Raw genomic sequence first — 62918 nt, 5'->3', positions numbered from 1 at the left:
GAGACTGGAGCAGTCTGGACTGGGTGATTAGGTGGGAAGCTGGCCTAAGGGCTTTCCTAAAATAGGGGCTTCAGAATGTCAGCCTACATCTTTAAAGAATTCTGACTCTAAGGGAACAAGTCCTTCTAGGAGAACCTTGCATTTCTCTCCCTGTGACTTGAGATGTAAATGTTCTAGCAGGGCTCTCAGGATCCATTATCTTATCTAGACCATCTTCAATTCCTGAAACTGAGAAAAAAGGGGGAAAGGCTTTTTAAAATACCAGCAAGTAAACAACTTATTCCAACTGTTATTTAAAAACTAGTGAGTTTTATATTGTAATAACTGATTTGTAACTAAGTTTTTAAGATGAAGCTACATGTCTGTGTGTGCCTTATAGATATGATAGGTCTCTACCTCTGGAGAGTATTACCAAAACTAATTTGGAAATGAGCTCTATTTAATTGACTTAAAGGAAATTAAGTGCTTATATAAATTCTCAGAAATATATAATAAACTAGCCCAGATGAATTTTAGGTTCATGTGAACTGGGAAATATTCAGTATTAAATTAATATTTGGTATAAAAGTTAGAGCTTGTTGGTTTAATTAATATAGACATGTCTTTAGAGCCATCAACATAAATATAATACTTTTATTGTACCTAGATTTACTAGAATAAGTTCTTATATCTGTCAGCAAGAAAAATAACTTGGTATGATGAAATTTTTTATAAGTCTATTAAATGTAAGTGAGATAAGAACTTTTAGGTAAACTCTTTAGAAATAATTATGTTTTAGGAATGTCTACTTGAAAATAGTCTCTCTAGATATTTGGTAACTTGAAACTTTAGAATTTTGCTAAAATAAGTTAAATGATGGAAATTTATTAAATATTGATGTCCTTCCCAAATAAAATAAGGTAACTGGAACATTATTTACTGAACATAGGCATCATTTTGCAGAGAAATTAAAGATATTTAGGACTATTAATAAACATATTTGGTGCCACATACATTTGGAGACATTTTCTTTAAGAAATCACGTTTCTTAGAAATTATAAGTAGTATTTAAAGTTTGCCAATCTATAGAATGCTAATGTAAAAGACAGTTCATAATTGCTTACTTCTTAGTTTTCACTAGAAATTAAGGTTTTTAAAAGTTGAGAATTCTAATTAATATATGTAATTAGACTACTAAGTTAATATGGAAAACATCTTTGTATGCAAGAAAAAAGAAGGTATAAGAAATAGAAATGTATTTTGTTAAGGAAAAAGAAAATAATTTTGTCCTAATGCTAGTTATTTCTAAATGGGAAAGAAGAGACAAATTAATATGGGTATAGAAAATTTTAGAAGGTTTGAGAGAAAAAATAAGAAACTTTAGAGGGGAATTTTTTTGTATGGTCAAAACTAAGATTAGAATAAATTTAACTGAGCAAATGAATTTAAGTATTAAAGGTAAAATGGTACAAAACCTGATTTTGTTTTTTTCTGTATTAAGAGGGGAGTGTTTTCTTAGAATATTGATCTGCTTTTTATAACAGATTGTAAATTTTCTTTATGTTTTAAGTAATTTGTAATAACTTTCTGTATTTGCCTTTGAAATCTTTTATTGTCTCTTGATTAAGTGAATGAGTATTGTTTCACAGTGACCTATGATGCCAAGTGTTTTAAAGTCTTTTGATATTTTTGGCAAACTTCCCAAAGATCACATTCCAATTGAAGTTTATATTTGACCTCTAGCTAACTTTGAGGTCTTCCAAAAGGCCCTGGAATACCTCAAGGGAATTGTTTTCTCTCCTTAACAGAGAAATATTAAACTAATTAGGCTTATTTGGTATGTTAAATTACATGGAAAGCATTTCAAGTGAATTGTGATAAACATTCTTAGGCTATATTTTAGGGGGAAATGTTATTAATATAGATATTCTAGAAATTATTGGAATTCCTAAAAACCTGGTATGTCTTAGTAAAATGTTATCAGTCATAATTGATTATTATCTTAAAATGTTATGAAACAAATTTCTTTGCCAATTGCATCACTATCAGCTCTTTTTTTTTTTAACTTTTTATTTTATATCGGAGTATAGCCAATTAACAATGTTGTGGTAGTTTCAGATGCACAGCAAAGCAACTCAGCCATACATATACGTGTATCCATTCTCCCCCAAACTCCCCTCCAGGCTGCCACATAACATTGAGCAGAGTTCCTTGTGCTATACAGTAGGTCCTTGTTGGTTATCCTTTTTAAATATAGCGGTGTGTACATGTCAATCCCTAACTCCCTAACTATCCCTTCCCTCCACCCTTCTCCCAGGTAACCATAAGTTTGTTCTCTATGTCTGAGTTTGTTTCTGTTTTGTAAATACTTTCATTTGTATCATTTCTTTTTAGAGTTGCATATAAGCAATATCATATGATATTTCTCTTTCTCTGTCTGACTTACCTCACTCAGTATGACAATCTCTAGGTCCATCCATGTTGCTGCAAATGGCACTATTTCGTTCTTTTTAATGGCTGAGTAATATTCCATTGTATGTATGTACCACATCTTCTTTATCCATTCCTCTGTCAGTGGACGTTTAGGTTGCTTCCATGTCTTTACTATTGTAAACAGTGCTGCAATGAACATTGGGGGTGCATGTATCCTTTCGGACCATGTTTTTCTCCGGATATATGCCCAAGAGTGGGATTGTAGGGTCATATGGTAGCTGTATTTTTAGTTTTTTAAGGAACCTCCATACTGTTCTGCATGGTGGCTGTACCAACTTACATTCACACCAACAGTGTAGGAGGGTTCCCGTCTCTCCACACCCTCTCCAGCATTTGTTGTTTGTGGATTTTTTGATGATAGCCATTTTGACTGGTGTGAGGTGATATCTCATCGTAGTTTTTGCAATCAGATCTTTAACCATGCCTTTTAAAATCTTTGTCATTCATAGACAGTTATTGTTTGATTCTGATGTCTTTGCAAAAATGTTTCATCTTAAAGAAAATTCATAGAAAGGACTTTTGACAAGCACAGGCTTGTAAAACTCTTCATAAAACTGTTAACAAAAGATCGAAAATTACATAGGACTCAGTGAACTGATCAATATGGTTATAATTTTTTTTCTGAAATACTACCGCCTTTTTTGTTCTGAAATATTACTGCTTTTTAATCTGTTTTCCAGATATAAGGAAACCTTTCCCTTTAAGCTAATTATGACTTACAGTAATTTGGTAAATGATACCTTCGTAAGCAGAACTGAAACATTTATCTTTTCTTTCTACCTGATTCCTCCAAAACTGTAAACCCTTATGTTACTAGCAGCCTTATCAAGTGAATAAGGGAGGCCACCTCCTGGTAGATGCAGGAATCTGAAGATATTTTGGGACCTTGAGAAGAGAGGAATTCACCCAAATCTGTAGATATTGTAGGTGGGATCTGATGGCAAGCCCATGGGATGGCTTTTCTGGCCTTGAGAAGCCTTTAAAAAATTCAATCTGAGATTCTTTATAAAAAGTTCCAGCAAAGCCAATTTTAAAAAAGAGCCCGTATGATCAGTTACACTTATGTAAATAATCAGGCCAAGTTTATTGAAACCAGACTTATTTTTGCCAACAAATTACTCTTAATTTGGCTATATTTGATAGAAATCAGGGTAATTTTAGAGAGAAAAATTATGTTTCAGTGGATATTAAATTCTAGTGTTGTTAATTGAGGTCTGTGTTTACTGCCTAAGACTCACTTACCAGATAGCCCCCTGTTGTTAACGTTACATTATTGTAAAGTTTAACTGAATTATTAAAAGGACACTCTAAGTTTGTTTCTGAAGCTTATCACAGTAATCTATCTTTGGATGAAGATCAGATGCCCCATGAACTATAACCAGAAGATTATGCCTATTGGAAAAGGCATCATTTAAAGGATTATCTCCAACCTAGATGGAAGGACCCTTATCAGGTACTCTTAACTAGCTCATGCACAGAAAGACTGAAGGAAATTGACTCTTGGATTCATATTTTCCACTTAGAAAGGGCCCCTGCACTGGACTGGCCTATAGAGAGAACTGCTGACCTCAAACTCACCTTAAAACAATGCTCAAACAGAGGAGAAACTGCACTCACACCAAGACAAGAAGAAGACAACATCAGAAGTAGATGGCTCTTCCTAGATGCCAGACCTGACCCATATGATTATTTATCATGTTTTCAATATAATAATTACATTAGATAATAATATACAATTAAAATTATAGAAATATGAATATAATTATATACTATAATTCTTTATACTAATTTCTTGGACTTTTGCATAAATCCATGTTTTTCTATCATGGGCATAAATCCTACACAGAGTTTAGAAATTAATCCAGTTGTTGGGTTTCTGGTCAATTACCTACATCCAATATTTCTGGGTTACCTTGGTGAATTTCTCCTCTCCAAGGCTCTAATTGGATGACCCTTAGGAAATTTATTTTAGAAGAAAGAAGTTATAGTTCTGTTTGAGCTATATTGGTATTACTAGATGGGACCCTCTCACTTGGCCAATCAACGGTACTTGCTCTGACCATGGCTATACATATGAATTTTCTTTTAAAGTTACTCAAGCTCAATAAGAACAAGCTAAATTTCAGTCAAAAAATATAACTTCCCGTTTATTAGGAGGGACCCTCCTTCAGTTATGGGGTGGATTTATATGACTATCACCGGACTATTTAAGTCATTTAAGTTTAAAAGCTCCCTTATATTGGGAACAGTTAAACTAAGGCTAATCAACCTAATAACACTAGGAAATTAGGCCGGGTGCCTTATGAACAATACCAATGTTTCATTACTTTTAAGATAGCGATTGGTAAGGAGAGACTGAGTCAGATGAGCTGGGAATATACTGGACCGCACCTAATGGAAGCGCTTGGCTTAAATATTTACTTATGACCCTATTAATGCTACTAGCTATATTATTTGTATTCTGCGTATTTTACAAGGTGGTTGTTTCTTGCATTACCAAACGTGTGACTGAGCCTCTGATAAAAATGATGACTAGGCAACTTGAAATGATTGACACACACATATATATATTTCTTTATGAACTCAAGATTGTAATAGTGTAACTCTCGATATGGGAAGAAGCAACAAGAGGGAATCTTTGCCTGGACCATAGCAGACTAGTAAGACAGGTGGTCCAGAGACTTTTAGCTACTATTAGCCGTGCCTAGTCCAATAATAGCAAACTGAGGATCAACAGAATCCTGGCCTGACTGAGGAAAGAGTATTCTTAGCACCATGGGATAAAATGGTCCTGAATTGCCTCCCAAATAATGATTGAATTTATAACCATGAGGGGGCACTGCCAGCTATACAGTGTCACTCTCCATCTGATTCTAGAAGAGTTAAGTCACTAGCCACTGTAGTCCCTGATGTTCAATACACCCTGAAAGGAGTTCAGGGCAGTGATCAGGAATGGCACTCTGTGCTCTGGGAAAACTGGTTGAACAGGCCTTCAGATAGTTAGATGTTTTCAGGAGAAAATTTTATGAATCCAAATTTCTTTCATCTTCCCGTACTTAGAAAAGCACTAGAACTGAGATATCTGTTCCTTGTGACCAGCGGCGACCTTCTACCGAGATGTGTGCCTGATTGTACTTCTCCAAAATCATATATATGCTTATCTCTCCACCTCTGTCTCTTGGGAGAGGTTCCTCAGAACTCTCTGAAAGGCAGTCTCCTGGGCCAAAGACGGTCCTCAGTAAGTCCCCAAAGAAAACTGAAACTCACAACTCTCATGTTGTGCGTTTTTATATCAGTGGGCGCTTGACAATTTGACTGAGGCTGGAGACTAGCCATTGTGGCCACAGAGCAGGAAGGAAGTCCCCTGCCCTCGCCAGAAGGCCAGCTGACTCTCATCTTCGAGGCAAAGGGTAAGTGCACCTTTGCCACGGGAAGTCTGGTCTTTGCTCTGGTGTCCTTGGCTAAGCCGGCCTCTGGTTTCCTTCCTGTTTGCTCCCTTATCTCCTCTGTCAGCACCTGGAGTCAGTTTGGACTCTAAGTATAGGAAAGGAGCTGGGGAAGAGGGGACTGCTTCAGAGGACACCTTTGCCTTTCTGTTGGAAGGGTCAGAGCCCTCAGTCACCTGGAGCCAACAGACCTGAAGCCTTTGCATGGTCTTGTTTCCAGCAGGTAGTCTTATGTGATTCCCCCCATCAGGGTGAAAGGAGAAGTTGCAATCTGAGAATTAAGACTCGTTCTGATACCATCTGGTTTGGGGGCACACCAACCAGCGTGCTCTGTGTTTCCTTCAGGCCGATACCATCATGCATCCGTGGGTAGCCATCCTGGGCCTCATACTCCTTCTGACAGGTAAGTGAATAGGTGGGCTGTACTTTGGAAGCGCTGAGGAAGGGGGAGTGTGTGTGGGGGTGTGGGTGTGGTGGGGGAGGGTAGGTGTTCTTGGGGTTTGTTGGAAGGTAATGGGGTCAACTAGTGACCAAAGAACCAGGCTGACACCTTAAACCAAAGAAATTGCATAAATGCTAAGAATTACAAAATCTATGGGTAGGTGAACAAGGCACCATGCAGTACAGGATGACATGTGCTGCCATTTGTGTTGAAACCAAAAAAAGGAGTAGGTAGATGGTTGTGTATGCATGAACTACTCAAGCGTATGTAGCAAAGAGTAACGGTTGTTATCACGGTGTGGAAGGGGACGGGAAGAAGAAAAGGGGATAGGGTGGCAAGGAGACGAGTGCTTTATTGTACCATTTTGTGCCGTTTGATTTTTTTTAACCATGTGCAACTATTTCTTTTAAAAAGAAAATATTTTAACTTTCCTGGCAGTCCAGTGATTAAGATTCCGTGACTGCAAAGCAGGGGGTGAGGGTTTGATCCCTGGTTGGGGAACTAAGATCCCACATGCCTCCCGGTGTGGCCAAAAAAAAAATTTAAAAAGAAAAATATGTTAATTCAAAACATTCTGTGAGATAGGGAAAAATTTTAGAAATAGACATATCCTAAGTTTTAAAAACAATCTCTAGAGGTGGGAATGTGAGGAAAGTACATTTTAAAATTATACTTCTAAAACTTAAATTTTTATAATTAGCATGTATTACCTTTGTAGTCCAAAAATGACATTAAGCAAAATTAAATATTATCAGAATTCCAGTGAAAAATATAGACTCTTAATTTATGTAACAATGAGTGTTTTATTCCCAGAGCATTTCCCAAACTCACAGCTCAGTCCTAACTATGATTAACTGTTGAATCTCAGATTTCTTTCAAGGACCACCCAGACTGCATTTGGCAATTCAGCGTTTTTTAAGCCACTGCCACAGGAGAGAGTTTTCCTGCCTATTTGTTTTTAAGAGGCAAAATTTAGTATTTGATCGAATATTCTCCGATTTTTTGGTTTCACCTGGGTAAGTGGACCTTACCACCTGCATTGCAGGGCTGTCATCAACTCACGAGAAAGGATCCCTGCTTAAATTTTTTGGATTGATCGTAAAGCATGATAAGCCTCAGTTCCTCCTGAAACTATTATAAACCCTTTTTTCTAAGAACTGATTTCTAAAGAGTTTACTAGGCTTCTGCCTTCTAGTCAATGCTGCTTTAAGTAAAACACTAGCTCTGCTTTTTTTTTTTAAAAAATAAGAGAGGGGTTGTGAGATGACTTTATTTGCAATAGCCATTTTTAAAATTGCAATAAAAATTGAAAATCAAAACTTTAAATGCAATAGACTTTTTAAAACAGATTTCAACTGAGACAGTGATTGAATCTAGGGGAGAGGAAAAGCCACATGTATGTATTACCTATTAAATAAGCAGATACCTGTCAAACACAGGATGAAGTACACACACACTCATGCATTACTGGAGTATCATTTGTTTCAAACCTTTTGGAAAGAAATTTGGTCATATTCACCAAGAGACTGAATATATTTCTGCCCTTTATCCTGATACTTTCTTTCTTGGAAATCTTTTCCTATTAGGAAATAATCCTGAATACAGAAAAACGTTTATATGATGTTTTATCTACAAATACATCTAGTAAATAGTAACGCTGCTAAAGAATATGTTAACATAGAAAAATGCTTATACTAAATTTTAAAACTCAAGATATAGTCAGATGATTACAAACCAAAGAAGCTATATAAAGAAAAAAAATGAGAATGAAATTAAAGTTAAAATATTGAGACCTCATGCTCAGGTTTCTCTTTATTTACAGATGGTGTAACGTCTTACCCACGAGTGACTGGAGTGGAGGGTCAGTCTGTCAGGCTACCCTGCACCTATGGTGGAGAAGTCAAGAGCATGTGCTGGGGCCAAGGGGCATGTCCTTTAACTCGCTGTGGAAGTGCCATTATCTGGACTAATGGATACAGTGTCACCTTTCAGAAGGACAAACGTTATAAGCTAAACGGAAACATTGGTGAAGGGGATGTGTCTTTGACCATAGAGAATGCAGCTCAGGCTGACAGTGGCTTGTATTGTTGCCGTGTTGAGAAGAGAGGGTGGTTCAATGATATAAAAATCACCCTAGACTTGAGTATAAAGCCAGGTGAGCTTGTCTTCCTCCTTTCTTTGATTACTTCCTGTGGGTTCCCAGAGATAAGAGTTTTCTGTTTGATATTAACTGTCTTCCTTTATTAGGGAAAGAGGAGGTTCCTATAATCTTGTTTTCTAATAACTTTTGGAATAGAATAACTTCTATTAGTGTAGAATGAAGTGTTAAGACCCAACACAGTCAAAAATAAATAAAATAAAAAATAAATTAATTAAAAAAAAAAAAGACTAACCTTGATTCAAGACCATAGTCTAGAGATCTTCCCAGTCAGCAAACTATCTCCTAAAGCAGTGCTTCAAAAATGCTAGTTGGTTCATGAAAAAGCTTTCACTGTTCCACAGTGAACATTTTTATGGAGGTAAATTTATTCCACTTGAAGAACTGCCCTTTTGTCTGAGGTTATGTCTTAGAAGAATTCTCAAGTGTCCTGTCTTAACATTTTAAGACTTATAGAGAATTCATACATATAAAATAGGTAATATAAGGTCCTGTCAAGTAGATGTATCATTTAGCTTTAACAATCATCAATTCAGTCTTGTTGCATATACATTGTATAAGCCTATATAGTTTCACCCCCTCCCTCTGTCCTGTCTTGGATTTTTTGAAGCATATTTCACACCATATCACTAAATTGACTGTTGAAAAAATAAAATGGCTTTATTGCAGTATGAAAACATTTGCATCTCAATAACGTTCACCTGTTGCTTTTAAGAATTTCACAAAATCCAAAAATCTGGGAAGTTTACGTTTTTCCATCTTGATGTAGACATCCTAATTTTTCTTGCCATTTGATGAAAGGAGCAGGTTCTTCAGGATTTCCTGGTTTCTGATGCTCTTTCCTAATGAATCTTCTCCCACTAAAGTCTTCTATTGACAACAGAATCCAATACCTGTGGCCTTCATAAGCTATGACTCTTTTTTGATTTAAATGAACTTGATATTGCAATCTCCCAACTTTTGTACTTGGCTTGTGTCCTTTATAAAGGCAGGTAAAATAAGGTCAATTCTGATGCAGCAAATAGCTGACTCTGGGGAACCTATATGTAGGAGGCAATTTAAAGACACCAAAAGAGGATGGAGATGTAGACATGTGACGAGGCAACGTGTGGAGAAGAGATTATTCTTGGAGTTGTGAAATTATCTGATTGGTCTGGCTGAATATTTTTTTAAAAGGATAGAGAAAGAAATTAGTAGGGGACTTTTTTGTTTCTTTTTGTTTTGTTTTAATTTATTTATTTTTGTCTGCGTCGGGTCTTCGTTGCTGCGCACGGGCTTTCTCTAGTTGCAGAGAGCGGGGGCTGCTCTTCATTGCAGTGCGTGGGCTTCTCATTGCAGTGGCTTCTCTTGTTGCGGAGCATGGGCTCTAGGCACGCAGGCTTCAGTAGTTGTGGCTTGCGGGCTCAGTAGTTGTGGCTTTCAGGCTCTAGAGCGCAGGCTCAGTAGTTGTAGCGCACCGGCTTAGTTGCTTGGCGGCATGTGGGATCTTCCCAGACCAGGGCTCGAACCCTTGTCCTCTGCATTGGCAGGCGGATTCTTAACCACTGCAGCACCAGGGAGGTCCCAGTAGGGGACTTTTAGAGTGCTTAGAAATTCTTTAATAGATGAATATTTACAAAGCCACTGCTCTGTCCAGTGGGAAACGGGTCCGTAACTGAGCCAAAGTGACTCTCTGCCTCCAATCCAATTTTTTGCTTAAGTTTTCTTGCACTTTTCACAGAATCAGCTTACTTTTCAACCTTCTGTTAGGGCTCTTCCTCAGCAGCTCCTCTACCCTTAGTTTCCTAGATTCTTCCTCAGAAAATACTTACCACTGAGGAAGACACATTAGTTAAACAAGCCAGTTAGGTTTCTTCCTTTTTATAGCCTTTGATCAGACTTTTTTGCTTGCTTCCTTTTTTCTCTAGATTTGATTTCAAACTGAAGGGAGGGGATTGGATTGCACTCTTCTTAAAAACCTCTAACTACACTGTTAGAGCAGGGTCAGCAAACTGTAGCCCTAGGACCAGATTAGATTATAAAACAGGCTCACCAACAGTTTTATAAATAAAGTTTTATTGGAACACAGCCACACCCATTAGTTTATATACTGTCTATGGCTGTTTTCACACTGACAGAGTTGAGCAATTACCACTGAGATCACAGGACCCCCAAAGCCTAAAACATTTACTAATGCCTTGTACATAATAGACACTCATAAATATTTGTTGAAAAAAACGTTTTTCTTCTTTAAGGCAAAAATTAGTTAGTTTCCAAACTAAATTGACGTCAATCCCTCAAAAGAGTTTTCACACCAATTGTCTCCTATTCAAGAGCTTTGAGCTTCTAATTTATAGTTAGTAGAGTTGAAATTTAAGAATACTTCTTGTGGGCAAAAAAGATGCCTGGTGAGAAAAAAGTACACATTCTTGATTCAATCCTACAATTTCTGCTTTTGTGCCAGGCACTGTGTTTTGGGTTAATCCTAGTTGCAGTTCTTTCTCTGGGTAGCTCTGAGGACTTCAGTAAGTGGTTTGGAGTCCTATACCATTTCTGACTCTGGAAAGAGACAAAGTCATTACCTTTTGTTATTATCCCTTAGGAAGGAAGGAACCTTAAAAGGTCTAGTCCACCTTCAAACCAAATGCACAAGGCATCTGTGTTATCTAGCGTTTGTTAATGGTGTGAATTAATCCACATTTAGGATGCAGGTCTGTTGGGAGGGTACCCTTAGGACTGACTGAACGGAATGCTATTTGTTTGGTAAATATTCTGGTTCTTGGGAACTACTATTTAGGTCCTAGTCACACGCCACTGAGGACAAACACGGCTTCAGGCTCTAGACTTTTTTCCCTACCCCACAGACCTTTATGAAGATACATAAATCTGATATGTGGGACTAGTCTTTTCAAAGGGCTTCGATACAAATCCCAGGTGTCATTTTTTTATCTCCAAACCTCCCCATATATATTCCTTTCAATGCAGCTGTTTCCTTGTTGTGAACATGTCTTCACTCCCTCCTCAGTCACATATTCTAGTTGACCAATGAGGAGAACTCCGAGTTCATGGGAGATAAGTGCTCACTTCTGCCTGGGGACAGTCCCAGTGGTTGTGTTGGTGCACAGGCCCAGCACATGACTCTTGTTTCCTGCTGCTTGATGAATCCTTGCTTTCATGTTGATTTCTAGCTCCACCTACCACAACAGTAATGACCACTATTACTCCACCAATGACCACTGCTACTACTACTCCACCAACTACCACCACTACTACTCCACCACCAACTACTACCACTACTACTCCACCACCAATGACGACCACTACTGCTCCACCACCAACTACCACCACTAATACTACTCCAACAACAACAATCACCATTACTACTCCACCAACTACCACTACTACTACTCCACCACCAACTACTACCACTACTACTCCACCACCAATGACGACCACTACTGCTCTACCAACAACGATGGTCACCACTGCTCCAACAACAACGAGGGCCTCTACCTCTGCTCTTCCAGTGCCAGCACCCACAGAGAACCTCCAGCCAGGTAAACAGATGTGCTTCTGAGCCCAGAAGGCTTTAAAAGGGAGGATATAGACCATCCAGGGTGTTGTGTTAAGGCAGAAGTGCAATCTGGGGTAAGGATTTGAATAGGCTTCCAAACCTGGCTTCACAGAATCTGTGAACCTCCGTCCCATGTTATATTCACCTTTTGTATGTATAAGCATCTTCAGAGTGAGGAGACCCTATAACTTTTTATCAGATTCTCAAAGGAATTCATTAATAGCAAAAAAAAAAAAAGAAAAAGAAATAAAAAAGCCAGACCACTGATCTTGGACATCTAAGGAGGATGGTGGGGATTTGGCCCAGTTGAACACAGACTTATGAGGAAAAATAGGGAATGCCAGAACAGGGTCAGGTGAATGAGATTCTGTCCTTACAAGGAGCTCTGAATAGAGATCATTTAATGCATTCTGAAGTCTCACCCAACACTTGAGGATAAGATTTCATTGAAGTTCATGTTTACTCTAGAACCATGCTAACTGCTTTACAAGTATTAAGCCACTTCATTCTTATGACAATCCTATGCCTTGTAGGTGTGATTCAATCCTATTTTACATTTGTGAGGACCGAGGCACAGAGTCTAAGTTCAGTGTTGACAGTCATATGAATAGAAAATGGTTGAGTCAAGATTGTCCCCTTTAATTTGAATGTTGGGCCTTTGCTGCCTTCTATTATGAACATAGAGCTTATGTTTGGATGAATTTGTCCTGATCTGGCATTCTCACTGGAAAAGCCTTCATACAATTACCCTGCCTTTTCAGGGTGTCAGTGACTTACACAGTTTTGCTTCTGGCATCCTTTAATTTATTTATGTAGCAGAGTAATGCTATTTATACTGATGACAAAGTAAACATCAGATTTAAGGACTTATGGGATTTAGAGTGCACACGTTTGTTTTTTCAATTCTGGCTACATAGTTCATAGTTCAACTTTATGTTAGATTAAAGTTTAGGTTAATACAAGTGGAAAATAATTTGACTTAAAGCTGGGGAAATAGCTTGCCATTCTGAGGACATGTTTAGGTTCAAACTTTCTATTTTTTGGATTAAAAATGTAACTTTTTAGTGGAGGTTCTCAAAGCCTCCACAACCCTTTGGCACTTGAAAGTGGCTCTGGATCCTGGGGAATAACACAAATATCACAACCTTTTAGCCGAAAAAGTCTGATGGAACATATCGATTTCCCTTCATTCCCGTTGAACCATGTCTATATTCAACCAGGAGGGATCTGAAGGATTGGACTTTGAACTGAGTTTCAAAGAGACGTCTTTAGGTTAAAACTGGGATTTTAGAGCCATAAAACTTTGTAAGAAAAATAGTTTTGTTCCAGGCAGCGAACACACTAGAGCATCTGTTGACTTTCTCAATATTGAGTTAGCTTCTTAATAGTTTGTGCCTGCAGAGGCGGATGGCTTAGTGCTCCTTGTTTGGTGAACATGTGTAAGTTACGGCCTTTGTTTAAAGCAGAGTTTCAGAAGGAAAGTGTTGGTTTATGTGACCTCCTGGGGGATAGTATTAGTTGAGTCTTATAGGCATCCTGATAGTTTCCTAAAGAGTTTGAGTTTAGAGTTGAACTTTACAGTATAGAAAGGAGGTGAACACTGGAGCAGATCCAGGGCAGGGGAATTTATCTTTATATCCATTCCCTCTCTGTGCTCTGTGCCCCGTCCATGCTAGTTGCCTAAAATATTCATGCACTGGTTGGATATAAAGTTGTAGGAGCAGAGGAGAAAAGAAAGATGACCACAAAGACCCAAACTAGCAGATGAAGTTAAGCTCAAGAGGTCTTTTGCATGGATTTAAGTTGACTGAAGACGCTGATCATCTGACTTTCTGATTCATCCTGTTCTTAATTCCTATAGTTCCTAAAGAGAGCCACATCCTGTTACAGATTTGAGCATTAGAGGAAAACAAAAACAAACAAACAAACCCCACCAAAAACAAAAGACAGTTCAAAACAAGAGAAGAGATGATGTTGAAATGTGAACACCATGGTGGGGGAGTGGAAATAGAAAGACCAGTGAGAGGCAATGAGGAAAGCCCAGGTTTGGGAACTCTTGTCCAGCCAGCACCACTAACTTGCTCTGATTTTCTGTAGTGCTCTAAGAGGAAGGGATGTAAAGATCTTATTAAGAGGCAAGTGGTCAACTCTGCAGGTAAAGTGAAATGTCTGATAGAAAATAAAGAAGAGATTTCAAGAAAGGAAAAGGAAACATAACCCTGAGAACTCTTGGTGAAGCTTTTTGGTGAGAAATGGAAGATGAATCAGATAACACAGGAAATCAGTCTTATAAAAAGAGTGACTGGAGGCTTCCCTGGTGGTGCAGGGGTTGAGAGTCCGCCTGCCGATGCAGGGGACACGGGTTCGTGCCCCCGTCCGGGAAGATCCCACATGCGGTGGAGCGGCTGGGCCCGTGAGCCATGGCCGCTGAGCCTGCGCGTCCGGAGCCTGTACTCCACAACGGGAGAGGCCACAACAGTGAGAGGCCTGCGTATCGCAAAAAAAAAAAAAAAAAAGAGTGACCAAAACACAACTGCAAAAGGAACCAAGGTACCAGGAACATTGCTTTGAGGCTCATTACCAAAACTCAGACATTGGACAGTACTGTCACCTTAAAGGGACCTCAAGGAATTAAATATTCTCAGTATGTTTTCCATGCTGGTCAGTGTGTGCATCTCCCTGAAAAGATGTGCGGATGGATAATTAGGAACTTGAATAAGGTGAGGAAAACCAGATTGGGGTTCTTGTGAAGCGGGGAGAGTGGATTAGTGCCCACCTCAAGGCCCTGGTCCACAAAAGTGCAACGCCATTGGTATGAATAAAAGTTTAATTGGTTGTCCTACATAAGATGCACTGTTGTAGGCTTCAGGGGGATCCTAGGAGTATAAAAAGTGAAATAATTCTGTCTATTGATAAGCTCTCCAGATCATTCTCTAGATCAGATTTATTCATGATAATGAAATACCTATGTGGCAGTATACTGCCTGAAGGCCATCCTTGAATATTTTCTAAGAAAGTCAAAGGGTAACTCCTGATTGTAGTTTTGTTTTTTATTTTTCTTGGGGGTGGAAATTTTCCTCCACAAATTGAACACCATTCTTCCATTCTTGTCATTCCAGTAGCTTCTTTATCTTCTCCTACGCAGAGAGCGGAAACCCAGCCTACCACACAGCAAGAAACAAATATAACCGGCTCCCCATCGCACTCTTGCTCAACAGGTAACTTCCGTTTCTTTCCTGAACACCTGGGAGCTTTCAAATTTTGATGAACATCGGCACATTGTTAAGAACACATATTCTGGAATAAGACAGATCTGCCTTGAGTGCCAACACTGGCTACTCCAGTCAGCTATGCGACTTGAACAAACATCTTACCCTCTTTGAATCAATCAGTTTTTATCCTTTGTAAAATGGATGGAATGTTACTGATTTTGTAGAATTCTTGCAAGGATTAAATAAGATAAAGATCTTGGGACACAGTTAAAATGTAAGTGATAGATTTAGTGGCAATTATGACTATTACTTAGAATGTCCAGAAATACATACAACTGAGCGGCATAGACAGCTTATATGATTTGGGAACATCCACATGCATATCAGTATTTTTCTAAATTAAATGAACCAGCTTTGACTTCAAACTTAGTATTGGGCTTACTCCCTTGGGCCAGAGCCTTAAAACAATTAAATCCAAACTACGCTGGTCCGGACCAAACTGGTCACCTGTGTTTATGCTTCCTCTAAGACCCAGAGGCTATGTAGAGCCAGAAGGCTCCCCTTCTGCCTTGTCAAGTTTTCATTTCACATGGACACTTTGAGATGGGTTGAGGACACATGACACTGGCACCAAAGAGGCATGCCCCGCTGAGATTCTGCTATTCCACCCCACTGCAGAAGGAGCCAAGGTACCAAGAACATTGCTTTGGGGCTCATTACCAAGACTCAGACATTGGACAGTACTGTCACCTTAAAGGGACCTCAAGGAATTAAATATTAATTTAATTAATAATTAACAAAAGTCTTCCCCACTCTCCCCAATTTGGGTAGGTACATATTCTCTTGAGATGTAAGATTGACCTGTCTTTCCTGTGATGGAGAAAGGTGATGCTGAGTCCTGTCATCTTTACCAGCTACCTCTGTTACCTATGGTGGTAAATTTGGGGAGTGCCACATGCAGAACCCCTTTGTAATGCAGAGCTAGCTTATGTGTCCTTGTGCCTGTGATACATCCAAACAAGGTGAAGCTTTGCAAGACTCCCCGTGCACATGACTCATCGTGCTCAGGAGTTGCCAATCTGTAGTGGACCCCCAGTATGGCCTACCTTTTGCCAGTCATTCCTGCAAGCTAGCTAGTTTAAAATGGAGCCAAAGTGAAACTCAGAGAGGGACCAATTCACTTGGGATTAGCTAATGGTGACATTTGGTTTTGAAAGTAGACTCCTTAGTGTGAACTGTTTCCGGGCACAGAAACAAAGTGAAAGTAGATTAAAATACAAAGTAACAGCAGTAGGAGCAGCTGCAACCCACACTTTTATGCGATGAGGAAGAAGAAAGTAGGAGTGGAGAATCGTTCTCTAAAATATGTCACTGAAACCTGATCAGGGTAGAGCTTTCCAGAATGGAACAGACATTGGAGCAGCTGTGTCCCCATGACTTCTGTGACTGCTGCCATCTTGTCAGTGTCTGTGAGGCTCTCCAGCCAAATCCTTACAGTGCCCCAGTCAGAATTCCGTGGGTTAAAGCCTCACAAAGCAAAGAATGTTAATCTGGAAGGAAGTTTGGGCATCATATGGCCTGCTACCCACCTTTTGACAGATGGATGTGCCAGCAAACTGTCATATATTACCTCATTTAATTCTTTCAGGGCAGACCTTCCTTACTGCCATTGCCAGACTGGGGAGGCTCTTTAGTTCTGCTTTGGGGATTGATAGCTTCCAATTCAACTGCCAGTTACTGGCTGCATGCCCATGGGCAGTTGTTGCATTCCTCATTTTGCGTGTTTGTGAGGAAGGAAGGACGTGATGTTTGGAAAGTCCATTGCACTGTGTTCCTCCCCCTATTGCTCCTTTCATTATAACATAATAGTAATAGCTGATATTTGTCTAATATGGTGTTTAGTGCATCTTCTAATGTGACAACTTTATGAGACAGACAAGTGCTATCAACAGCTTGTAGTTCAAGGTTACCCCAGCTAGAAATATAAATATATATATATACATACATACATACATAAATGTATATACAAAGGACCTGATCAAGGTCACATTGCCAAGGGACATTGTCAGCACTGAAGTCAAGTTTTATCTGACCCAAGTCCATGTTGTTTTTATTTATTTATTTTTTATGCTGTTTTTGCAACATCACCCATTCTGTACCTGAAGTACTTACTTAAGGTTATAACACAAGTCATACACAGAGCCTAGACTGTAGATATTGTCTTTGGCTCTCTAAGAAGTAGTGTCGGAATGAATAAAATGTAGACACAGTAATGTAAAGTGTAAAAATTTGAGGGGATATAGTTAGTCCAGTTTCATTGCCACTGGACAGTGACATTTTTTTTTTTTTTTTTTTTTTTTTTTGTGGTACGTGGGCCTCTCACTGTTGTGGCCTCTCCCGTTGCGGAGCACAGGCTCCGGACGCGCAGGCTTAGCGGCCATGGCTCACAGGTCCAGCCGCTCCGCGGCATGTGGGATCCTCTCGGACCGGGGCACGAACCCGTGTCCCCTGCATCGGCAGGCGGACTCTCAACCACTGCGCCACCAGGGAAGCCCAGACAGTGACATTTTTATAGCGTTGTCAATAGTTAGGGAATTCGTAAGACCTGCAGTATTTTCACTGAATGGGAATGCAATGTGTGTGGTGGTTATGAGCTGAGGCTATTGTCTTTTACTAGAGTTGGAAACTTTAACCATTTCAGATCTGTTTCCTCATCTATAAAATGGGGTTTAAAAAATTGGTATAAGCATGTAAAGTGGTCAGTAAAAAGAAACCTGTATTTGACCTATAGTTGCTTAGGAGGGCCAACAGTATATGTTCTGTATGACAAACGAGATATTTTAAACACTATTAAAATTTGGATATTCAAAACTTTAAGGCATAATATCCTTTTATATTGGGGTTTTAGGTAGTATAAGATACTTTGGCCTTGGGGCTGATATAACGTATTTTCTAAAGCACTTCTGCAACAATGTCTAGGCACTGTGGCATATAATGTAGGAGTTGGATGCCACCTATTTCAGATATCTTAGTACATTTCACACACATTTTGAATATAAAACCAATGTAACAACTATTTTGAACGGGGTGGTTCTGCTCTTTGGATGTGCAATGGCCTCTGAGCATCCTCACTGGCAGCTTCTTAGCTGTCATGAAAATATTAATTACATAACTTTAAGTGGCAATTTTTAACCTACTTCTGATAATGGGCCACTATGACTGCTCTAAAATTGTAGGTAAACTTTCTGTGTACGTGCATTTTTTTCCACAGAGAGAAAAAAAAGGGTTCATTTTGGAAGGGTCCATGACAAAACTGTTTAAGAAGCACAACCTTACAGGTTAAATTAATAAATGTTAGTAACTTGGTATAACTCTTGCAAGCCTACAACATTTAGCTATATGATTATTCAACTTTTCATTCATTACCAGAAGGCAATGTGAATATATTTGGTGTTTGCAGTGAAAATTCAATACTTTTTGTCTTTCTAATTCATTTTCCTTCTTGTTGAGCAGATGGGTATGGCACTGTGACCCAGTCTCCAGATGCCCTTTGGCATAACAATCAAACTGTAAGCATATTCCTTCCTACTTTATTAGCCAGATTCACTTGTATGTCTCCCTGGAAGCAAGTTACATTTAGAGATTGTTATTGTAAGACTAGTCCACACATTTCAAATAAAGGAAGAAAAGAATTTGACTCTTAAATAAGGATGCTTTAATTAACTTAAAAAGTTTATATAGATGCACTAGTTGTCAGAAATACCTGAAAAGTGATATTTTACTCTCTCTCTCCACACACAAACACACACACACACACACACACACACACACACACACACTACAGACTTTCTCCTGCCCAGAAAATTAGAAAAAATGAGTGAATTAATTCAAGGATCATGCGTTAATGTTACATACCAAGGACGGCTTCAGTGATCGTTAGAGAAGTAACGCGCTTTGAATTGATGTGGTGGAATGGGGACCATCCCAACTAAAAGTATTACATAAATGAAAGTGTGCTTGCTTAAACATAGGCCCCCTAATATCCTTTTCCAACCCAATTGTCCTCCTATATAGAAATTTTGAGGCCACTTCTGAGTCTTTCTATACATAAACCTCCCCATATGATGACTTATTAAGGTCCTAACATCTTGAAAAAATTTGTGATTCTGTAGGATGTTGTCATACTTTTTCCACAGTTAGATTGAGAAAAATCTAAGGGGCTTTATTCTTATAATGTTCATCAAAACCTCATCTTCCTAAGTTAGAAGAATTTATCAATAGGTCCTTTACTTTTGGTTCCCTTGGGTGAACCAACTTTCCTTTGACCACGTGCAAATAATTCTTAGAAGCAACAAACCTAAAGAGCTTCAGGTATGAGCGTCATCCTGATCACAATTGGTGAGAAGTTGCAGCATGGCCATTGTAAGAGAAATTCAAGCTCAGGCAAGTGGGGTTATTAGTGTGAGGTCAAATGGCCTTATGTTACATACCTTAGTGACAACGAGAGCACCACTACATAGGAATGATATTGAAGATTTTAACAGCTCTTATGGTATGGGCCCTGATTGATCTGATGGATATGTGCTGAATTTGTATATGCCTGTTAAATAGCAGAACTGCCACAACGTAAATGACTGTTATATTGTTATAGCTGGATTAAGAAAAAAGAAACAAACATTCTGAACGATGAGATTGTTCTTTACCTCAGTTACCGGCAGGACAGGTATGTTTAGCAGCAAGTAGAAGCAAGTTCACAACAGGCAAAATCGTGGGCTTTTTGTGTCTTGACTCTGAAGATGTCAAGGTGTCTCCCAGGTATCCTGAAACCAAGCAGCATATATTTCGACCCAGTAAATCAACTTCCTGAACTCCATATTAGGGAGAGAATTGAACAAATATGTGAAGATGTATAAGAAAAGATGTTCATTGCTGTTATTTGTACTCATGAAAATGTTATAAACAACCTAAATGTTCAATAATAAGGGATTAATTACTTAGTCAGTTAAGCATGCCCGCTTATTGCCATTAAACATGTTGTCACTGCAGTGCATTTACTGACATGAGAAGACAGTGTTGATTGTTAAATGAAAAAACTAACTTTTAAAATAGTGTAGGGACTTCCCTGGCAGTCCAGTGGTTAATAAGACTCTGTGCTTCCAATGAAGCGGGTGCTGGTTCGATCCCTGGTTGGGGAGCTAAGATCCCAAATGCCGTGCAGCACGACCAAAAAATGTGTGTGTGTGTGTGTGTGTGTGTGTGTAGTGTATATACTGTAGTATATATTGAATATAGTAACTACTTCTGTTAAGAAAAACACTAGGATAAAATTCTAGAAGAGTATGTAATGAAAAATGGTAATAGTGGCTGTTTCTGGATGTTGGGATTATGGTTGATTTTTGTTTTCCTTTCTTTATGCTTAGCTGCACATTCTAAAATGAAACTGCAGTTTTCATGTAACATAATATTTTTAAAAAGGAAGCAAAGCCTGCTTCCTGTAACTCCATGTTCCATGTAACCCCTTTACCCCCCACAAGTAAGGTAATTACACAGCTTTTTCCTCCCAAGACACTGGCTGTTCCCCCTTTAAGCAAGGACAGCTCATATTGTAAGTCACCATCCTTTGTGTTCCTCATAGTGTTGATCAGGAAGTACCTAAATTATCTTTCCCAAGAACCCTATTTAATCTGCATTTGACAGACAGAGAAACAGAGGTTCAGAGAGGATAAATAACATGTCTAGGGTCACACAGCAACTAAGTAAAAGAGCTGGAATTTTGACTCCAGAGATTAAACTCTTATGCAGGAAGAGATTTGAGACTTAATCTTTTTCTCTGATCTTCACTTCCTTTCTGTTAAAATACCTACCCCATGGGGCCTCTTTAGGATTAGAGTTAAGTTATGTAAAGGGGCTGAACATGATGCATGGCGTATTTCAGTTTTATTCCAGGAGGTGATGATCCCTTATGAACCATACTAGGAGATTTAAATGAAGTTGTATTTCTTTCCAGTTGTGCAACATTTTAATTGTTAAGCAGGGCCATGTATATGAGCATCTACTTTCAAGTCCATTTATAAATACATAGATGGAATCTTGAATTCTAGTTAAAAAAAAAGTTTTGTAATCAAGGGCCAATTTTAATAATTGAACACATTCACATAGCTTGAGATAACACCACCACGTCAACTTATATAGGAACAAAAATTGTTGTTTTCTTTTTTAATATCATAAGAGGATTATTTATGAAAATAGCTTATTAATTTTTTAAAATAGGTATAATTTACATATAATAAAGCACACTCATTTGAAGTGTACAGTTTGAGTTTTGACAAATGTATACACCTCTGTAAATACCACCGCAAGCAAGAGATAAAACATTTCCACCATCCCCAAATACATTCTGAATTCTAAATTGTCTTAGAATTTCACCACATGGTTATAATTTTAAATCATTTGGTCTTCCCCTCATGATCCGGAACTAGCCAAAGGCCAATAAAGATAAGTGTGTCTGTGTACATTATTTTCAGAAATGTTTTCTACCCATAATTCTAAGAAGATTTTTTTTTTTTGGTCTGCTGATGTTTCCTTAGCTTGTGACGCTGGCACAAGATCCATGGATGAGCACCAATAAGGGAGTCTACATTGGAGTCTGTGTTACTGCCTTCGTATCATTGCTCACATTTTTGGTTTTCATGATTAGCAAAAGTAAGTCACCTCAGGACTGTGCCTGCGGGAGTTTTCTTGAGCCAAACTGCCTGTAGCCCTACACACCACATGATTTGAATTTCACATAACTTCCTTGGTTTTTACGTTGTTCTTTTTTTATTTTTTCTTTATCTTAAAATTATTGTCCCATAGAGAGAAACATGATATTTAAATTCTCCATAGGAAAAATTAAATATGGAGAAATAAATGTTGATTGGGTAGAGTTGGGGTTTGGAAGGTAGCAAGCCATTGTAATATATAAGATGTGTTCATTCCTCCTTTCCCCCTTCCCTCAAGAACCAAGTTTTGGCCCTATAGGGGGTGAAATTGTTGAGGGTGTTACAACACCCACTTAACAGAAGAAGCAAATGGGACATTGAGAGGGATACATGATTTCAGGGCTAAGAGTAGAACAAAGGGGTTCACAAGGCAGCCATCCAGGGCCTCCTGGTCTCCTTCCACCAGTTGTGCGTGTGTGTAAAACCTGTCACCTATGGAAGAAACACAATCCCCCATTTTTTTTACAGTGAAATATAATTGCATTAAAGTAAGTTGGGACATATGGGTGAATACACTAAACTATTAGTAAACATGAGATACTTTACACTAAGGGGCTTATTTGGCTCCTACAGATTCAAAAAAAGTTACCTGGAGTTATCAGGCGAGGGTCCAGATTGGGTTTTTTCCCCTTCTTTTTAAAAATATTTTCTTGTAAATTAATTTTTTCAGCTTCTGAGGTCTGTACAGATTTTGTTCATATCAAAGTAATAACAGTAATAATATACTTGTTTGGAAAAAAAATCTCATGAACTCTGTATCTTACATGTTTAATTTTCTCTCACTTCTTCCCCAATTTAGGATATTTTTGCCTGAGTAGCAAGGTGGAGCTGCTACGGTAAGGTTGAAAGTTTATGTCAATGCTTTTTGATATTCTTACTCTAGTAAAAATAAGGATAATTTCTCTCTTTTCCTTCTGAACTCTCCATTTTATACTCTGGATCCTGAAAAATCTAGTATATAGGACACCTCCATTGCCGTCCAACCTTCCAGTGATATTTTTAGCATCTCTGTATTTCCCTGGAATTGCGCCAGAACTGCTCCAGAAACAGTACCTCAAACCTGACCGCTAGAGCAAGAGAACTAAATTGCAGATTTTGTTTGATGGGACATTTGAATGGGTTGTTTGGTTTGTTATTTGATTTCATTCAGGGCTTTGTTTATTGAGTGTTTATTGAATGCCTACTAAATTCCAAAGAGATGGACAAAACAGACAGAAACGTATAAATGAATAAGCAGGGTATTTTTAGAACTTGCAGAGAAATGCCATGGGGAATACAGAGCAAGGCAATAGGCTATGTGAGTGAGCCCCAACGGAGCAGAAGGCAGTTCTGCAAAGATCTGGAGGAAGATGACTCCAGGCTGAAGACATACAAAGGCACAGGCTAAGGCACGTGCTTCCAGCTCCCCCCCCTTCCCACCATCCCCATTGTTACATGCCCAGCCTGCTCTGTTCCTTTACATTAGTTGTTGGGCCTCATAGCACTTGAATTTTTTGCAAATCTACCCCATTGCCCAGGGAAAGTGAAATCCTCTTTATATGCATTCATGTAGTCATTTCCCCAAACACCTGTCTGTAATGGTAGGAAACATCTGCCTACTTCCAAATCCAAATAGCCTGCTTCATTTGGTCCAGCTTGGACTTTTTTTTTTTGAGATATAGTTGTTTTACAATGTTGTGTTCGTTTCTACTGTACAGCGAAGTGGAGTTCCCTGTGCTATACAGCAGGTTCTTATCAGTTATCTATTTTATACATATTGGTGAATATATGTTAATCCCAATCTCCCAATTCATCCCTCCCCACCCCCACTTCCCCCCTTCGTGTCCATATGTTTGTTCTCTACATCTGTGTCTGTATTTCTGCCTTGCAAACTGGTTCATCTATACCATTTTTCTAGATTCCACATATATGCATTAATATACGATATTTGTTTTTCTCTTTCTGACTTACTTCACTCTGTATGACAGTCTCTAGGTCCATCCATGTCTCTACAAATGACCCAGTTTCGTTCCTTTTTATGGCTGAGTAATATTCCATTCTCTATATGTACCACATCTTCTTTATCCATTCATCTGTCGATGGACATTTAGGTTGCTTCCATGACCTGACTATTATAAATAGCACTGCAATGAATATTGGGGTGCATGTGTCTTTTTGAATGATGGTTTTCTCTGGGCATATGCCCAGTAGTGGGATTGCTGGGTCATATGGTAATATAGATTTTCTGATGATGGCCGTTCTAACTGGTGTGAGGTGATACCTCACTGTAGTTTTGATTTGCATTTCTCTAATAATTAGTGATGTTGAGCAGCTTTTCAAGTGCTTCTTGGCCATCTGTATGTCTTCTTTGGAGAAATGTCTATCTAGGTCTTCTGCCCACTTTTGGATTGGGTTGTTTGTTTTTTAGATATTGAGGTACATGAGCCGTTTATATATTTTGGAGATTAATTCTTTGTCCGTTGATTCGTCTGCAAATATTTATCTCATTCTGAGGGTTGTTTTTTCATCATGTTTATACTTTCTTTTGCTGTGCAAAAGCTTTTAAGTTTCATTAGGTGCCATTTGTTTATTTTTGTTTTTATTTCCATTACTCTAGAAGGTGGGTGAGAAAAGATCTTGCTGTGATTTATGTCAAAGAATGTTCTTCCTATGTTTCCCTCTAAGAGTTTTATAGTGTCCGGTTTTACATTTAGGTCTCTAATCCATTTTGAGTTTATTTTTGTGTATGGTGTTAGGGAGTGTTCTAATTTCATTTTTTTACATGCAGCTGTCCAGTTTTCCAAGCACCACTTATTGAAGAGACAGTCTTTTCTCCATTGTATATCCTTGTCTCCTTTGTCATAGATTAGTTGACCATAGGTGCATGAGTTTATTATCTCTGGGCTTTCTATCCTGTTCCATTGATCTAAATTTCTGTTTTTGTGCCAGGACCATATTGTCTTGATTACTACAGCTTTGTAGTATAGTCTGAAGTCAGGGAGTCTGATTCCAGATCTGTTTTTTGGTTTTTTTTTTCTCAAGATTGCTTTGGCTATTTGGAGTCTTTTGTGTCTCCATACAAATTTCAAGATTTTTTGTTCTAGTTCTGTAAAAAATGACATTGGTAATTTGATAAGTATTACATTGAATCTGTAGATTGCTTTGGGTAGTATAGTCATTTTCACAATATTGATTCTTCCAATCCAAGAACATGGTATATCTCTCCATCTGTTTGTGTCATCTTTGATTTCTTTCATCAATGTCTTACAGTTTTCTGAGTACAGGTCTTTTACCTTCTTATGCAGGTTTATTCCTAGGTATTTTATTCTTTTTGTTGCAATGGTGAATGGGATTGTTTCCTTAATTTCTCTTTCTGATCTTTCGTGGTTAGTGTATAGGAATGCAAGAGATTTCTTTGCATTAATTTTGTATCCTGCAACTTTACCAAATTCATTGGTTAGCTCTAGTAGTTTTCTTGTTCTTTAAAAATTGCCATTGGTAATTTGATAAGGATTACTTTGCATCTTTAGGATTTTCTATGTATAGTATCATGTCATCTGCCAGCACTGACAGTTTTACTTCTTCTTTTCCAATTCGTATTCCTCTTATTTCTTTTTCTTCTCTGATTGCTGTGGCTAAGACTTCCAAAACTATGTTGAATAATAGTGGTGAGACTGGACATCCTTGTTTTATTCCTGACCTTAGAGGAAATGCTTTCAGTTTTTCACCATTGAGAATGATGTTGCTGTGGGTTTGTGGTATATGGCCTTTATTATGTTGAGGTACCTTCTCTCTATGCCCACTTTCTAGAGGGTTTTTATCATACACAGGTGTGGAATTTTGTCAGAAGCTCTTTCTGCGTCTATTGAGATGATCACATGGTTCTTATTCTGCAATTTGTTAATGTGGTGTATCACATTGATTGATTTGCATATATTGAAGAATCCTTGCATTCCTGGGATAAATCCCATGTGGTCATGGTGTATGATCCTTTTAATGTGTTGTTGCATTCTGTTTGCTAGTATTTTATTGAGGATTTTTTGCATCTATATTCATCAGTGATATTGGTCTGTAATTTTCTTTTTTTGTAGTGTCTTTGTCTGGTTTTGGTATCAGGGTGATGGTGGCCTCGTAGAATGAGTTTGTGAGTGTTCCTTCCTCTGCAATTTTTTGGAGGAGTTTGAGAAGGGTGGATGTTAGCTCTTCTCTAAATGTTTGATGGAATTCACCTGTGAAGCCATGTGGTCCTGGACTTCTATTTGTTGGAAGGTTTTTAATCACAGTTTCAATTTCATTACTTGTGATTGGTCTGTTCATATTTTCTATTTCTTCCAGGTTAAGTCTTGGAAGGTTATACCTTTCTAAGGATTTGTCCATTTCTTCCAGGTTATCCATTTTATTGTCATAGAGTTTGTTGTAGTAGTTTCTTATGCTAATTTGTATTTCTGCGGTGTCTGTTGTAACTTCTCCTTTTTCTTTTCTAATTTTATTGATTTCAGTCCTTTCAGTCTTTTTCTTGATGAGTTTGCCTAAAGGTTTATTTATCTTCTCAGAGAACCAGCTTTTAGTTTTATTGATCTTTGCTATTTTTTCCTTTGTTTCTATTTCATTTTTTTCTGCTCTAATGTTTATGATTTCTTTCCTTCTACTAACTTTGGGTTTTGTTTGTTCTTCTTTTTCAAGTTCCTTTAGGTGTAAGTTTAAATTGTTTATTTGAGATTTTTCTTGAGGTAGGGTTGTATTGCTATAAACTTCCCTCTTAGAACTGCTTTTGCTGCATCCCATAGATTTTGGATCATCGTGTTTTGTTGTCATTTGTCTCTAGGTATTTTTTGATTTCTGCTTTGATTTCTTCAGTGATCTCTTGGTTATTTAGTAGCATATTGTTTAGCTTCCATGTGTTTGTGTTTTTTACATTTTTTTCCTGTAATTTATTTCTAATATCATAGTGTTGTGGTTGGAAAAGATGCTTGATACAATTTCAATTTCTTTAAATTTACCCAGGCTTGATTTGTGACCCAAGATGTGATCTATCCTGGAGAATGTTCCATGTGCACTTGAGGAGAAAGTGTAATATGGTGTTTTTGGATGGAATGTCCTATAAACATCAATTAAATCTATCTGGTCTATTGTGTCATTTAAAGCTTGTGTTTCCTTATTAATTTTCTGTCTGGATGTTCTGTCCATTGGTGTAAGTGAGGTGTTAAAGTCCCCCACTATTATTGTGTTACTGTCAATTTCCTCTTTTATAGCTGTCAGCATTTGCCTTACATATTGTGGTGCTCCTATGTTGGGTACATAGATATTTATAATTGCTGTATCTTCTTCTTGGATTGATCCCTTGATCATTAGGTAGTGTCCTTCCTTGTCTCTTGTAACATTCTTTATTTTAAAGTCTATTTTATCTGATATGAGTATTGCTACTCCAGCTTTCTTTTTTTTTTTTTTCCAGCTTTCTTCTGATTTCCATTTGCATGGAATATCTTTTTCCATCCCCTCACTTTCAGTCTGTATGTGTCCCTAGGTCTGAAGTAGATCTCTTGTAGACAGCATATATATGGGTCTTGTTTTTGTATCCATTCAGCCAATCTGTGTCTTTTGGTTGGAGCATTTAATCCATTCACATTTAAGATGATTATCAATATGTATGTTCTTATGACCATTTTTTTAATTGTTTTGAGTTTGTTTTTGTAGGTCCTTTCATTCTCTTGTATTCCCCAATTAGAGAAGTACCTTTAGCGTTTGTTGTAGAGCTGGTTTGGTGTTGCTGAATTCTCTTAGCTTTTGCTTGTCTGTAAAGGTTTTGATTTCTCCATCAAATCTGAATGAGATCCTTGCTGGGTAAAGTAATCTTGGTTGTAGGTTTTTCCCTTTCATCGCTTTAAGTATATCATGCCACTCCCTTCTGGCTTGTAGAGTTTCTGCTGAGAAATCAGCTGTTAACCTTATGGGAGTTCCCTTGTATGTTATTTGTCGTTTTTCCCTTGTGGCTTTCAATAATTTTTCTTTGTCTTTACTTTTTGCCAATTTCATTACTATGTATCTTGGTGTGTTTCTCCTTGTGTTTATCCTGTATGGGACTCGCTGCACTTCCTGGACTTGGGTGGCTATTTCCTTTACCATGTTAGGGATATTTTCAACTATAATCTCTTGAAATATTTTCTCTGGTCCTTTCTCTCTCTCTTCTCCTTCTGGGACCCCTATAATCCGAATGCTGTTGCATTTAATATTGTCCCAGAGAATCTCTTAGGCTGTCTTCATTTATTTTCATTCTTTTTTCTTTATTCTGTTCCACAGCAGTGATTTCCACCATTCTGTCTTCCAGGTCACTTATCCGTTCTTCTGCATCAGTTATTCTGCTATTGATTCCTTCTAGTGTATTTTTCATTACAATTATTGTATTATTCATCTCTGTTTGTTTGTTCTTTAATTCTTCTAGACCTTTGGTAAACATTTGTTGCATCTTCTTGACCTTTGCCTCCATTCTTTTTCTGAGGTCATGGATCACCTTCACTATCATTATTCTGAATTCTTTTTCTGGAAGTTTGCCTATCTCCACTTCATTTAGTTTTATCTTGTTCTGAGGTTTTATCTTGTTCTTTCATCTGGGACATGGTCCTCTGCCTTTTCATTTTGTCTGTCTTTCTGTGATTGTCCAGCTTGGGCTTTAAACAGGTCTTTCTTCGATTCCAAATCCATCCCTCTTAAGCTGCCAGATGTTATTCCTAGTTCTCTTTCATTGGATGTTATTACATAGTCTTTCCTATGTCTGAGTTAATCATATGAGCCAATCCACAGAACATGCCTTGAACTATGCCAAACATATTGCAAGTGTTCCATAAACATTGGCTTTTATTATTGCAGTCATGCCCTTCACAGCAGTGAACCTGTAAACCCTTCATAGGCACTATTATTATTCTTAGTCTACAGATTGGAAAACAGGTTTAGAGATGTTAAGCAACATCCAAGGTCACACACCACAGCAGGTAAAAGACTCAGTCTTATGTCTCTTAGAGTCCAAAACCTATACTTATAGAAATTTTTGACTATCTGCTTCCAGGAACGGCAGAAAAAAAATACTCCCTACAGGCAGAAAAGCATGAAAGATAGCATCCTTTTAGTTTATTTTTGTCCTTTTGCTGTTAACGTTTTTTTAAAGTTTCACTTTTTGTCATCTAATTAGAAAAGAAAATATTCATTGTAGGAAATACTGTATAATACAGCAAAGCAAAGCAAAACAAAACCAAAACTGAGCATTTCCCCATGAAGTTATTTTTGGTGCACCTATATCACATTGATTCATTTTGAGCTGCTGACACCTAAACGGTTTCCACACATGTGTGACTAATCCATTTAAAGATCAGAGCTGAATGAAGATGTAGTACATTTCATATCATTTCTGGGCAGGCTTAACTAATAAAAAGTAGTAACTGTATACACTACAAATTATAAAAGAGTAGCAATATCAAAACTCCACAAATGACCTATTCATATTGATGTGTGAGCATATGTGTTATAAAAGTCATTTAACCCATGGCTTTCTAATTTTGACCATTAAGGCATGGTAAGATTTTTGACTCCATGATCTAGTATACACTTTGATGAAACAATACTATTTTACTATACCAGTATGCTCTGATATTTTGTATACTTATATATATTTATCTTAAAAACAGGATATAGAGCACTAAATAGATTTAATAACCCTCTCTAAAGGGTCACAGTCCACAGTTGGAAAAACACTAGCCAAACCATTTCCTAGCCGTCTTTGAGAATATGTATACTGGTTTAGTACTTCAATTTGATGTCTGATGTTTGTCTTCTTAGATTTTCTTTCTTTGTTTTTTTTAAAAATATTTATTTATTTATTTGGCTGCATCGGGTCTTAGTTGTGGCACATGGGATCTTCTTTGAGGCATGTGGGATCTTTTGTTGCAGTGCATGGGCTTCTTTCTAGTTGTGGTGTACGGGTTTTCTCTCTCTAGTTGTGGCACGTGGGCTCCAGAGTGTGTGGGCTTTGTAGTTTGCAGCATGAGGGCTCTCTCACTGAGGCCTGCAAGCTCAGTAGTTCTGGCACACGGGCTTAGTTGCCCCATGGCATGTGCAATCCTAGTTCCCCGACCAGGGATTGAACCTGTGTCCCCTGCATTGGAAGGCAGATTCTTTACCACTGGACCATCAGGGAAGTCCCTAGATTTTTAATTTTTGTATTCTATTACATGAGACTCTAGAAGGAGACCAGTCTGAGGTTTCTGAAACTACTGCTGAGGTTTTCTACCTGCTTATTAAACAGACTTTCCTGAAATTTCATATTCACAACTCTGAAAGCTTCTATTTATTTCATAGGCTGTGTGAATGGGGTTCTGGGAAATGCAAATACCCATTCTTACTTGAACATAAACAAATGCACTGCTCATACTTGAGAAGTGGTCTGCTTTTCTCTTACTCATGTTATTCTTTCTGTAGTGTGATTCCGTTGAGGGACTCTCACATTGGAGCTTTGAAAAATGCAGCTCTGAAGCCTGTCCGAGCAGAAGACAATATCTACATTATTGATGACCTTCATTAAGTCATGGATCCAGTGGCCTTCTAAGGCATTATGCCCTTGACTGTGGAAGACAGTGACCAGATATCACTGTGCCAGAGTCCTTTCATGAAGCAGGACAATTTTTCCATCAGTTTCCCATGGCATTCCAACCAGTCGGTGATATTGGGTAGAGTGAGTGTAGCTCATCTGTGTACCGTCAACCTCTGTAACATTGTCCTAATTTTTTATACTAAAACTGGTTTAATCTTTCTGGTCATTGCAGAGCTCTCTCCAAAACATGAAATTTATTCCTTAGAATTGTACATTCTCTTTAGACCCTATGAATCCTGTTTTCTATCAAGAATTCTCCTTGGGGAGACAGAATAAACACTACTACCTCAGTTACCAAAGCTGTCAAGAAGAGCTGAATACCACTTAAAATCAGCAAATCCAATTTGGGACTTAAAGGACTTAACTTGGAAGCATTTCATGATTGTCTTTTTTTTTAATCAAGTAACTTCAAATGTTATATTCCTTAGGGCCCCCAAGGGTTTCAAATCATGGGAGTGTACAGGTTTTTATTTACACAATGGGAAAATGTGAGTGTGATTTTGCCATTATAGGTAGATCTGGTTTCTCAGGGCTCTGGAAATAGAATTGCTTTCCCTGGGACCAGGATGGGTATTTTAGCAGTTAGAAGAAGCTAGCGTAGTGAGTGGACCATGGAGACACCAGGGGAAGAAAATCAATTGCCACATGATTTATGCTGTTTCTGCTACATTGGTGCCACAGTTCTAGGCACTTATGCAGACAACTGGCAGACTCTCTGATGTAATTTTTAGAATGAGGTAGGGTGGAAATAAAAGGAAAAAAGAGGGGGAGGGAGTAGTAAAAGAGGCTTTCTGACTTAGAAAAGCTAGTTTGCAAATATAATAGTGTTGTTTGAGAGTGTTACCAGTTTCAACCAAAATGCTAAATTGTCCTCGAACCACTTTGATTTTTAAAATTGTTTTGGAAGGATAAAGGGTCTTTTTCATATTGAATCAATTCCTGTGTTATATCTTTTTCACAGCTCAATTAAATTTTTGGTTTTTCCAGAAGAGTTAGAGAAAGGCTAACGGTAAGGATATTTTTAATCACTAGGAGCATTTCTACATGAACAGTTAACAAGACTGGAAATTAATTTCAATTTGAGCAAACCCTGAAACAACTCATGCTTGAGTTATTTGGGAGGTGTTCAGAGCTACTCTCACCAAAGTGGTCCATGAGGGCTGGATGCTCGTTTTTGAAGGCAATGTTTTTGACACTTCTGCGGAGTTCTGGGAAATTAACAGGACCTCTGAATAAAGGTTATGGGGCAAAGAAGATTGCTAAACATTGTATAATAGTTTTCACAAGTGGGACCAGGCTGATCTAGTTTAAAAAATTATATTCCAACTACAGGGATTTTTTTTTTTTTAAATTCAAGACAACATGCATAACCACAGTGATTTCAAATTAATGTCAAGATGGATAACTTCTCTGGAAAGAGCTAACAACATCGGGCTGCATCCCTATGCAGCCAGGGCCCCACTAGATGGCGCCACATCCCTCAGCCCCGCCCCAGCCCTTGCCTTGCCTGCAGGCTCACGTTTGTTACCTGCTTTGTGGCTTGTGGGGCTTTGAATTTTTTGATGCGTGCTCTATTCTCCATATCCTTCCTGGAGTTTTGTGATGACACATTACAGGTTGTGGGAATTTGATCGACTTTATTCAATCCAGCATTTCCAAAATTTGTTTAAAATCCCTGAGCACCATGACTACTGGCATACCCAGTAGCATTCTGTGAAACAAGATGGGGAAACTGGGAGAAAGCGGATGGTACACAGAATTAGAGATAGGACCTGAGTTCTAATCCTAACTCTTACCAGTAACATTGATGACATTAGGATAAATCATTCTTTATGCCTAAGTTTTTAATATATTTTTTAATGAAGTAGAGATGATTTACAATGTTGTGCTAAATTTTTTTTACACCTCTTAGAATTATTTCCAAACATACATTGGTGTATAGTGGTAATTCCAATGACATATTCTTTGTGAGAAAAATAAAAGTGAAAAACACTACAGAAATGCAAAGGTTTCTTTTGTGTGTGTGTGGAGTTGGTAGTGATAGATCTAGCATCAGTGCTCAGTAAATAATTTCAACGGTGTTGCATTCATAAGTCTCTTGCTATATGGTACCTTTTATTATTTTTCTGAATAATGTTTCTGTTTTTGAAAAGTTGATATTGGGTAATTTGGCTATCATTTTAAACTGTACAAAAATTTGTCAATAACTGAGAGGGAGCATGGGTTAGAGGGAAGGAAGGGGAGGTACTTAGTTAATATTAAATTCTTTTCTGTAAAAGTACCAATTTTATATAATGAATTTACTTTTGTTTTTGATCTTTTGAGACCATCGAGATTCCATTTTCTACAATCGATCTTGGGGCTTTAGGACACTGGTATAATTAAAGCTATATATTTGAACTTAGGAAATTCTGCACATCTTTAAAAGTAGAGGAACCAATCTTTCATTGATGGCTGTGAAGATAATTTTGTGAGTACATGCAAGTGTGAGGGACTCCTCATCATGAGCTTGATTTGTACATACACTCATTAATAAAACACATTTTTGTTTTCATTTTGGAAATTGACTTGTTTTCTTATTCTCATCATTTAGTCAAGGCCAGCCATCTTCAACTTGCTGTGGACTCTCAGGACAAGGGCAAATGGGGCAAGATTTGAGAGTCAGGTGTGCCTGACATTCCTCTAGGTGCTGTGGGTGGAACAGAGAACAGCGCTGAACTCCAGTTCCCAAGGAGCTCCAATTCAGTAGGAAAGAAAACCCCACACCATCAATTCTGGTGCTGGTAATGATAAGGAAAAAAAGATATACACCGGTAGAGCTGAACTTCTCAAACATGGCGTTTGGGGCCAGATAACCCTTTGTGGTAGGGGGCTGTACTGTGCATTACATGATTGTTTATCAGCATCCCTGGCCTCTACTCACTAGAGAACACTTGTGACCCCCAGGTAGTGACAACTACAAATGTCTGTAGACATTACCAACGTCTCCTGAGAGGCAATAATACCCTTGGTTGAAAACTGCTGTGATAGAGGATGCCTGGAGGGGAGCGCTTGTGGGGAATTGGTGTAACTTTTGCTGAGTTGGTCAGGAGCTGCCTCTGGGAAAGCAGTGACGTTTGAGTTGAAACCGAAAGAATGTGTAGGTGGCAGTGACGTGAAGAAATCCAGCAAACGCAGAGGCCCTGAGGTAGGAATAAGCTTGTATGTTAAGAGGGAGAAAGTATGGTGTGTTCCAAGGACTAAAAAAGCCAGTGTGGCTGAGGCAGAGTGAGTGAGGAAGATTGAAAAGAAATGAAGCTGGAGAAACGGGTGCCGTTTTTAGGTGCTGATGCAAAGGGCTGTATGAACATATCCGTTTGAGAAGAATCCCATTCTTGGAAAACAAAGCACTTTTGCTACTAGGGGTTGAACCTGCAAATTTTATTTTAACATTTATTAACGTGCTGTAGTGATACCGTCCGAAGTTCAGATGTAAAAAGCCAGTTTGGTTGGAGCGACAGGAGAGGGTAGCTGGGGGAAGGACAGGGGTGCGTCCTGGCAGTGAGGGGCTTTCCACAGGGCTGTGTGAGGGCACCCATGCCTAGGAAGAGGGGTCCTGGAAGAAGAGACTCCAAAGTTTGAATCACATGGGCCCGGACGCAGCTGAACCCACTCCTTCTAATTAGTTTGAATTAGTGGGGTGGAGCAGGGGCTGCCTTCAGCTAGTCCACAATGGATTTTTTAAATAGTTAGGTGTTTTAATGTACATTTTTAGAACACGATGCATCAAAACCGTGATTTAATGGATATTATTTAGGATGAATACAATTTTAAAGTTGACCTAAAACAACTTGAGTGAACAATAGCAAAAGGGCACTGTGACTATGGCAAAGGTTATGTAGATGCCTGAAGTCAGGGAGGCAATGAGTTAGATCAACTGGGAGCTCCTTAGAATACAGATTCCTGGGCTCTGCTCCTAGAGATTCTGATTCAGTAAGAGAGGTGGGCCCTAGGAGTTTATTTTTTGTTGGTTTAAATTACAGAAGATAAGCTACTAAAAATTATTTTACATTTCAACAAAAACATTCAGAATTCATGAAAGAATATGTAGAAAGAAGAGCATGCAATAATCCTCCATTTCTACTTATGTGAGCAGTACATTTCATGAAATGAACATGACAACTTTATATTTAGACTGTGTGGGTATCTGATGGGCTTTTGAGGGTAAAAGAAATTGCTCACTCTTGAGTCCCTAAAATATAGGAACACCCTAAGAAATGTAGGGTAGCGTATTTTCTCTCTGGTTTTGCAGAAGTGTTTCTTCAAGATTCATAGCGCTCTCTAGGAGGAATGGAATACTCGTCAAAATTTATCATTTGTTCTCCCTCTGGTCAAGGTCTTCTGTCAGTTGGTTGTGGACAGCTTTGATGGGGGAAGTCTCAGGATACAAATCCTCTCAAGACTGTTTCTTCTTTGACTCTTGATCACCTCAGATCATCTGAAGAAGTATAGACAAAGCCATTGCTGCACCCACTGCAAAGGTACTAATAGCCAACAAAAACCCAGATGGCGCCTTTAGTAGCCTTGGTGTAGAGTGTGAGCAGGGTGTATGGAGGCTGAGGGAGGAAGAGTCGAATCCTGAGAATTCCTGGGGATCTAACTTTAAATTTCCCTTGGGAATTCTCAAGGCTCCTAAGGGCCTTTGCAACTGAGTTGGAGTCTTTGGTTACGTTCTTTTCCACATGGCTACCAGTGTAATCGAAGAAACCAAGGTCTGATTGTGCTACATGTGAGATGAAAATCCTCCCACTGCTCCCCAGTGGGTACAAGTCCCTACTCCATCATAAGCCCTTCACAACTTCTCCCTTGTCTGCTTGCTTCATACAGCCCCTCCGTGCGGTGCTCCGGCAGATATAAATGCCTCAGATACCCACTCTCCGCTCCGTAGTTCAACCCATCTTGGGGGATGCTTGTCTCCTGTCTCCCCACCAGGCATGCCGTTCCTCAAGGTTCAGCTCAACTGTTACCTCTTCATACTTTCTCAACCTCATCCCTGTAGACAGAATTAATCCCTCTTATGAACGCTTCTGTGCAGCCCATTGTAGTCGCTCAATGAATAATACAGAGTACCTCCCATGCACCAGGCATGGTGCTAGTGCCTGACTCAGGTCCTTCTGCATGAGGCCAGCACCCCAGCTAGCATGTGTGGTACCTTGGGTGAATTACAAAGAGGCCTCCTTCTCCTTCTGGCTGACAGAGCCCTGAGCCAGGGCGGAGACTTGTCAAATTGAATCTCTACAAACTGTCACCTTAAATAGTGACCCTAGAACTTAATCTTTTGTATAAGAGGTCTTTAGGTTGATGATGTTTTTATACTGAGCTCTTTGAGGGAAGTGTATGTAGTTTCCCAGCATCTAGCTTACACGTAGTAGGTGCTCAATACATATCCATGACGATTAGTGAATACATCAACTGAAAGAATGTTTCCTAGAGCCTTGTTGTGTGTGCTGGGGATGGGATGGGGCATGGAAGAATGTCTCTGAAACCAGAAACAACCCCCTTCCTATGGCTGGGTGGAGTGTAGGAGTCTGTGTAAACCCCACGGACCCGCTGAGACTAGTAATTTACAACCTTGACTGCAAATTAGAATCACGTGGGAACCCACTGCCACACCAATCAAATTAGGATCTCAGCAGGTAGGGCCCAGGTAGTGTCAGCCTTTTCAGCCTCCCCAGATGATTTCAATGTGTAGCCTAGGTTGAGCACCACTGACCTAGAGAGAGTTGGAGAGGGAATGGGACAGCATGTTTTCTTGTTGTGATACAAGAGAAACAGGAACACATCAACTTTGGTGATACAACCAAAACAGGAACACATCAACAGTGGGCTGGAGCAGGTGAACGACCAAGTAGGGAAATGGCCCGACGCCAGGTGCCAGCTGATCTGTCCTCCATCTGGCTTCCTTGGCAATGGCATGATGTTGATGGCAGCCCTGGGAACAGGAAGTCTGGATGCTGCCATGCTTTGGTAAGGCTTCTCGGAAAGCTGGCCCACAGCTGCCTCGTTTGACTGTCCCTGGGCCTCCAAGGAACTAAATGTTTTCTTCCACCAGTTGTAAAAATAAGCAAAGAAGAAAGTCCCCTTTGGCCTCTGAGGAAGTGCTCTAAGGTAACCTTCTCTGTTTTGTGCTCTCAACTGCTGACATGGGGTATGCTCTGTCTGGCGGTTCCTGCACCTGCTGGAGCCTAAACAAGACACTTGGATGATGAACGTTGCGCATATTTCTCAATAGACTTTATTTTTTAGAGCAGTGTCAGGGTCACAGCAAAATTGAGCGGAAAGTACAGAGAGTTCCCGTATGGCCGCCTTCCTCTCCCCACAATACACAGCCTCCCCCACCATCCACATCTCTCGCAAGCGTGGTACATTTGGTACAATTGATGAACCAGCATTGCCACATCATTATCAACTGGAGTCCATAGTTTAAATTGGGGTTCACACTTTGTGAGGTGCATGCTACAGGTTTTGACAAATGTATCATTACACGTGTCCACCATTACAGTATCATGCAGAATAGTTTTATTGCCCTATTTACTGCTCTATGTTCCACCTATTCATTCCTTCCTCCCCCCAAACCTGTGACAACCACTGACCTTTGACTCCATAGTTTTACCTTTTCCGAGATTTCATGTGGCTGGAATTATACAACACATAGGCTTTTCAGGTCGACTTCTTTCACTTACCAATATGCATTCAAGGTTCCTCTGTTTCTTTTTGTGGCTTCATAGCTCATTTCTTTTTACTGTGGAATAATATTTTATAGTTTAAATGTACCTCAGTTTGTTTGTTCATTTACCTATTGAAAGATATTTTGGTGGCTTCCAAGTTTTGGCAACTGTGAATAAAACTGCTGTAAACATTCATGAGCATGACTGATGGATTGTATGGTGAGAGTTTGTTTAGTTTTGTAAGAAATTACTAAACTGTCTTCCAAAATAGCTATACCATTTTTTATTCCCGTCAGCAATGAATGAGAGTTCCTGTTGTTTCACATCCTTACCAGCAATTGGTGTTGGATTATAACCATTCTAATAGGTATGTTGTAGTGTCTCATTTTAATTAGCATTCCCCAATAACATATGATGTTGAGCATGTTTTCATATGTTTATTTACTATCTGTATATCTTCTTTGGTGAGGTGTCTATTTAGGTCTTTTGACCATTTTTTAAATCAGGTTGTTCATTTTCTTATTGCTGAGTATTAACAGTTCTTGGTATATTTTACATAACAGTCCTGTATCAGATATGTTTTTTTGCAAGTATTTTCTCCCAATCTGTGGCTTGTCTTCTCATCCTCTTGACAGTGTCTTTCACAGAGTAGGAGTTTTTAATTTTAATGAAGTGCAACTTCTCATTTTTTTCTTTCACGGGTCATGTCTTTGGTGTTGTACCTAAAAAGCCATTGCCCTATCCAAGGTCATCTAGATTTTCTCCTACGTTATAATCTAGGAGTTTTATAGTTTGGTGTTTTACATTTGGGAGTATGACCCATTTTGAGTTAATTTTTGTGGAGGTTATAAGCTCTGCATCTAGATTCATTTTTTTGAGGTAGATATCCAGTTAGTCCAGCACCATTTATCGAAAAAACAATCATTTCTCCATTGAATTATCTTTGCTCCTTTGTCAAAGATAATTTTACTTTATTTGTGTGGTTCTCGTTCTTGGCTCTCTATTCTGCCCCATTGATTTATTTTTCTATTCTCTGGCCAGTAGCATACTGTCTTGATTGCTGTAGCTTTATAATTAATCTTGAAGTTGGGTAGTATCAGTCTTCTGACTTTGTTCTTCAATAGCGTGTTGACTTATTCTGAGTCTTTTGCATTTCCATATATACTTTGGAATCAGTTTGTTATTATTCATAAAATAACTTTCTGGGATTTTTATTGAAATTGCATTGAGTCTACAGATGAAGTTGGGAGGAACTGACATCTTAATAATATTGAGCTTCCTGATCCATGAACATGGACTAGCTCTCCATTTATTTAATTTTGATTTCTTTTTTTTTTTTTTTTTTTTTTTTTGCGGCTCGCGGGCCTCTCACTGCTGTGGCGTCTCCCATTGCGGAGCACAGGCTCCGGACGCGCAGGTTCAGCGGCCATGGCCCATGGTCCCAGCCGCTCCACGGCATGCGGGATCCTCTCGGACCGGGGCACGAACCCATGTCCCCTGCATCGGCAGGCGGACTCTCAACCACTGCGCCACCAGGGAAGCCCAATTTTGATTTCTTTCATCAGAATATTGTAGACTTCCTCATATTGATCTTAACGTATTTTGTTAGGTTTAAGCCTAAGTATTTTTTCACGTGCGCTAATATAAATGGTATTATGTTTTTAATTTCAAGTTCTAATTTTTCATTGCTGTTATTTGGGAAAACAATAGACTTTGGATATTAACCTTGTATCCTGCAATCTTGATTTAATTGCTTATTAGTTTCATGATTTTTTTGGGTCACTTCTGTGGAATTTTCTATATGGGCTATCATGTCATGTGAACAAAGGGTTTTGCTTTTCTTCTGAATCTGTATACCTTTTATTTCCTTTTCTTGTCCTTTTGCATTAGCTTGAATGTCCAGTATGGTGTTGAAAAGAAGAGGGGTATCCTTACCTTGTTTCTGATCTTAGTGGAAAAGCACCTAGTTCAGGCTTTGAACAATAGCCATGACTATGAGAATTTTATAAGATATCTTGATATATGTGCGTTCCAGTCTCATCTATATCTCCAGCCTTCTGCTTTCTATTGGAATCGTCCCCTCTGCCTGTGAGCACAACAAACAATGCCCCCTAACAACTTTCCCTTGACCCTTTAATGCCTTCACAATCTCTAGCTACTCCCCTTCCTCTTTCCTTTATATCTGAGCCAAACTTTTCTGTCCCAAATGTCCACTTCCCTGCCTCCCATTTACTCCTTAAATTAATGCAACTGGCTTCTGGCTCTACTCCTCCATTGAAGCTATCAAGCAAAAGTTCAATGTTAGTGCAGTGGCTATTTCTCAATTCTTATCATATTTGACTTCTTTGTAGCATTTGACCCCACTGACCAAGCCATGCTTCTTACAACTCTCTCTTCCCTTTTGCTCTCAGGAAGTGGTACCATTTATCCTGATTTTCTTCCTATCCTTCTGCATTTGTTCTTACTACCTGTGGCTGGATCCTCTTTCTCTATCTCCCTAAGTGTTAATGTTCCCAGGACTCAATCCACTGCTTGCCTTTTTCTTGTTATCCTCTCCCTATTTACTGGCGACCCCCAGATCTCTAGTACAGTCACATGTCTTTCCTGAGCTTTAGGCCCAGTTGTGAACTGTTGACTGGGCTTTTCCACCAGGATATCTTATAGGCAGCTGGAGCTTTCTATGTCCACATCTGGACATATCATCTTTTAGCCCCACTCTCCCAAATAGCTTCTAGTCCAACAACCAAGTTCATCCTGGATTCTTCCCTCTTGCTTCACTCCTGCCTAAAGCTCTTAATCCATCCCCTATAAAAAATTAGTCCAGCCTGTGGATTATATCCCCTCATTGTCTCTGTAATCCATCACCTCCTTTCCATTCCCACAGCTGCATCCCCCGGATTAATTTCTGTATAAGGTGTGACGTTAGGGCGAAGTTCATCTTTTTGCCTATGGATATCCAATTGCTCCAGCACCATTTGTTGAAAAGCCTATCTTTCCTCCACTGAATTGCACTTGCACCATTGTTAAAAACTCTACTGAGCATATTTGTGTGGGTCTATTTCTAGGTCCTTTATTTATTTTTATTGAGGTATACTTGACATATAACATTATATTAATTTCAGGAGTGCAACATAATGACTCAATATTTGTATATATTGCAAAATGATCAGCACAATAAGTCCAGTTAACATCCATCAGCATATACAGTTAGAAAATAATTTTCTTCTTGTGATGAGGACTTTTAGGATCTACTCTGTTAGCAATTTTCAAATAAACTGTACAGTGTTATTAACTGTAGTCACCATGCTGTACATTACATCCCCATGACTTAATTATTTTATAACTGGAAGTTTGTAGCTTTTGTACTTTCACCCATTTCTCCTGTCCCCCATCCTCCACATCTGGCAACCACCAATCTGTTCTCTGTATCTGTGAGCTTGGCTTGTTGTTTTTGTTGTTGTTTAATTCCACACAGAAGTGAGATCATACGTTGTCATTCTCTGACATATTTCACTTAGCATAATGCCTTCAAAGTCCATCCGTATTGTTGCAAATGGCAAGATTTCATTCTTTTTTGTGGCTAAATAGTATTCCAGTGTGTGTGTGTGTGTGTGTGTGTGTGTGTGTGTGTAGTATATATCACAGTTATATGTAGATATATATCACATTTTCTTATACATTCCTCCATTGATGGACTCAGGTTTTTCCATATTTGGCTATTGAAAATAATGCTGCAGTGAACATGGGGGTGCATATATCTTTTCAAATTGGTGTTTTCATTTTTCTTCAAATAAATTTCCAGAGTAGAATTGCTAGATCATATGTTAGTTTTATTATTTTTAATTTTTTTGAGGAACCACCATACATTTTTCCATAGTGGCCATACCAATTTATATTCCCACCAACAGTGCTCAAGGTTTTCCTTTTCTCCACCTCCTCTCCAACACTTGTTATTTCTTATCTTTTTGGTAACAGCCATTCTCACAGGTGTGAGGTGATATCACATTATGGTTTTGATTTGCATTATCCTGATGATTAGTAATGTTAATCTTCTTTTGCTGTAGTTGTTGGCCATTTGGATGTCTTTGAAAAAATGTCTATTCAGATCCTCTGCCCATTTAAAAATTTGTTTTTTCTGCTATTGAGTTATTATATGTTCTTTATATATTTTGGATATTAACCCCTAATCAGATATCTGAGTTCTCTATTTGGTCCCAATGGTCTGTGTTTGTATCTCTCTGTCCATACTGCACAATCTTGCTATGTAATTAATCTTGTAGGTATGTAATTAATCTTGAGATTGGGTAGACTAATTCCTCCCACTTTATTCTACTTTTCCAAAATCTTTTCAACTATTCTAGTTCCTTTCCATGTAAATTTTAGAATAATCTTCATTTTTACAAACATATTACTGAGATTTTGATAAGAGTAGTATTAAACCTATATAGCAATTTGGGGAAGGAGAATTGACATCTTTACTATGTTGTCCAACTCATTAACACAGTATATCTCTCAATATGTTAAAATCTTCTTTGATCACTTTCCTCTACATTTTGTAGTTTTCAGCATACAAGTCATATATATATATACACATACATATACACACATATATATTAGTTAGATTTGCACCTATTTCTCTTTTTTGAGCAATTTTAAATGGTATATTTTAAATTTTGGTGTCCCTGTGTTCCTTGCTAGTAAATAGAAATAAAATAGTGTATAGAAATAAAAAACAATTTTTGTATATTTATCTTGTATTTTGCATCTTTGCTGAACTCACTTATGAGTTCTAGGAGTTCTAGGAGTTTTTTTTTTTTTTTTAAGATTCCTTGGGATTTTCTACATAGATGATCAATCATGTTATCTACAAATAGGGACAGATTTTTTTGTTTGTTTGTTTTTTTAACATCTTTATTGGAGTATAATTGTTTTACACTGTTGTGTTAGTTTCTACAGTATAACAAAATGAATCAGCTATATGTATACATATATCCCCATGTCCCCTCACTCTTGCATCTAACTCCTACCCTCCCTACCCCAACCCTCTAAATGGTCACAAAGCACCAAGCTGATTTCCCTGTGCTATGCGGCTGCTTCCCACTAGCTATCTGTTTTACATTTGGTAGTGTACATATGTCCATGCCACTCTCTCACTTCGTCCCAGTTTACCCTTCCCCCTCCCCGTGTCCCCAAGTCCATTCTCTACATCTGCGTCTTTATTCCCGTCCTGAGCCTAGGTTCTTCATGACTTTTTTTTTTTTTAGATTCCATATATATGTGTTAGCATACAGTATTTGTTTTTCTCTTTCTGACTTACTTCACTCTGTATGACAGACTCTTTGTCCATCCACCTCACTACACATAACTCAATTTCATTTCTTTTTATGGCTGAGTAATATTCCATTGTATATATATGCCACATCTTCTTTATCCATTCATCTGTTGATGGACACTTAGGTTGTTTCCATGTCCTGGCTATTGTAAATAGAGCTGCAAAGAACATTGTGGTACATGACTCTTTTTGAATTATGATTTTCTCAGGGTATATGCCCAGTAGTGGGATTGCTGGGTTGTATGGTAGTTCTATTTTTAGGTTTTTAAGGAACCTCCCTACTGTTCTCCATAGTGGCTGTATCAATTTACATTCCTACCAACCGTGCAAGAGGGTACTCAGGGACAGTTTTAATTCTTCCTTTCTGATCTGTATATCATTTGTTTCCTTGTCTTGCCTTATTGACCTGGATAGAACTTTAGGTCTATGTAGCATAAGTATGGAGAGAGTAGGCATTCTTCCCTCCTTCCCAATCTTAGTGGGGAAAATTCAGCCTTTTCCCTTTAGTATGATCTATTTGTAGGGGTTTTTTTTCTTTTGTACATGCTTTTTATTAGTTGAGAAATTTCTCCTCTCTTCCTACATGTCTGAGAGCTTTATTCACACATGGGTGTTGAATTTTATCCAGTACTTTTTCTGGATCAATTGATGTGCTTTTATGAGTTTTCTTCTTTAGCCTATTGATATGGTAGATTACAATCATTGATTTTTTAATGTTGAATCAGCCTTGCACCCTTGAAATTAATCCCATTTGGTAATAATGTGTAATTCCTTTTATATGTTGCTGAATTGTATTTTCTAATATTTTATGAAGGATTTGTGTATCTGTGCTCTTGAGTGTGGTTTCCTTTTTGTAGTCATTACCTGGTTTTGGTATCAGGGTAATACCAATTTCATGAAATGAATTGGGAATGTTCCCTCCTCTTTCATTTTTTGGAAGATATCGTGTAGAATTGATGTTAATTCTCTTCTAAGTGTTTGGTAGAATTCTCCAATGAAATCATCTGTGCCTGGAAATCTTTTGTAGGTATTTGTTTTTAATGGAATGCATTTCTTTTATTTATTTATTTATTTTATTTTACTTTTGGCTGTGTTGTGTCTTCATTTCTGTGTGAGGGCTTTCTCTAGTTGTGACAAGCGGGGGCCACTCTTCATTGCAGTGCGGGGGCCTCTCACTATCGCAGCATCTCTCGTTGTGGAGCACAGGCTCCAGACACGCAGGCTCAGTAGTTGTGGCTCATGGGCCTAGCTGCTCCGCGGCATGTGGGATCTTCCCACACCAGGGCTCGAACCCGTATCCCCTGCATTAGCAGGCAGATTCTCAACCACTGCGCCACCAGGGAAGCCCGCATTTTTTAAATAAATAAATAAATATTTAATTAATTATTTATTTATTTTTGGCTGCGTTGGGTCTTCGTTGCTGCACGCAGGCTTTCTCTAGTTGTGGCAAGCAGGGGCTGCTCTTCGTAGTGGTATGCAGGCTTCTCATTGTGGTGGCTTCTCTTGTCGCGGAGCATGGGCTGTAGGGGCATGGGCTTCAGTAATTGTTGAACGTGGGCTCAATAGTTGTGGCGCTCGGGCTTAGTTGCTCTGCAGCATGTGGGATCTTCCCAGACCAGGGATCGAACCCATGTCCTCTGCATTGGCAGGCAGATTCTTAACCACTGAGCCACCAGGGAAGTCCCTTGGAGGCATTTTTAAATTATGAATTCAATTTCCATAACAGTTGTAGAGTTATTCAAATTATCTATTCCAAATTGTGTGAGTTGTGATAGTTTGTGTTTTTTGAGGAATTTGTCCATTTCATCTAATGTCAAGTTTATTTGTTTATCTCTGTAAAGTTATTCTTAGTTTGTTCTTATTATCATTTTCGTGGCTACAGGGCCTATAGTGATAGCCCTTGTTTCATTTATGTTATTGGCAATTTGTTTCTTTTCTGTTATTTTTTTGGTTGTTCTTGCTAGAGGTTTTTCAATTTTGTTGACCTTTCAAAAAACCAGCTCTTTGTTTCCTTGATCTCCTCTATTGTTTTTCTGTTTTAAATTTCATTGATTTCAATTCCTGTCTTTATTATTGTCTTCCTTCTTTTGGCTTGGGTTTCTTTTGCTTCCTTTGGGTTTCCTTTTCTCATCTTTTTCTACCTTCTTGAGTTTAGAGCTTAGATTACTAATTTGAGTTTTTTCCTGTTTTCTAACGTATGTGTAAAATTTCTATAAATTTCCCTCTTCATGTTGCTTTAGCTGTGTCCCACAAATTCTGACATAATTTTTATTCAGCTCAATATATTTTTTAATTTCTTTGATACTTCTTCCTTGATCCATGGTTTATTTAGAAGTCTGTTGTTTATTTTCTAAGTGGTTGAAAATTTTCCCGTTATCTTTTTATTATTGATTTCTGGTTTGATTCCACTGTGAGTAGAGAACATACTCTATATGATTTCTATTATTTTAAATGTGTTGAAGTTTGTTTTATGGCTTAAGATATAGTCTGTCTTGAAATGTGTTTTGTGGTAACTTGATGAGAATGTGTATTCTGCTATTTATGGGTTTCATACATGTTGATTATATCCTGTTGGCTGATAGTGTTGTTGAATTCTTCTGTATCCTTGATGATTTTCTGTCTAGTTATTCTTTCAGTTATTGAGAGGTGGTGTTGAAGTCTCCAGCTATAATTGTGAAATATTCTACTTCTTTATGTTCAGTCAGTTTTTGCTTCACATATTTTGCAGCTCTGCTGTTTGATGCATATGCATTTAGGATTATTATGTCTTTCTGGGCTGGCCCTTTTTATTTTTTTATTTTTTTATTTTTTAACATCTTTATTGGAGTATAATTGCTTTACAATGGTGTGTTAGTTTCTGCTTTATAACAAAGTGAATCAGTTATACATATACATATGTTCCCATATCTCTTCCCTCTTGCGTCTCCCTCCCTCCAACCCTCCCTATCCCACCCCCCTAGTTAGTCAAACCAACGAGCTGATCTCCCTGTGCTATGCGGCTGCTTCCCACTAGCTATCTATTTTACGTTTGGTAGTGTATATATGTCCATGCCACTCTCTCATTTCGTCCCAGCTTACCCTTCCCCCTCCCCATATCCTCAAGTCCATTCTTTAGTAGGTCTGTGTCTTTATTACTGTCTTGCTCCTAGGTTCTTCATGACCTTTTTTTTTTTTCCCCCCTTAGAGTCCACATATATGTGTTAGCATACAGTATTTCTTTTTCTCTTTCTGATTTACTTCACTCTGTATGACACACTCTAGGTCCATCGACCTCACTACAAATAACTCAATTTTGTTTCTTTTATGGCTGAGTAATATTCCATTGTATATATGTGCCACATCTTCTTTACCCATTCATCTGATGATGGACACTTAGGTTTTTTCCATCTCCGGCCTATTGTAAATAGAGCTGCAATGAACACTTTGGTACATGACTCTTTCTGAATTATGGTTTTCTTAGGGTATATGCCCAGTAGTGGGATTGTTGGGTCCTATGGTAGTTCTATATTTAGTTTTTTAAGAAACCTCCATACTGTTCTCCATAGTGGCTGTATCAATTTACATTCCCACCAACAGTGCAAGAGGGTTCCCTTTTCTCCACACCCTCTCCAGCATTTTTTGTTTCTAGATATTTTGATGATGCCCATTCTGACCAGTGTGAGATGATATCTAATTGTAGTGGTGATTTGCATTTCTCTAATGATTAATGATGTTGCAGATTCTTTCATATATTTGTTGGCAATCTGTATATCTTCTTTGGAGAAATGTCTATTTAGGTCTATTTAGGTCTATTTATTGGATTGGGTTGTTTGTTTTTCTGACATTGAACTGCATGAGCTGCTTGTAAATTTTGTATCCATTCAGCCAATCTGTGTCTTTTGGTGGGAGCATTTAGTCCATTTACATTTAAGGTAATTATCGATATGTGTGTTCCCATTCCCATTTTCTTAATTGTTTTGGGTTTGTTATTGTAGGTCTTTTCCTTCTTTTGTGTTTCTTGCCTAGAGAAGTTCCTTTAGCAGTTGTTGTAGAGCTGGTTTGGTGGTGCTGAACTCTCTCAGCTTTTGCTTGTCTCTAAAGGTTTTAATTTCTCCATCAAATCTGAATGAGATCCTTGCTGGGTAGAGTAATCTTGGTTGCAGGTTTTTCTCCTTCAACACTTTCAATATGTCCTGCCACTCCCTTCTGGCTTGCAGAGTTTCTGCTGAAAGATCAGCTGTTAACCTTATGGGGATTCCCTTGTGTGTTATTTGTTGTTTTTCCCTTGCTGCTTTTAATATGTTTTCTTTGTATTTAATTTTTGACAGTTTGATTAATATGTGTCTTGGCGTATTTCTCCTTGGATTTATCCTGTATGGGACTCTCTGTGCTTCCTGGACTTGATTAACTATTTCCTTTCCCATATTAGGGAAGTTTTCAACTATAATCTCTTCAAATATTTTCTCAGTCCCTTTCTTTTTCTCTTCTTCTTCTGGAACCCCTATAATTCGAATGTTGGTACGTTTAATGTTGTCCCAGAGGTCTCTGAGACTGTCCTCAGTTCTTTTCATTCTTTTTTCTTTATTCTGCTCTGCAGTAGTTATTTCCACTATTTTATCTTCCAGGTCACTTATCCGTTCTTCTGCCTCAGTTATTCTGCTATTGATCCCATCTAGAGTACTTTTAATTTCATTTATTGTGTTGTTCATCGTTGCTTGTTTCATCTTTAGTTCTTCTAGGTCCTTGTTAACTGATTCTTGCATTTTGTCCATTCTATTGTCCATTCTATCTCCAAGATTTCGGATCAACCTTACTATCATTATTCTGAATTCTTTTTCAGGTAGACTGCCTATTTCCTCTTCATTTGTTAGGTCTGATGGGTTTTTATCTTGCTCCTTCATCTGCAGTGTGTTTTTCTGTCTTTTCATTTTGCTTATCTTACTGTGTTTGGGGTCTCCTTTTTTGCAGGCTGAAGGTTCGTAGTTCCTGTTGTTTTTTGTGTCTGTCCCCAGTGGCTAAGGTTGGTTCAGTGGGTTGTGTAGGCTTCCTGGTGGAGGGTACTAGTGCCTGTGTTCTGGTGGATGAGGCTAGATCTTGTCTTTCTGGTGTGCAGGTCCACGTGTGGTGGTGTGTTTTGGGGTGTCTGTAGACTTATTATGATTTTGGGCCGCCTCTCTGCTAATGGGTGGGGTTGTGTTCCTGTCTTGCTAGTTGTTTGGCATAGGATGTCCAGCACTGTAGCTTGCTGGTCGTTGAGTGAAGCTGGGTGCTGGCGTTGAGATGGAGATCTCTCGGAAATTTTTGCTGTTTGATATTATGTGCAGCTGGGAGGTCTCTTGTGGATCAGTGTCCTGAAGTTGGCTCTCCCACCTCAGAGGCACAGCACTGACTCCTGGCTGCAGCCCCAAGAGCCTTTCATCCACAGGGCTCCTTAATTTGGGATGATTGGTTGTCTATTCAGGTATTCCACAGATGCAGGGTATATCAAGTTGATTGTGGAGCTTTAATCCGCTGCTTCTGAGGCTGCTGGGAGAGATTTCCCTTTCTCTTCTTTGTTCTCACAGCTCCCAGGGGCTCAGCTTTGGATTTAGCCCCGCCTGTGCGTGTAGGTCGCCGGAGGGCGTCTGTTCTTTGCTCAGACAGGACGGGGTTAAAGGAGCCGCTGATTCGGAGGCTCTGGCTCACTCAGGCCCGGGGGTAGGGAGGGGCACGGAGTGTGGGGTGGGCCTGCGGCTGCAGAGGCCGGCCAGACGTTGCAGCCTGAGGCGCGCCTGTGCGTTCTCCCGGGGGAGTTGTCCCTGGATCCCGGGACCCCGGCAGTGGCGGGCTGCACAGGCTCCCCGGAAGGGCGCGTGGCCAGTGACCTGTGTTCGCACACAGGCCTCCCGGTGGCGGCAGCAGCGGCCCTAGCCGCTCTGGGCGGCCCTAGCCACGTCCGTCTCTGGGCTCCGCACCCCTAGCCGCGGCTCGCGCCCGTCCCTGGAGCTCTCTCAAGCAGCGTTCTTAATCCCCTCTCCTCGTGCACCAGGAAACAAAGAGGGACGTAAAAGTCTCTTGCCTCTTCGGCAGTTCCAGACTTCTCCCCGGACTCTCTCCCGGCCAGCCGCGGTGCACCAACGCCCCGCAGGCTGTGTTCACGCCGCCAACCTCAGTCCTCTCCCGGCGCTCCGACAAAAGCCGGAGCCTCAGCTCCCAGTCCCGCCCGCCCCGGCGGGCGAGCAGACAAGCCTCTCGGCTGGCAAGTTCCGGTCGGCCCGATCCTCTGCGCTGGAATCTGTCCGCTTTGCCCTCCGCACCCCTGTTGCTGTGCTCTCCTCCGCGGCTCCCAAGCTCCCCCACTCCGCCTCCCGAAGTCTCCACCCGCGAAGGGGCTTCCTAGTGTGTGGACACTTTTCCTCCTTCACAGCTCTCTCCCGCTGGTGCAGGACCCGTCCCTATCCTTTTGTCTCTGTTTAGTTTTTTCTTTTGCCCTACCCAGGTACGTGGGGGGTTTCTTGCCTTTTGGGAGGTCTGAGGTCTTCTGCCAGCGTTCAGTAGATGCTCTGTAGGAGTTGTTCCACGCGTAGATGTATTTCTGGGCTGGCCCTTTTATCTTTATATAATGTCCTTTTCTGTGTCTGGTAATATTTTTTGGTCTGAAATCTACTTTATGTGATGGTATTAAAACAACTCATGCTTTCTTTGATTAATGTTTAGATTGGTATTTGCTTGGTATCTATATTCGTTGGCTAGGGCTGCTATAACAAAATATAGACTGGGGGGCTAAAAAAATAGAACTTTATTTTCTAACAATCCTGGAGGCTAGAAGTCTGGGACCTGGTAGTAGCATGTTTATTTATTTCTGAGGCCTCTCTCTTTTGATTATAGATGGCTGCAAAGTCTCACTGTGTCTTCACTTGGTCATCCATCTGTATATTTTTGTGTTCTAATTCGCTCTTCTTTAGGGACACCAGCCATATTGGATTAGGGCCAATCCTAATGATCCTCTTAACTTAGTTTTCTTTTTAAAGGCCCTATCTCCAAGTACTGTTACATTATGAGATACTGCAGATTAGAACATCAGCATTAACTTGGGGCAATATAATTCAGCCCATAACAGTGTATTTTTCTATCCTTTTATTTTCAACCTGCTTATATTTGTATATTTGAAGCGTAGACAACGTATAAATTGGTAATGCTTTTTAATCCACTTTTCCCGTCTTTCTTCTTAAAAATATGTATTTAGACCATTTTCACTTAATGTAATTATTGATACGTTAAAGCCTGTCTCCCTTTGTTTTCAAATTTTATTTTATTTATTTTTTATACAGCAGGTTCTTATTAGTTATCCATTTTATACATATTAGTGTATACATGTCAATTCCAATCTCCCAATTCATTCCACCACCAACCCCCCTACCACTTTTCCCCCATTGGTGTCCATATGTTTGTTCTCTACATCTGTGTCTCTATTTCTGCCCTGCAAACCGGTTCATCTCTACCATTTCTCTAGGTTCCACATATATGCATTAATATACGATATTTGTTTTTCTCTTTCTGACTTACTTCACTCTGTATGACAGTATCTAGATCCATCCACATCTCAAAAAATGACCCAATTTTGTTCCTTTTTATGGCTGAGTAATATTCCATTGTATATATGTACCACAACTTCTTTATCCGTTGGTCTGTCGATGGGCATTTAGGTTGCTTCCATGACCTGGATATTGTAAATAGTGCTGCAATGAACATTGGGGTGCATGTGTCTTTTTGAATTATAGTTTTCTCTGGGTATATGCCCAGTAGTGGGATTGCTGGGTCATATGATTGTTCTATTTTTCATTTTTTAAGGAAGCTCCATACTGTTCTCCATAGTGGCTGTATCAATTTACATTCCCACCAACAGTGCAAGAAGGTTCCCCTTTCTCAACACCCTCTCCAGCATTTGTTGTTTGTACAATTTCTGATGATGCCCATCTAACTGGTGTGAGGTGATACCTTATTGTAGTTTTGATTTGTATTTCTCTAATAATTAGTGATATTGAGCAGCTTTTCATGCGCTTCTTGGCCACCTGTATGTCTTCTTTGGAGAAATGTCTATTTAGGTCTTCTGCCCATTTTTGGATTGGATTGTTTGTTTTTTTAATATTGAGCTGCATGGGCTGTTTATATATTTTGGAGATTAATCCTTTGTCCATTGATTCATTTGCAAATATTTTCTACCATTCTGAGGGTTGTCTTTTTGTCTTGATTGTAGTTTCCTTTGCTTTGCAAAAGTTTTAAGTTTCATTAGGTCCCATTTGTTTATTTTTGTTTTTATTTCCATTACTCTAGGAGGTGGATCAAAAAAGATCTTGCTGTGATTTATGTCAAAGAGTGTTCTTCCTATGTTTTCCTCTAAGAGTCTTATAGTGTCCGGTCTTATATTTAGGTCTCGAATCCATTTTGAGTTTATTTTTGTGTATGGTGTTAGGGAGTGTTCTAATTTCATTCTTTTACATGTAGCTGTCCAGTTTTCCCAGCACCACTTATTGAAGAGACTGTCTTTTTTCCATTGTATATCCTTGTCTCCTTTGTCATAGATTAGTTGACCATAGGTGCATGGGTTTATCTCTGGGCTTTCTATCCTGTTCCATTGATCTATATTTCTGTTTTTGTGCAAGTACCATATTGTCTTGATTACTGTAGCTTTGTAGTATAGTCTGAAGTCAGGAAGTCTGATTTCTCCAGCTCCATTTTTTTTCCCTCAAGACTGCTTTGGCTATTCAGGGTCTCTTGTGTCTCCATATGAATTTTAAGACTTTTTGTTCTAGTTCTGTACAAAATGCCACTGGTAATTTGATAGGGATTGCATTGAATCTGTAGATTGCTTTGGGTAGTATAGTCATTTTCACAATATTGATTCTTCCAGTTCAAGAACATGGTATATCTCTCCATCTGTTTGTGTCATCTTTGGTTTCTTTCATATGTCTTATAATTTTCTGAGTACAGGTCTTTTACCTCCTTAGGTAGGTTTATTCCTAGGTATTTTATTCTTTTTGTTGCACTGGTGAATGGGATTGTTTCCTTAATTTCTCTTTCTGATCTTTCATTGTTAGTGTATAGGAATACAAGAGATTTCTGTGCATTAATTTTGTATCCTGCAACTTTACCAAATACATTGATTAGTTCTAGTAGTTTTCTGGTGGCATTTTTAGGATTCTCTATGTATAGTATAATGTGATCTGCAAACATTGACAGTTTTACTTCTTCTTTTCCAATTTGTATTCCTTTTATTTCTTTTTCTCCTCTGATTGTCTGGCTAGGACTTCCAAAATTATGTTGAATAATTGTGGCGAGAGTGGACATCCTTGTCTTGTTCTTTATCCTAGAGGAAAGGTTCCCTCTATGCCCACTTTCTGGAGAATTTTTATCTTAAATGGGTGTTGAATTTTGTCAAAAGATTTTTCTGCATCTATTGAGATGATCATATGGTTTTTATTCTTCAGTTTGTTAATATGGTGTGTCACATTGATTGATTTGCGTATATTGTAGAATCTTTGCATCCTTGGGGTAAACCATACACTTGATCATGGTGTATGGTCCTTTTAACGTGTTGTTGGATTCTGTTTGCTAGTATTTTTTTGAGGATTTTTGCATCTATATTCATCAGTGATATTGGTCTGTAGTTTTCTTTTTTTGTAGTGTCTTTGTCTGGTTTTGGTATCAGGATGATGGTGGCCTCATAGACTGAGTTTGGGAGTGTCCCATGCTCTGCAATTTTTTTGGAAGAGTTTGATAAGGATGGGTGTTAGCTCTTCTCTAAATGTTTCATAGAATTCACCTGTGAAGCCATCTGGTCCTGGACTTTGCTTTGTTGGAAGATTTTTAATCACAGTTTCAAATTCTGTGCTTGTGATTGGTCTGTTCATATTTTCTATATCTTCCTGGTTCAGTCTTGGAAGGTTATACCTTTCTAAGTGTTTGTCCATTTCTTCCAGGTTGTCCATTTTATTGGCATAGAGTTGCTTGTAGTAGACTCTTATGATGCTTTGTATTTCTGCCGTGTCTGTTGTAACTTCTCCTTTTTCATTTCTGATTTTATTGATTTAAGTCCTCTCCCTCTTTTTCTTGATGAGTCTGGCTAAAGGTTTATCAATTTTGCTTATCTTCCCAAAGAGCCAGCTTTTAGTTTTATTGATCTTTTTTATTGTTTTCTTTGTTTCTATTTCATTTATTTCTGCTCTGATTTTTATGATTTCTTTCCTTCTACTAACTTTGGGTTTTGTTTGTTCTCCTTTCTCTAGTTCCTTAGGTGTAAGGTTAGATTGTTTATTGGGGATTTTCCTTGTTTCTTGAGGTAGGATTGTATTGCTATAAATTTCCCTCATAGAACTGTTTTTGCTGCATCCCATAGGTTTTGGATCGTCGTGTTTTCATTGTCATTTGTCTCTAGGTATTTTTTGATTTCTTCTTTGATTTCTTCAGTGATCTCTTGGTTATTTAGTAACGTATTGTTTGGCCTCCATGTGTTTGTGTTTTTTACGTTTTTTTCCCCTGCAATTGATTTCTAATCTCATAATGTTGTTGTCAGAAAAGATGCTTAATATGATTTCAATTTTCTTAAATTAACTGAGGCTTGATTTGTGACCCAAGATGTGATCTATCCTGGAGAATGTTCCATGTGCACTTGAGAAGAAAGTGTAATCTGCTGTTTTTGGATGGAATGTCCTATAAATATCAATTAAATCTATCTGGTCTATTGTGTCATTTAAAGCTTGTGTTTCCTTATTAATTTTCTGTCTGGATGATCTGTCCATTGGTGTAACTTATGTGTTAAAGTTCCCCACTATTACTGTGTTACTGTCGATTTTCTATTTTAGAGCTGTTAGGAGTTGCCTTATGTATTGAGGTGCTCCTATGTTGGATGCATATAGATTTGTAATTGTTATATCTTCTTCTTGGATTGATCCCTTAATCATTATGTAGTGTCCTTCCTTGTCTCTTGAAACATTCTTTATTTTAAATTCTATTTTATCTGATATGAGTATTGCTACTCCAGCCTTCTTTTGATTTCCATTTGCATGGAAGATCTTTTCCCATTCCCTCACTTTCAATTTGTATGTGTCCCTAGGTCTGAAGTGGGTCTCTTGTACACAGCATATAGATGGGTCTTATTTTTGTATCCATTCAGCAAGCCTGTGTCTTTTGGTTGAAGCATTTAATCCATTCATGTTTAAGGTAATTATCGATATGTATGTTCCTATGATGATTTTCTTAATTTTTATGGGTTTGCTTTGTAGATCTTTTTCTTCTCTTGTGTTTCCCACTTAGAGAAGTTCCTTTAGCATTTATTGTAGAGCTGGTTTGGTGATGCTGAATTCTCTTAGCTTTTGCTTGTCTATAAAGCTTTTGTTTTCTCTGGTGAAACTGAATGAAGTCCATGCCAGGTAGAGTAATCTTGGTTGTAGGTTATTCCCTTTCATCACTTTAAATATGTCATGCTACCCCCTTCTTACTTGCAGAGTTTATGTTGAGAAATCAGCTGTTAATCTTATGGGAGTTCCCTTGTATGTTATTTGCCATTTTTCCCTTGTGGCTTTTAATAATTTTTCTTTGTCTTTATTTTTGTCAGTTTGATTACTATGTGTCTCAGTATAGTTCTCCTTGGGTTTATCCTGCCTAGAACTCTCTGTGCTTCCTGGACTTGGGTGGCTATTTCCTTTCCCATGTTAGGGATATTTTCAACTATAATCTCTTGAAATATTTTCTCTGGTCCTTTCTCTCTCTCTTCTCCTTCTGGGACCCCTATAATGTGAATATTCTTGCGTTTAATGTTTTCCCAGAGGTCTCTTAGGCTATCTTCATTTCTTTTCATTCTTTTTTCTTTATTCTGTTCCACAGCAGTGAATTCCGCCATTCTGTCTTCCACATCACTTATCCGTTCTTCTGCATCAGTTATTCTGCTATTGATTCATTCTAGTGTAGTTTTCATTTCAGTTATTGTATTGTTCATCTCTGTTTGTTTGTTCTTTAATCCTTCTAGGTCTTTGTTAAACATCTCTTGCATCTTCGTGATCTTTGCCTCCACTCGTTTTCCGAGGTCCTGGATCATCTTCACTATCATTATTCTGAATTCTTTTTCTGGAAGGTTGCTTATCTCCACTTCATTTAGTTGTTTTTCTGGGGTTTTATCTTGTTCCTTCATCTGGTACAAAGTCCTCTGCCTTTTTATTTTGTCCATCTGTCTGTGAATGTGTTTTTCCTTCCACAGGTTACAAAATTGTGTAAGCCTCCCATTTTATATTTGTTTTCCAATTCTTTGTTTTTCTTTTTTTATTTTAATAAATTTATTTATTTTATTTTTGGCTGTGTTGGGTCTCGGTTGCTGGCTGTGGGCTTTCTCTAGTTGCGGCCAGTGTGGGATACTCTCCATTGCGGTGCACGGGTTTCTCATTGCAGTGGCTTCTCTTGTTGTGGAGCATGGGGTCTAGGCATGCAGGCTTCAGTAGTTGTGGCTCGTGGGCTCTAGAACACAGGCTCAGTAGATGTGGCGCACAGGCTTAGTTGCTCCGCGGCATGTGGGATCTTCCCGGACCAGGGCTCAAACTCGTTTCCCCTGCATTGGCAGGTGGATTCTTAACCACTGTGCCACCAGGAGAGCCCTCTTTCTATTTTCTTTTTCTTGCCTTCTGTGGCTTACTTGAACATTTTTTAGAATTGATTTATCTATAGTGTTTTTTTCTTTCTTTCTCTTTTTAACATCTTTATTGGAGTATAATTGCTTTACAATGTTGTGTTAGTTTCTACAGTATAACAAAGTGAATCAGCTATATGTGACTATATATCCCCATATGCCCTCCCTCTTGTGTCTCCCTCCTACCCTCCCTATGCCACCCCTCTAGGTGGTCACAAAGCACTGACCTGATTTCCCTGTGCTATGTGGCTGCTTCCCATTAGCTATCTATTTTACATTTGGTAGTGTATATATGTCCATGCCACTCTCATTTCATCTCAGCTTGCCCTTCACCCTCCCCATGTCCTCACATCCATTTTCTACCTCTGCATCTTTAGTGCTGTCCTGCCCTTAGGTTCATGAGAACCACTTTTTTTGTTTTTTAGATTCCATATATATGTGTTAACATATGGTATTTGTTTTTCTCTTTCTGACTTACTTCACTCTGTATGCAGACTCTAGGTCCATCCACCTCACTACAAATAACTCAATTTCGTCTCTTTGTATGGTTGAGTAATATTCCATTGTATATATGTGCCACATCTTCTTTATCCATTCATCTGTCGATGAACATTGTGGTACATGACTCTTTCTGAATTATGGTTTTCTCAGGGAATATGCCTAGTAGTGGGATTGCTGAGTCATATGGTAATTCTAGTTTTAGTTTTTTCAGGAACATCCATACTGTTCTCCATAGTGGCTGTATCAATTTACATTCCCACCAACAGTGCAAGGGGGTTCCCTTTTCTCCACACCTTCTCCAGCATTTATTGTTTGTAGATTTTTTGACGATGGCCATTCTGACTGCTGTGAGGTGATATCTCACTGTAGTTTTGATTTGCATTTCTCTAATGATTAGTGATGTTGCGCATCCTTTCATGTGTTTGTTGGCAATCTGTATATCTTCTTTGGAGAAATGCCTGCTTATGTCTTTTGCCCGTTTTTGGATTGGGTTTCTTATTTTTTTGATATTGAGCTGCATGAGCTGCTTTTATATTTTGGAGATTAATCCTTTGTGAGTTGCTTCATTTGCAAATATTTTCTCCCATTCTGAGGGCTGTCTTTTTTGCCTTGTTTATGGTTTCGTTTGCTGTGCAAAAGCTTTGAAGATTCATTAGGTCCCATTTGTTTCTTTTTGTTTTTATTTCCATTTCTCTAGTAGGTGGGTCAAAAAGTATCTTGTTGGGATTTATGTCATAGAATGTTCTGCCTATGTTTTCCTCTAAGAGTTTTATAGTGTCTGGCCTTACATTTAGGTCTGTAATCCATTTTGAGTTTATTTTTGTGTATGGTGTTAGGAAGTTTCTAATTTTAATGTTTTACTTGAACCTGTCCAGTTTTCCCAGCACCACTTATTGAAGAGGCTGTCTTTTCTCCATTGTATATTCTTGCCCCCTTTATCAAAGATAAGGTGACCATATGTACATTGGTGTTTCTCTGGGCTTTCTATCCTGTTCCATTGACCTATATTTTTGGTTTTTGTGCCAGTACCATACTGTCTTGATTACTGTAGCTTTGTAGTATAGTCTGAAGTCCAGGAGACTGATTCCTCCAACTTCGTTTTTCTTTCTCAAGATTGCTTTGGCTATTCGGCGTCATTTGTGTTTCCATACAAACAAATTTTTGTTCTAGTTTCGTACAAAATGCCATTTGTAATTTGATAGGGATTGCATTGAATCTGTAGATTGCTTTGGGTAGTATAGTCATTTTCACACTATTGATTCTTCCCATCCAAGAAAATGGTATATCTCTCCATCTGTTGGTATCATCTTTAATTTCTTTCATCAGTGTCTTATAGTTTTCTGCATACAGGTCTTTTGTCTCCCTCGGTAAGTTTATTCCTAGGTATTTTATTCTTTTTGTTGAAGTGGTAAATGGGAGTGTTTCCTTAATTTCTCTTTCAGATTTTTCATCATTAGTGTATAGGAATGCAAGAGATTTCTGTGCATTAATTTTGGATCCTGCTACTTTACCAAATTCATTGATTAGCTCTAGTGGTTTTCTGGTAGCATCTTTAGGATTCTCTATCTATAGTATCATGTCATCTGCAAAGAGTGACAGTTTTACTTCTTCTTTTCTGATTTGGATTCCTTTTATTTCTTTTCTTCTCTGATTGCTGTGGCTACAACTTCCAAAACTATGTTGATTAATAGTGTTGAAAGTGAGCAACCTTGTTGCCTTGTTGCCCACTTGTTGAAAGTGAACAACCTTGTCTTGTTCCTGATCTTAGAGGAAATGCTTTCAGTTTTTCACAGTTGAGTATGTTGTTTGATGTAGGTTTGTCATATATGGTCTTTATTATGTTGAGGTAAATTCCCTCTATGCCTACTTTCTGGAGAGTTTTTATTGTAAATGGGTGTTGAATTTTTCGAAAGCTTTTTCTGCATCTATTGAGATGATCATATGATTTTCATCCTTCAGTTTGTTTATATGGTGTATCACATTGATTGATTTGCATATATTGAAGAATCATTGCATTCCTGGGATAAACCCCAGTTGATCATGGTGTATGATCCTTTTAATGTGCTGTTGAATTCTGTTTGCTAGTATTTTGTTGAGGATTTTTGTATCTGTGTTCATCAGTGATATTGGCCTGTAGTTGTTTTCTTTTGTGACATAATTTTGTGGTTTTAGTATCAGGGTAATGGTGGCCTTGTAGAATGAGTTTGGGAGTGTTCCTACCTCTGCTGTGTTTTGGTGGATTTTGAGAAGGATGGGTGTTAGCTCTTCTCTAAATGTTTGATGGAATTCACCTGTGAAGCCATCTGGTCCTGGGCTTTTGTTTTGGAAAATTTTTAATCACAGATTCAATTTCAGTGCTTGTGATTGTTCTGTTTATATTTTCTATTTCTTCCTGGTTCAGTCTCGGAAGGTTGTGCTTTTCTAAGAATGTGTCCAATTCTTCCAGGTTATCCATTTTATTTGCACATAGTTACTTGTAGTAATCTCTCATGATCCTTTGTATTTCTGCAGTGTCAGTTGTTACTTCTTTTTCGTTTCTAATTCTGTTGATTTGAGTCTTCTCCCTTTTTTTCTTGATGAATCTGGCTAATGGTTTATTAATTTTTTTATCTTCTCAAAGAACCACCCTTTAGTTTTATTGACCTTTGCTATTGTTTCCCACATTTCTTTAGTCACTTATTTCTGATCTGATCTTTTTGATTTCTTTCCTTCCGCTAACTTTGGGGGTTTTTTTGTTCTTCTTTCTCTAATTACCTTAGGTGTAAGGCTAGGTTGTTTGAGATTTTCTTGTTTCTTGAGGTAGGAATGTATTGCTATAGACTTCCTTCTTAGAACTGCTTTTGCTGCATCCCATAGGTTTTTGGTCATCGTGTTTTCATTGTCATTTGTCTCTAGGTATTTTTTGATTTCCTCTTTGATTTCTTCAGGGATCTCTTGGTTATTTATTAGTGTATTGTTTAGCCTCCATGTTTTTGTATTTTTTACATTTTTTTCCTATAATTGATATCTAGTCTCATAGTGTTTGTTCTGAAAAGATACTTGATATGATTTTAATTATCTTAAATTTACCAAGGCTCGATTTGTGACCCAAGATATGATCTATCCTAGAGAATGTTCCATGAGCACTTGAGAAGAAAGTGTATTCTGTTGTTTTGGATGGAATATCCTATAAATATCAGTTAAGTCTTTCTTGTCTACTGTGTCATTTAAAGCTTGTGTTTCCTTATTTATTTTCATTTTGGATGATCCGTCTATTGGTGAAAGTGGGGCATTAAAGTCCCCTACTATTATGGTGGTACTGTTGATTTCCCCTTATATGGCAGTTAGCTTTTGCCTTATGTACTTTGTTGCTTTATGTTGGGTCCATAAATATATACAATTGTTATATCTTCTTCTTGGATTGATCCCTTGATTATTATGTAGTGTCTGTCTTTATCTCTTGTAATTGTGTTTATTTTCAAGTGTATTTTGTCTGATATGAGGATTGCTACTCCAGGTTTCTTTTGATTTCCATTTGCATGGAATATCTTTTTTCAACCCCTCACTTTCAGTCTGTATGTGTCCATAGGTCTGAAGTAGGTCTCTTGTAGACAGCATATATACTGGTCTTGCTTTGGGATCCATTCAGCCAGTCTATGTCTTTTGGTTGGAAATTTTAATCCATTTATATTTAAGGTAATTATTGAAATGTATGTTCCTATTACCACTTTCCTAAATGTTTTTTTGTGTGTGTTACTGTAGGTCTTTTCCTTCTCTTGTGTTTCCTGCCTAGAGAAGTTCCTTTAGCATTTGTTTTAAAGCTGGTTTTGTGGTGCTGAATTCTCTTAGCTTTTGCTTATGTGTAAAGGTTTTAATTTCTCCATTGAATCTGAATGAAATCCTTGCTGGGTACAGTAATCTTGGTTGTAGGTTTTCCCTTTCATCACTTTAAATATGTCCTGCCACTCCCTTCTGGCTTGCAGAGTTTCTGCTGAAAGATCAACTGTTAACCTTATGGGGAGTCCCTTGCATGTTATTTGTTGTTTTTCCCTTGCTGCTTTTAATATTTTTTCTTTGTATTTAATTTTTGATAGTTTGACTGATATGTGTCTTGTCATGTTGCTCCTTGGGTTTATCCTGCCTGGTACTCTCTGTGTTTCCTGGACTTGCCTGACTATTTCTTTCCTATGTTAGGGAAATTTCAACTGTAATCTGTTCACATGTTTCCTCAGACACTTTCTTTTTCTCTTCTTCTTCTGGGACCCATATAATTCAAATGTTGATGTGTTTAATGTTGTCCCAGAAGTCTCTGAGACTGTCCTCAATTCTTTTCATTCTTTTTTCTTTATTCTGCTGTGCGGTAGTTATTTCCACTCTTTTATCTTCCAGGTCACTTATCTGTTCTTCTGCTTCAGTTATTCTGCTATTGATTCCTTCTAGAGAATTTTTAATTTCATTTATTGTGTTGTTCATCATTGTTTGTTTGCTCTTTAGTTCTTCTAGGTCCTTGTTAAACCTTTCTTGTATTTCTCCATTCCATTTCCAAGATTTTGGTTCATCTTTACTACTCTACTACTCTGAATTCTTTTTCAGGTAGACTGCCTATTTCCTCTTCATTTGTTTGATCTGGTGGGTTTTTACCTTTCCTCTTCATCTGCTGCATAATTCTCTGTCTTCTCATTCCATTTAACTTGATGTGTTTGGTGTCTCCTTTAAGCAGGCTGTAGGTTCCTAGTTCTCATTGTTTTTGGTGTCTGCCCCCAGTGGTTGAGGTTGGTTCAGTGGCTTCTGTAGGCTTCCTGGGCAAGGGGACCGGTGCCTGTGTTCTGGTGGGTGGGGCTGAATCTTGTCTTTCTGGTGGGCAGGGCTACATTCGGTGGTGTCTTTTGGGGTGTCTGTGAACTTAGTAAGATTTTAGGCAGCCTCTCTGCTAATGGGTGGGGTTGTGTTCCTGTCTTGCTAGTTGTTTAGCATGGGGCATCCAGCACTGGAGCTTGCTGGCCATTGGGTGGAGCTGGGTCTTAGCCTTTAGATGGAGATCTCTGGGAGAGCTCTCACTGATTGATATTACATGATGCCAGAAGGTGTCTGGTGATCCAATGTTCTGAACTCAGCTCTCCCACCTCGGAGGCTCAGGCTGGAGCACCAAGACCCTGTCAGCCACACAGCTCAGAAGGAAAGGGAGAAAAAAGAAGGAAAAAAATGCGTTAGAAAAAAACCTTTTTTTTATTTATTAAAAAAAAATAAGAAAGAGAGCAACCAAACCAATAAACAAATCCACCAATGGTAACACACGCTAAAAACCAAAGTATGAGAAACATGAAAATCAGAAAGAAATCACTCACAGAGAGCAAACCCCAAGTCTACTGTTGCTCCCAAAGTCCACTGCATCGATATTGGGATGATTTGTTGTCTATTCAGGTATTCCTCAGATGCAGGGTACATCAAGTTGATTGTGGAGATTTAATCCGCTGCTCCTGAGGCTGCTGGGAGAGATTTCCCTTTCTCGTCTTTGTTCACATGGCTCCTGAGATTCAGCTTTGGTTTTGGCCCCGCCTCTGTGTGTAGGTCTCCCACAGACGTGTGTTCCCCACCTAGACAAGAAGGGGTTAAAGCAGCGGCTGATTCGGGCACTCTTGCTCACTCAGGCCATGGGGAGGGAGGGGTACAGTGTGATAATTCTCTACAGTGTTTCTGAGTGTGTCTCTTTGTATAACGTTTTAGTGGTTTCTCTATGTGTTGCATTATGCGTGCATAACTTATCACAGTCTACTTGTGCCATTATTTTACCAGTTTGAGTGAAGTACAAACTTGAACTTCCTTAACCTTCTTCTATTTCTAATATGATTGTCTGAAATATTTCCTCTATGTAAATTAAGAACAACAGCAGATAGTGTTATAAATTTTGTTCAACATTAAACATGATTTGTAAAACAACAGAAGAAGTGAAGCCTGTTGTATTCACCAATATTTTTGCTTATCATCTTTCCTTTCTCTGATATTCTAAAATTCCTTCATTTATTACTTCCTTTTTGTTTAGACAACTTTGTAAGTTATCCTTTTAGGGTAGGTCTCCTAGCAACAGATTCTCTTTCATCTGAGACTCTTTATTTTCCCCCTTGGTCCTGGAAGTATTTTTGGCAGACACAGAATTCATGTTTGACAGTTGTTTTCTTTTATCACTTCAAAATATTGTACCACTTTTTTGGGCCTCCATGCTGTCAGATGAGAAATTCTGTCACTAAAATTGGTGTTTCTCCATAAATAAACATCATATCTCTCTAGCTGCTTTCAAGATTTTTTCTTTGTAATTTCAGAAATTTGACTATGATTTTTCTTGGTGTGGAATTATTTTTTAATTTCCCTTGTTTGAGGCTTTCTCAGATTCTTAGAGAATTATTTTTCAATCTATTTTCTCTCTGTTACTCAGATTGGGTAAATTAATCTGTCATCAAGTTCTCTCCTTCTCTCCTCTATTATCTCCACCTAATATTGAGCCCATCCATCTAGCTTTTATTTCAGTTATTTTATTTGTCATATTTTTCAATCCCCTGATTGCCATTTGGCTCATTTTTGTAATTTCCATTTCTTTGCTCTTAGTTCTAGACATTTTTAGGGACAAGGATAGTTTTTAAAATGATGGCCATTTACTTATTAAGTATTTCAGTATACATCTCTAAAATATAAAATAAACTTTGTGTGTAATTACCATTATTGCACCTAAGATATTAGTGGTAACTCTTTAAAATCAGTGCATATTTCTTTAATGATTTCTCTCAAGTATCTGTTTATAATTGAGTGATTCAAATCAATATTCAAATAAGACCCTTAGGTTACATTTTGTTGTTTTGTCTTTTAAGTTTCTTGTCATCTAGAACAGTGACTTCTCCCTTTTTTCATGCCTCTGACCTGTTGAAAAACTAGATGGCTTGTTCTGTGAGATGTCCCACATTGTGAGCTTTTCAGATTGTTTCATTCCCTATAAACTGGAAGTTAGAGCCAAATGCTTGATTAGATCCAATTTCAATATTTTTGTTAAAAAATAGGAAGGCAAATTGTGTTATTTTGAGGGGCATTTGAAGAAAATGGTAACTTTAACATTAC

General features: G+C 38.5%; 1 protein-coding gene across 1 annotated transcript; it reads left to right on the top strand.

Annotated features, from left to right (window-relative positions):
• Positions 1–6222: 6222 nt before the first annotated feature.
• On the top strand, positions 6223–33147 carry HAVCR1 (hepatitis A virus cellular receptor 1). The gene is made up of 8 exons (XM_067730135.1): positions 6223–6321; positions 8183–8515; positions 11686–12054; positions 15191–15289; positions 18797–18852; positions 21871–21985; positions 22844–22880; positions 30490–33147. The coding sequence occupies exons 1-8, from the start codon at positions 6276–6278 to the stop codon at positions 30590–30592; spliced, it is 1158 nt and encodes a 385-aa protein (XP_067586236.1). The 5' UTR covers positions 6223–6275; the 3' UTR covers positions 30593–33147.
• Positions 33148–62918: the final 29771 nt, after the last annotated feature.

The sequence above is a fragment of the Pseudorca crassidens genome, chromosome 3 (assembly GCF_039906515.1).
Source record: "Pseudorca crassidens isolate mPseCra1 chromosome 3, mPseCra1.hap1, whole genome shotgun sequence".
Taxonomy (NCBI): domain Eukaryota; kingdom Metazoa; phylum Chordata; class Mammalia; order Artiodactyla; family Delphinidae; genus Pseudorca; species Pseudorca crassidens.
Note: the sequence above shows the minus strand (reverse complement) of the source record. Positions and strands in the feature narration are given on the sequence as shown.

Coding starts and splice junctions, on each gene's coding strand:
- HAVCR1 (XM_067730135.1), top strand. CDS start 6,276: ATGCATCCGTGGGTAGCCATCCTGGGCCTCATACTCCTTCTGACAG. Junction 18,853..21,870: donor TTTGGCATAACAATCAAACT/GTAAGCATATTC, acceptor ATGTTTCCTTAG/CTTGTGACGCTGGCACAAGA. Junction 22,881..30,489: donor AGCAAGGTGGAGCTGCTACG/GTAAGGTTGAAA, acceptor TTCTTTCTGTAG/TGTGATTCCGTTGAGGGACT.